Source organism: Pinus tabuliformis, chromosome 9, assembly GCF_031772625.1.
Source record: "Pinus tabuliformis cultivar Carrire ecotype Pingquan chromosome 9, CPIR1, whole genome shotgun sequence".
Classification (NCBI taxonomy): Eukaryota; Viridiplantae; Streptophyta; class Pinopsida; order Pinales; family Pinaceae; genus Pinus; species Pinus tabuliformis.
In genome coordinates, this window is record NC_142307.1 from 1,352,231,783 (window position 1) to 1,352,303,871 (window position 72,089).

Sequence of the window (72,089 nt, forward strand, 5' to 3'; positions counted from 1 at the left end):
TCCTCCACACTTCCAGATGAACAAATATGCTAAGGGACAAATTCAAAATGTTGAAGGAAAAATATGAATTGTGAAATCAAACTTCATCTCAAGAAAAAGTTAAATTTGAAATTTTTGAAAGGGAAATCAATCCACTCTTTTAGTAAACAAATTGATCTACTAATTTAGCAAGATAATTGGTGCATTTCATCTTCCAATCCACCAATACAAATGCTAAATCACTCTAGCTCTCCAAGCTCCAAAACATATTACTCAATTGCACTAGAAACTCGTATTTAGGTAACAACAACTCATGGAAAAGACAAAATCATGATTTTCCATGTGAAATGTAAGATAGAGATGTGTTTTAGGAGGTTTTAGGCCTTTTTCCTTTTTAAATTTTTAAGGGTTATAGGAAAAAGAAAATTTGGTTGGGGGGGGGGGGGGGGGGGGGGGGGTGGGGGGGGGGCGATGCGGGGGGGTTGTTAGGGTGGTATGTCCAGTCATCCCAATTTTGGGGGGAACATAGGCATCCCATGTTTTGAGGGAGATTACTAGATGTCCCATTTAGGAGATACTTTTCCTTGTGTGTTTCCTCATGTTTCTAAAACAAGAGGACATAAGAAAATGTTTCCCCAACTACCCCTAAATCCCCAAAGCATGGGAAGTGGGGATGTGCACACCTTTAACCTCATAGGATGCATCCTTGAAACGTTGAATTAATTTCATTGCATTCATCGACGTGACAAAGCCAATATAAACAACAATGTTTATTTCAAAACTTCAATTCTTATATGATAGGATTTAATATTCAAGCACCATGCAAGAAAATTATTATAATTAATAGAAACAAAAAAAAAGCAATAAAAGGAATAGAATGATGTAGCATATTCGGGAAATACAACATTGGAAATAACATTGACAAACGAATATTGAATCGTCCATATTAATAAAGGCCTTCATTTCAACCATAAAACCATACATAGAAAACAAATCTCTACATTTACACCTCCTACAAAGACACCCATTGACTATCCTCATCCAACCATACATTGAAAATTTGGGATAATTTCCTATCATTAAACAAATATCAAGGATTTTAGTATGTAGTTTTTCAAAGTCAGTCAACATGCTAGATGAACTTTTGGAATTAAATTGTGTATTAATTTTGGAAACATCCAATGTTTCAAATGGACACTCCACCCATCGTTAAGGATTATTGAAGCTTAATGTTAGAAAAGAGTGTGAGGAGGTGAATAAATAAGTGAGGGAGAGGATAATTGTTGATGATACCATTTCAATACAACATATTTTTTTAGTTGAAATGATGCTTTTGACAGTTATATTCTCTCTCACTTACAACTCCTTGCACTATTTTCTAACATTAAGCTTCAATAGTCCCTAATGATGGGTGGAGTTTCCACGCTAAACATTGAAGGTTTCCAAACTTAACATAGTGGAATTCCAAAATCTCATTTAGCAAATATCAAATATTATTGTATCCTAAATATAATGAAGTATTTTGTAACTCTTTTTTATATTAACATAATATAATAGGAGTGTAATGAGCAATTTTTTTCCAAAATTATTGAAAACAAATAATGTGTTTTTTTTTCTCCATAAATAATAAATACCTAACTATAAAACATTTTGATGTTATATATACTAAAATGTGCTTTTATTTACGAAGTATGAATTTTCTTAAAAATTTCTATAACAAATAACAAATAAATAAATAAATTCCCGACTATAAAACATTTTTTTAAACAATGGGAAAACCTATCATAACTCAGTTGTCAAAACCAATAGTGGGGATAGGCATCACTGGTTGCAATCTTGAAATGGAGGATGGCTCATCACAGTTATTCAAGTAAAACCATGCCACCTGGAAATACCCATTGGTGACTCTATAAGGGGGAAGGATTTCACTCCTGCCAGATGCCTCTGGGTCTTGGGTCGTTAACTTGTTTCCTTACGTCTGAGGAAGACGAGCTCTTATCCATGCAAAAGAAGTTTTAGGGCATACTCTAGGCCCAATCTATAAAACATTTAAATGTTATATTTGTATATAAATCCTAAAATATGCTTCATTTACAAATTACTTATTCCATGTTGATTTGTTGCTTGCACTCCACAAGCGACAAGAAATTTGAAACATGCTATAGCTAATGGATAGCGATAGTGAATATGATAGATGAATGACTCTGACTAGTTACATCATCATCTACTCAGCCTTTTTTCCATAATTGAAATGTGTATAATCTTAATTATTAATTTAAAAAATAAGAATATTTTTATGGGATGGTGAAAACAACTATGTGATAAAACATCTCCTGAGTTCTTTGAGGTTAAAAAGACAAATGTTGTATCTACCTAAAGTTTTATGTTTTCTTTTTTTAAATTGGGATTTCCCTCTTCCTGTTATTCACAAGAATCAAGGAAGAGGTACATATTCAACATAGCCAATAATTAAGGAAGAGGTATATAGTCAACATAGTCAAGAATCAAGGAAGAGGTACATAGTCAACATAGTCAAGATAAACATAATATAGGCAACTCCCAATGGAACTGTACAAATGTAGCTCATAAAGAAGCATCATGCATCATGTCAATGAGACTTGAACCTGAGTGGGGAGGTTATCATTAAACCCTCACAACCACCTGAGCTACATTCTCTTAGAAATGTTTTATGGTTTTAGGTAATAATTATCAAAAAAACCATAAAACACGTCTCACCATCACCGAGGTAGGGCTCCAGACCTAGAGCCGTGAGGTCATCCAATACTAGGTAAGATTTCTCAATAATGACTTTTTGAATTATTGTGTCAGTTTTTTTAAGTTTTACTCAGAAACACGGGCCAATTGGGATCTTCATGACCCTCAAGTATTCGAGATTTATGTGCATCTCTCCTACATTAAACAATAACTATCAAATACTTGCCATGGAAGTCGAATGGGAGGCTTAACATGAGGGACAACTTGTATACGTAAATTTTGATCTCTAATTGTCAAATTCGGTAAGAAATATCTATGTGTTTATATGCTAAATGTTGTGGCGAAGTCGAATTCGGTGATCAACAACTTGTACAAGAAATTTTTTACTCATGTTCTCTAAACATGATCCTCTTCCAAAATTTTATTGAAAGTTCGCGAGGAGTGAAGCTCTTTACTTGCAGATGGTTACCTGCAGATAAGGAAGCCAAAGCCCTCATATGTCTCTGCCATGGTCAGCATCAGATAGCTTTGCAATTCATTGTCCATTATCCACATCATAACACAACCTTAGGCATGAATCCATAGATTCACGAGTTTGTAAATTCGTTAAGGATTTTGGGTTTCTATTGTGTAATTTGTTTCCTTCTCGTGCTTGCAGGCTATGGCATGGAGTGCAACATTTTCATGGAAGGTACTTCTAACTCTTTTCCCTGGAATAATATAAGTAAATATGACCAGGATGTTCATGAATGAACAATATTTGTTAGTGTGTATTTCAAAATTTTCGTATTAATTTAACTCTAAAATTAATAACCCAATTGGACCTATTATCAGACACAGGAGTGAGGCTTGCAAAGGCTGGGTATGCAGTATTTGGTATAGATTATGAAGGACATGGAAAATCTGCTGGAACACGTTGTTACATAAAAAACTTCGATGACCTTGTAACGGATTGTACAACTTTTTTCAGGACCGTCGCTGGTATGTATTATTTGCATTGTCTATGCATGCAATATGTTTAGATGTTAGGGCAATTTTAGTGCAACAAACTCACAAAATAGAATAAAAGATAAATCAACGACTTAAAAATTATCCTCTTCGAGGGGGAAACCTCCTTTACATTACATAAATGAACAATTATCGGATGATACAAATGACAAGACCTCCTTGGTATATATAGGAGTCTAAGGGGTCACGATATAATCAGAGCTACATAGCAATAATAACAATAGTGGGCTTCTATGGGGTACAACAATAACAATATGGTGGCTACATGGGCACAACAATAACAATAGGGGACTACACTAGTATTATAGGGACCTAGCATGCCCCTCTCCTTCAAAAAAGTGGTTTCCTCAACACTTGAGTAGTTTTGGATGCTTCTGTATAAAATTATCATTCTCCCATGTGGAATCTTCAGCAGGTAAGTTCTTCCACTTAATGAGATGCTCTGAAATTGATCGATTTCGTAGCTATCGGGTTCTTATTTTTTTGATTGGTTATGGCTCTAATATGATTTTTCCTTCTTCGTCAATTTCTGGAAATATTGTTTGCATTGGAAGCTTGTCACTGATAACCTTGTTTAAGCATGACACATGGAAAACTGGGTGTACTCGAGAAGATGCAAGTAGCTCCAATTTATATTCCATAGTACCAATCATTTGCAACACCTTGTAAGGACCATAGTACTTGGGTAATAATTTATTATCCTTCTTAGCTTGCTTGAGGTACATTCGTTTATATGTTTGTAGCCGTAAAAATACCCAGTCACCTACATCAAAACACATTTCACTGCGATGTTGATATGCCTGTTGTTTCATTTGATTCTGCACTAGAGTGAGCTTATCCTTTAAGGGTTGGAGAACTTGTTGTTGATGCTCGATGTGATCTTCCACTGCTTGAACCTTAGATTTTCTCTTAAATATGATGTGATAGACGGTGGATGATATACATAAAGTTCCATAAATGGGGTCACTTTTGTTGCAGTATGGAAGGAAGTGTTATACCACCATTCAGCCAGAGGTAACCACTTGACCCATTATATTTCTTTATCAGATACAAAGCAATGAATATATCCTTCCAAACATTTTTCATTATCTCTATTTTCCCATCAGATTGAGGATGATAAGATGAACTATGAGCTAATTGAGTACCAAGATAAGAAAACAATTTCATCCAAAAAATTCCAGTGAAAATGGGATCTCTGTCACTTACAATAATCTTTGGATTTCCATGTATATTTTGAATTGTTTCCATAAATGCAGTAGCAATTGTGTTGGCTTTAAAAGAATGAGATAATGCACAAAATTGTGCATACTTGGTATGTCTCTCAACTACCACCATGATGACACTCTTTCCTTCATACTTGGGTAAACCTATGATAAAATCCATTGAGACCTCCTCCCAACACTGACTTGGAATGGCTAAAGGTTGTAATAGACCTGGGGTCTTAATTGTATTAACTTTATTTTGTTGGAAAACCAAACATTATGCCACATGCTTCTAAATATCATATTTAAGAACATCCCAAAAAAATTCCTTCTTGACCCTATGGTAAGTTTTTAAAAATCTTGAATGCCCTCCTAAGGGGGAGGTGTGCAATTCCAAAATAATCTTTTGTTTGAGTTTCTAATTCTTATAGAGATATAAGTAATCTTTATACCATAATGAATCAGTTTTCCAGATAAATGTATCAGACGTACTTGGATCTTGCTGCAACTTTTGAATGGATGTCCACACCTCTTCGTCATTCTTCCATTCATCCCTTACTTTTGTTATCCAATTAGGTTGGATAATAGAAATGGCACAAAGCAATGCTTCCACATCCTCATCCTTTCTCGAGAGTGCATTTGCAATAACATTTTGCTGCCCTTTCTGTAGATGATTTCAAAGTCATAACCCAACATCTTTATGACCCATTTTTGTTGCTCTTTTGAAGATAATCTTTGTTTCAAAAAGTGTTTAAGACTATCATGATCTATTTTTACCTTGAAGTGTCTTCCCATTAGGTAAGGTCTCCATTTATTTAGCACATGTAGTATTTCCAACATTTCCTTCTCATCTATAGGTTTGTGTAAATACTTTCCCTTGATTGGATAAATTTCAAAAGAAATGGGTCTTACTTCTTGCATTAAAAGAACACCAGTTCCATTTCCTAAGGAATCATTCCACAATAAAGGTTTTTGTGAAGTCTGGTGTAGCTAAGACCGGTGCTTGGCCCATTGCCTCTTTAAGATGTTCAAAGGCCTTAGTTGCTTCTAGAGTCCACGAAAATGTATCTTTATTCATTAATTTTTTAGAGGCATTGTTATTCTCCCATAATTCTTAACAAACTTGTAATAATACCTTGTTAACCCGAGAAATCCTCGAAGATGCTTTAGGGTTGTGGGGGTTTTCCATTCCTTAATGGACTTAATTTTGTTAGTGTCTACCTTAACACCCTCATGAGACACAATATGACCCAAATATTCCACCTCCAGTACTCCAAAGAAACAATTGGAGATTTTTGCATATATGTGTTTCTCCTCCAATAGTTTGAGCACCATATCAACACGTTGAACATGATCCTTCCAAGACTTGCTATAGATTAGTATATCATCGAAAAATACTAACACAATTTTTTTAAGGAAGAGTTTGAAAATGTAATTCATCAAACCTTGAAATTTGGAAGGTGCATTAGTAAGGCCAAAAGGAATGACCAAAAATTCATAATGACCTTCATGAGTTTTAAATGTTGTTTTCGAAATTTATTCAATATTCATTCTAATTTGATGATATCCTAAACAAAAATCCATCTTGGTGAAGTAAATTGATCCATGTAATTGATCCAACAATTCATTAGTTATAAGAATGGGAAATTTATATTTAATAGTAAGCTTATTGAGCTCCCTATAATACAAACACATATGCCATGATCCATCCTTCTTGCGCACCAATACTACTGGAGCAAAGAAAGAACTTTGAATAGGTTGAATTACACTGAACTCTAGCATTTTTGCAACCATATGTTCAATTTCACTCTTTTGGGTTGTTGTAGCGGCTACAACCATTCTCCAAAATCTTGCCTTAACTTATTTTGGAGCCTCCCTACCAACCATCCTTAGCAGCGTGTCTTGCATTTCCCAAGTACATATGCTTTTAGTTGATTTTCTTGGCTTATCAGCTTGTGTTGGCTAACTGGTTTGGGATTCACTCGTAAGATGAAATCCCATGACTTGGTTTTCAACTGGCTCTTGTGCTCACTTGGAGAATTGCGTAGAACTAGAGGGCAACTAGCGTTGCTCTCCAAAGTTGTGCAGAACATCAAGGCTGCCTGCTGCTCTCCAGAAATGAGCAGATCAAGCAGAAAGTTGTCCCCTTGAAAATTGCACAGAGCAACCCATCAGTCAGCTTGCCCTCAAAATTTTCACAGTTCTGGCTGGCAGCCTTGGCTTCAATCCAAAAATTTCACAGAGCTTGAGGGATAGCTAGAGCCACTCAACCCAAAAATTGCACAGAAGTCATCATGAGGCTTGCACTTTGTTGCATGCACTCTTAAGTTGACTAATTCCCTCCAGGACTAGCAATCTTGCTTTGCTTGCATGGGTTGCTTTTTACCAAAAAAGAAAAGAGCAAAAAGAAAAATGCATCCATACTTTTTAGGGATCCATTTTTAGTAGTTGGGGGTTACATGCAAAAGTTGTTTTAGAAACCTCTCACCAAGTGTCATTTTTTCCTAGATTTGTGGCATGCACATCATAAACCTCGATCTTTTCAAAACTCTTTATTCAATGCCTCAGAGCTCATTCTTGACTTCGATCTTGGAGCTCTGGCATTCCCCATCGCATCTAGGAATGTTTGGCACACTCAGCTCAACTTTTTCTGGGTAAGTCCACTTTTCATGTCTTTTGTTGATTTTCTGTCGCTTTTTGTATTTTGTTCTGTGTGAGTGTTGTTTTCTTGGTTATGTTGAACTCTTGTTGTTGTTTTAATGCATGTTAGCTTGTAGAAGCATTTTTCAAGTTTTCCAATGCATCTCATTATTGTCACATGCATGACATTGTTTCTGCACTAACGGTCGTCGTTGCGGTGACTCGCTTCACGCACTCAGTTGTTTTCCTGTTTTATTGAATCCTGCACTTACTAATTACATGCATGTTCATTCACTCATTTCTACACCCAGCTTTGTACATGCATTCATTCCTTACCATTTTCAGTCGCCTGTCGGTGGGTCTGAGCTGCCTTAGCCCAAACCTTGCCTTGCCGAGCTTTTACTGTGAATTCTTGGGATGGAAGGCCTTGCCTCTCTCCCAAGAATTTTGTAGAGCTTAAATCACACAAGCCTCCCAGAGTGTGCTCTGTGAAATTATGAGAGGAAGTGCCTCAGTTGGCCCCGAATTGCACAATGCAGTTTTACCGGGTTGTAGTCATGCTAACTGAAACTACGCATTGCGTAGTTTCAGTCCTCAGCAGGCCAAGCTGGACTCTTCTCTACACATTTTCAATAGTCATTTCTCCCACTAACATACCAAACTGTGTTCTCCGTAAGTCTGGCAGTCAGTCTCCCAGCCTCCTAGTGAAAATTGCGCAAATCTTCCAGTGAGTCACCCAGGTGTGTTGCATATAAGTCCTCAGGTGATTTTGGTTTTCAACTAACATTGTGCTTTCCATGAGTGTTTCTATGCCTCTAGGCATCACAGGTGTTCAACAGTCTCTCAATAATACAGGTACAATGGCTTCCAAGAGAGCAGGGTCAAAGGACACCATTGAGAGTGCAACTGGAGATGTGGTCAAGAAAGTGTCTATGAGCTTGCCCATCTATGAAGATACTAAGTTGTTCATAGACAAGGAGATCAAGATGAAATGGTAGGAAATCAATGACATCTTTTTAGGCACCTTTGAGGAGAATCTAGAGGACCGCAAAGTCTATCTCAACATACACAAGTCTGGCTTGTACCAGATTTCATGCAAGTATCCCGCGTTTCCATGCGCGAACATTATCCACTATATTGTCTCGCATATTGATCCAGAGACAATGGTGTTTAGTAGTGCCAGTGGAAAAGAAATTGATACCTTCAAGGCACAGGACTTTTAGGAGATGTATCACTTGCCGCAGTCGGTGGTCACAATGGATGCACCCTTCACCAGGCCCAGCAGTAGTGCAAACTCAAGAGACATCTTGAAGAGCTGGGTGAAAGAGCCATCTAAGTTTAGGACAACACCCAACCAAGTTTACAAGACAAGGATACTATGGAAGGCTTATTAGCTCTTGGTCATCTTCACATGTCACTTATACGGCCAGGAGAGTACAAAAACCTTCCTGTAGAGTTGGGTGATTGTGTTGGATTAGCTGGTGAATGAAGGAAGACCTTTCAATTGGTCTGACATGTTGGCTCTCCAACTGAAGGGACAAGTAATAGATGCCCGACATCTTCCCAAGGGTCAGCAAGAAAATATTTTCATGTCTGCTTACATACTTGATGCAATTTGTTCCCGTCAGTAGTTCCCAGGCTTGGGTTGGGCATGGACACCTTCAGAAACCTTTGTGCACACTTATTGCAGGTTGTTCTTTGAGTGCAACTTCCGTGGAGTTATAATACAACTATTAGACCACTTCATCACCCCAGTGTATAGGATGATCTTTGAGAAGGATCCACCTTGCATGTCACAGGCAACAATGGAGGCATTGGTTAACATAGCAGATTGGTATGCCTCACCCCTTGGCACCTTCATCCAGATGTAAAACACTGAGAAGGATCCGCATGGTTTGCCAAAGTTTTCCATGGATAAGTTGGTCATGCATGGGGTTGCATACCACATCTCAACAGGGTTGTCAGCAAGACTACATAGGAAAAGAAGGCACCTTGGCCCTCTCCTCCTTTGTGGATCAGGTTGTATGAGATCTAGAATCTCAAGCATGCAAGGCCGAGATGGAGGAATTCAAGAGATTCACCTTTGGCACCAAAAGTTTCAATCCATATGACCCACATCTCTTGGTAGAAGACCATTGTGTGAGATTGTATCATCCTTGGATCCACGGAGTGTGTCATTGGCATGAGGAAGAGCCATGGAGATATTGCTATAACTTCTTAAGGCTCAATGGACCAGTCAGGATGGTTGTAGAGTGGTTAGCAATGTAGAAGGCAACAACATCTCAGAGAGAAACAACATTAGCAACATTCCTGTGTTTGACAAAGGCAAGAGGAAGGTTGCTGACAGTTAAAAGGCAAAGCAAAGCTGCAAGTTCAAAGCAAGTCTACTTGTGTTAAGAGCAACTTTGGAGGTAGAGGCAAAGAGGCGACAATGCGACAGAAGGATTGTACAGAGGGAGAGGGAGAAGCAGAAGCTAGAGGAGGTAGAAAAGGAGTTGAAAGAGTTGAAGCAACAATTAAGGTGTTGTAACATTCTTTATTTTGGATAAGTTAGTTGTTAATTTATAAAAGAGGGTATGAAAAAGTAATGAATGAAAAATGAAAATGAAAATGAAAATATATATATATATATAAAGATGAAATGGAACCCCATCAAAGGAAATCAAAATTTGTACAAGTGAGATTGTTTAAATTCCACTTCAAAGAAATAAATTACATTGTAATAAATTAAGGTTTTTTGTGTGGTTTTTTTAAATGCCACAACCTTAAGTTTTGATTTGAATCATATAGTTTAATCATGATCAAATCATTTAAATTTATGTTTTAGATTAGTGAATAAGTTCACCAAATTGTTTAATCTTGGTAGAACATCATTAGATAGGATAGAATAGAATAAATGATGGCCTAACATGCTCAAAATTTGGCCAAAATATGTATTAGATTAGGGTTACAAAGAAATTAGGCAAAGAATTGGTTGCTAGTCCAAATGCGCCAAAATTTAGATTAAGATTGGTTTGATTAGGACTTAATTACCTCTTAAAGGTGATTAACTTTTGTATAAATAAAACTTTATGATGTTTTAACCAAAGTCATAAAACAACAAAGGAAATTTGTCATGAAGTTCTAATGAGCTAACACCTTTGGACAGTGATCCTCTTCCCCGCCTAGGTCAACGGGGGGAAGCCATTTCGCACCCCCTTCTACCGTTGTGCGATAACGATAAGGGGGGCGGAGGGGGTTCCGAAAAAGGTTTCCCTCATGGTCAGCCCATCATAACGTGTCACTCCCTCCTTGCTTCGCACCCCCACCCCCCCCACGATCATTACCACTTACCACTACCCCGCCCCTCCGAAATCTGCTTATCCCACTTCATTCATACGTCATCCTGCTAATGCTTATTACCTTTTCCTGTTCCTTCCATCCACTAATCCTTTCACTCCATGTGTCCATATCCATTACATTCCTATCCGCCTATCCATTTCTTCCAGTCGTTACCATCTTCCCGTTGGCCATAAATGAATATCCTCCTGTTCGGTAATGATTTCCCTTTAATGGTTATACATTCCCCATTATAAATAAACCCCTCATCCCCTTTGTGTGATTTCTTTGTCTTTGTTTTATTTCCAATTCACAGGTTTCCAAATCTCGACTTCTCCTTGCACCTGCTTTGCGGCATAACCAGATTTACCATCAGAATGAAACCTCCTCTCTGTTAGGTATTCTTATTCCTAACCTTCTGTTATTTCTTCCTCCCATTTCTGCAAATAATGGCACCAAAAATAAAATACTAGCCCTCTGGTAGTAAAACCTCATCGCAGGAAAATCCCAAAGTCATTGATACCCTAGACCTTGACCACATTCCCTTAGCTGACCAATTTTTCAAAATTACAGACACAAAGTGTGAATTCGATATGTTCAAATTGCACCATTGGTTAAAACAAACTTATCAGGACTCAGAAGATGAAATCAACTTATGGGAATCTTTATTGCCCATGTTCATGTTTCCTCAGACCCATCCATTTCCTGACTTAGTAATGTGGTGTGAAGCTAACTACAATCCTCTGTAGAGAACTGTGGTAGGTCATAATGGAGACATTCTAATATCTATCACCCCTGAAACCATCAATAAAATGGTTCTTATCCCTAAGAATGATTCCCTTAGCTTTTTCTCCATTGTTGTCCTAATGGATCTATACCATAAGCTCACTTTCCCCCAAAGAGCTCAAATTTTTGAGATCTTTCTTCCAGAAGATGTTGAACTTCCTAAAAAGAACCCTCCTTATCTAGCATCCATGTTCCCTGAGAGAGATAAACATATTATATCCTTATTTTCTTGCTTGTTAGGTTACCAAACATATCAATGGGTAGATGAATCTATTCTAGGTTATCTATTTATCTTCTCCAAAGAACACAAACCAACCTTCATGTATAATTACATTCAATTTTTCACTAAAAGTATGCATGAACAATTGATGAAAATCACTACTGAAGGAGTATTCAAATATTCTTCTGTATTAGTGCATGTGATTCTTTTTCAACAAGGAGACATGTTGCCTATAACTTTACACAAGCAGGATGATCAACAATTAACTCAATCAGTCAGTGGGCTTCATTGATCAAGAGGAACTCAACCGAGTTCAAATTTTTAGATTTCATTCACTGTTTTATTCATCCAGTTGCACAGATTCTCAGCAACCAGAGCAAGCCTAGGATCTGTCTAAAAATTAAAAGAATCCTGCACCTGAGCGACCAAGCTAAGACAAGAGACTGGTATCTTTACTAGAATTACACAGAAATTAGGGTGTATGGCTATGAACTAGCTCCATACAAATTGCCTAAATATGTTCCAATGAAAATTTTCTCTTTGGAATATATAAGGCAAATTATCAATATGGATGAGCTACATTTTATTTCAGGGAAGAGGAAATCTCAGTTTAAAATCAAGTCCCAAGTGGGATCATTTATTTGCAATACCAGATCAGCAGGTATTGAAGCAGACTCAATCCTCAAACAGATGGGATTCCAACCAAGTTTCACCTGGTCTTATGACCCATTTAGTATAATCTCCAACTTAAGGGTGGAACTCAAAACCACACCTTACAATCATACTCCAAGACCAAAGATTGAAAAGTACAAAAATCAAGAACAGTGGGAGGAGAACACACTTCAGGAAGTAGAAGAACAGACTTTACCTCCTTCTACCCTCCAAACTCCCACTTCTCAAAGCAGGCAGGAAAATAGGCCAAGAGAAGAATCTTCATCTTCAACAAAGGGTGCAAAGGAATTTGTTATTTATCAGAAGAAATCAAAGACTGAATCCAAAGGCACTACTATTCAAGGTCAGAAAGAACCTATAATCATCAATTTGGATTATTCATAGGTTTCTATAGGGACAAAAGAAAATGTAATTACCACTCCATCCTCCTCTTCAGTTTCACAGAATTTGTTGGAGATCACCCAGTCTGCAGGAGTAAGTGAGCAAGAGGAGCCAAACATCTTCACTAATTTCCTTGAAATTAAACAGAAGAATGAATCTCTCAAGGCAAATGTTTATGCTCAGTTTTGGAAACAAACATCCACTTCACAACACAGGTTATTGAAAGCATTTGACAGTGAAAAAGGCAGAATGCAAATGGCACTCCTACCAGCTCAAGTGTCATTTCCAAAGGCTTCTTCAGAATAAAAGAAGACCATATTTTCCTTTGATGCCAACCAGATACACCCAATCGACCAGATGGAAATGCACAAACAGTCTGGTGAGATGCTTTTCTCCACCATGACTAACACTGCTATGGCATTATCAAAATTAAGGACAACTCTTTCAAATGTGCAGTCACAATTAAAGATAGAAAATATATCCTCTCTGGCAAAGGATAACAGGGTAAAATCATTAGAAGACTTAGTGATCAAAATTGGGTATGATACCATTGATGTTAAAGTTGTATAAGACATTATCAAAAAGAAGAATGCAGATATTTCAGCATTAAGGAAGCAACTCAAACTACCTTCTATAGAGGATCCTCAAACTAAGGAGATAGCAGAAAGTGAGTAGCACAAAGAAGAAATGCTCAAGTTAATCATTGAGAAAAATGTACAAATAAAGACAATGGAAGAGAAAATAGAAAAATTACTTAAAGAAAAGGAAGAATCTTCTCAAGTAGCCATAGCTCCAATTATAGTTATACCTATTACAGTGTCAAGGACAACAGGGGAATCGACATCAGCAACAACAGAGTCTACATCAATAGCAGGTGATTTAAACAAAGTCATACAAGAGTTGTCTCTCCAGAGACAGGAAAATGAAAGGCTTCATAAGAAATTAAAAATCTGGAGACTCAAAAGATTAAGAATGATACTCTTTATGTTGAAGAGATGCAGAAGTCCCACAGATTGACAAGAAGGATTGAAGAGTTGGAGAATGAGTCATTAATGACTCAGACCTTGGCCCAAGCCAAGGAAAATATTTGGGTAGATATCAGTCAAGCTATTACTGAAATTTGGCCCTCCATACAGATCGTTTTTGAACAGGAAGAACTCATTAATAGATGCCAAATAGCTATTGAAGAAGTCAGAGAACTCCTTAAGGAAAAACCAAGTAAAGCCACAGACATGATTAAAGTTCTCGATTTGAAAACTAGGGTCGAATTGGAAGAGATTCATATTTATGATAGGACAAAAATTATTATGGAGATTAAGAAGGTTTTGCAGAAAAAGAATCTCATGAATCAGTTGGAGACAAAGTGCTAGACCTTGAAAATTGTAGTCCAAAGGTTTCGTTTCAAGTTCAACTTACTCAACCAGAAAGGACTGCCAGGATTAGTGGCACCAAATGACAGGTTAATCAATTTGGAGGAATATTGTCAAAATCTTTATGAAATTGCAACTAATAAATCTAAATTTGCAAGGATTAAGGGTCACCTTACAGGGAAGGAATTCTTAGAGGCTTTGAATTTTGATTTAATAATCAAGCATGAAATCAAACATATCTTTATTAATAAGCCTACTTTTGAAAAGTATACCAAGGTTGATGAAGTCTACAGAAAATTGATTAAACTTTCTATCACTTGTGTGAAATCATCGAGTAACTTTCATCACCAACTGATAGACAGCAAGGCAACACTTTTTGGGGACTAGATCATCAACAAATTCCTTGAAGATAGTGCCAGCAACTCAGTAGTTTTAGAATTCCTATATTTTTGTACTATTTTTGTATTTTTGTTAAAGAATGTCTCTAGAAGATCTTTCATTTTGTATAAATAACTCTTCCTTCGAGTTATTAAGGGTTGAACCCTTGGATGAGCTTTCAAAGCAGAATTGTAACTGAGCTGGAGATTTGCTTCAAATTAATGAAAGGATTCTGGATTTGCCTCAAATAGTTTGTCTCCTTGTGAGTTTTTCTTATGTGTTCATTTCATTATGTTTTTCTTCATGTATTTAAGTCTTTATGGAGAAATCTGGGTAAGATCAAACTGAATATCAGTCCATCTTAAATCCCCTATGAATTTATAAACAATAATTAGAGATTAGTTTATAAAATTGTCTGTTATTATAAAATCCTCTATATATATAAATTGTCACACCCATCTGCATAAGATTAAATACATTTTGTTGACCAAGTAAACATTGTTTACCTACATTCTTTCTTATAATTAATTAAATATTCTGTTTGAATATTTAGTAAGTTGTAATTCTTTAAGACTCTGTTATTCATTCAATTAAAATCAATTAACTATTTGCAAACAAATAAACATCCCTTTCATCATATTTGGCAAGTGTTAAAGTTTAAGCACATGTTTTCAAAATTTTCATAACATTGGTCATCCAAAAACAGTAAAACAAACAAAACATTTTAGATGCTATGGCATGATTAATTTACCTAGAATCATCTCAGAGGAAAACATAAGGGAAAAACAAGAGCTACGCAGAAAAGAGAAGGAAGCACAACAGGAACAAGAACAACAAGAGGCGCAACATGCACACATTGATGAAATTGCGCCCATACAGGTTATGGATTCATCCGAACAACTGGCATATAGAAAACATGGTGAGCAGTCACAGGAGTAGGACTTTTCTCAAGAGATTGAACAGATGTTGGAATAGATGGACACGGATGTGGGTCAACTCAAGCTAGATCAGGACATTTACCTCATGCCTAAGAACCAAGAGGTCACTCCACTGGCTTCACTAGATCTAGGAGCAAAGCAAGTCCCAAGCAAACAAGGAGACACTGAAATCCTTAAGGACAATCTAGAAGCGGATTTGTACAACATATATTTCGATGAGTCACAACACAAAGTTATGCAGTCGCATAAAGTGCCCACTCTGGATGTCCATGTATCTCCTCCATAGTTTGAAGAATGAGTGATCAAGTCCAATGTGCGCAGACATCCAGCTGCATTAGCCATTGCTACCAAGGCATATGTTGAAGCCACCAACTCAAGTGTTAGATTTTTGATAGCTAAGAATGAGCGCATGGCTAAGGAACTACAAGTGGCCAAGCAGGGAGAAGAGAAAGCTACATCAACCGCCAGAGAAGAGTTGAATAAAGTGATACTTGATGAAGTATCATCTCTCGAGATAGTCATACGGAAGTTGTATTTCAGGTTCGTCACCGTGCATAAGTCAGTTGTCCATATTAACAGTTGGCAGAAATGCAGTGCTAGGAGTGCACGCATCTTGTTAGACATACACATTGTTGTCAATCACATGAATATATGGAAAATGAGGTACAAGGGAGCCCCGTTGCACTTGCTAAAGATGATGAAGCCAGAGGCAGTGGATTTGAAGGCACGCATCCGGAGTTAGATCCGAAACTATGAGGAACTCCCATAGCTCATTACCAACTTATAGGCTTCACATGCACGAGTGTTTAGGAGCATGGATGTCATTGTGTGCACCCATGTGATCTCATCCATTAGTACACTCATTGAGGTGAAAGCAAAGAACCAAGTCCAACTGGAGCTAGACATGTACATCGATCAGTTGATGCGCATATCCACCAGTGCAGACTTGCAGATGAGCACAGACACTATGCATCAGTATGTCGCTAATCCGACTACACTCAAGACCATGATGCGAATTCTATCTGATGAGTTGGATAGAGGTGCCAAATCAGTGTACCCAGATGCGAAAGAGTTCGCTTTCAAATGGATGTCACCACAGAGTACACAGACACCATAAAAAACTACCAAGCTTGGCATCAGTTCGCCACCATCGATCATCAAGAAGATGTTGATGAGTTAGTCTTCCCAGAGTTGTCCGAGTCTTAGTGATGTCTTGTATGGTTTACTCAAGCCCATTTTTGTCTCGCATGGGTACATGTGCAGATTTTATTGTAAACATGTTGTAAAGTGAAAGTCCAAGCGTCAATAGTAGAATGTAAACAGTCATGTGTAAGTTGAAGAGTCATGAGGGTAGTTGAAGAGTCATAAAGGGGAATGTTAAGGGTCACCCCACCCTTTGCTATATATAGAACCTCATAACTCATTGTATAGGATTTTTGGATCCAAGCTTTTGATAGGTATAACTTAGAGAAATCTTGGAGTGTATTGTAATGAGCCTTGGCTTCTCCACAGTGCAGAGCTAGTACATCTCTTTGGAGGAGCAGGCGACAATGACTGTAATGTTCTGCTATCGAGGCTAGTGGTTGTCATGGTTGTATGTATGATTAGATCTTTCACTCTTTTAATATAATAGAGCTAGCATGTTTCATGCATATATTTTTATTGTAGTTCGGTTATCCTGGTTACTCTAATGATGTATGTATTTGTAATTTATGCATGTATGTATGGACTATTCTGTATGTGTTTATATGAATCTTATCGAAGTGTGTTGTTGGTATAACTCATCACTTTGGATCATCGGTTATCCTTCTTTCCATCTCATTATGTCTTTCAACTCATGTGTTCCGTTTCAAGCTGCATGTTATCACAGGCTTCTAAGGGCTGCACTCTCCCCCCCTTCCATGTGGTAGAGTCTTTCATGCACCTTCCTTGACTTGCTACAAGGTCACGCCCTTGCTTCCAATAAGGCTATATTACTTACCTCTATGCATAACCACAGTCAAGGCGATACTATACTACCCACTGCTGGGACTCCTACGCAAAACAGTCTAAGGTCTAGTTGGGACTTCTTGCCGGGGAGATCCCCTGACATGTTGGTGGTTCCAGCACCGTCAACATTTCTGGTGCTAGAAGGAGGGCCGGATGACAAGTTGAGTCCTCACATCCTATTTTGAATCTTCGCACATCTATCATGGATATTTTTATAGTTAACCCTCCATAATGTTTATCCAACGGACATCCTTTTGAAGTCACCAGGAAGTTCTTTGATCACTTGTCTGAACTCACGTATGATGGTGAAGGTGAAGTGGCCTAGGCTAAGCACTTACATGACTTCTGTTAGCGCTTGAAATTTCACCTCAGGCTGAGAAAGGTAAACCTCAAGGCTACATCAAACCATTCAGCCTCGTAGCTAGCCCTACGGGGCAGGAGAAGGCTGTCTCCGGTCAATCTCGGTAAATCTTCAATGGGATGAGATGACCAACAAGGTAACACTGATATTAGGCTAGTAAACTGATTAAAAAGGTTGATTTGGGGTTTTTTGGGTTTTTGGTGGCAATTTGAGGGAATGGCAATTCTGGTTGCGGGGATTGGACACAGTTTCTGCAGGGGGTTCCTTGGGGCGAGGTAGGAAACAGTATTGATGCCTTAACTTGAGATGGATGATCAGGAATGAAAGATGAGGAGCTAAAGAGAGCAAACAATGACTTTGAATTCCCTTTAGACAGTAGAAAACATGGAAATTAAACAAATTTAAAAGCAGAGCATGGCTATCATGAATTCATACTTTAACACTTCATTTGTTTAATGTGCAGAAGGAAAGAAAGGAGATGATCACATAAACACACTTACAATAACATTGAGAAACACACCATCAACACATGAGTCCACAAGAATCCCAAAGATGACTGCAAAACCCTGGTCTTCCTTAGCCAAAAATTGTAGAGATACAGTGAACTAATACAATGATAGCTTCTCCCTCAAGAGTCCAACCTTCCAACCTCTGAAAATGATTAAGAAAATACATAATATAGGCAAGCCAACCTCTTCCCTTGCCTCTAGGGGTCGAGCTCATCCTTCTAGGAGTTGTTTCAACTAATTCTAAACTGAGCACTAAAATCTAGGCAATCAAAACAACTTGCCTCTATAAGCTAGGAAACCAATCCATTCATTAAATATTTACCCTTGACATGAATGAATCTTCTAGAAGTGTTAAACAAGAGTAAAAGTGTCTTAGAGTTACAATTATTACATCAAAGATAATCATCTTCAACCCCAAAAAGTCAAACCAAGTCAAACTGTGCTTTTCCGAGCTGTACAGTGAAATCTGGCAAAGTTTGCTCAACGGGTCACGCACATCTGCTCAACGGGTCGCGCACATTGGGAGCTCTGTTTGAGGCACTTCCCGATGTCAGAATCAGGTGTAGGATAGCTCGTTGGAAAGGTCTTTGAGTCTACTTTCCAACCCAACTAGAATTTTTCAATTTGGAGTTCATTTTCCCTATCAAAAATCAATTCTCCCAAGACAGCTTTCTGCAGTTCAAAAAAGTGGCAGAAAGTCAAATTTTTCATGTATTTTGACCTTTTGGAGGCCCAAAACTCCATAAAAACTCAAGTCCATCCATGGGCATATGTAACTTTGCATAAAAAATCAGGAAATGCTGAGTTTTTGTGAAAAGGAGTTGCCATGACAAAGGGTCTCACGTGAGACCCGTTGAGGAGCCAAAACCTGTAAATTTCCAAAAATTGCCAAAATTACCCAAAACTTTCAAAAATTTTTGGGATTTGAGCTGTGGCTAGGCTATTGAGTGCCTTGATCCTTCAGTGAGGCCTCAGCCAAGATATGGAGGGGATCGGGCCTCTTTCTCCTTTTTTGTGCCTTGGCCAACCGCCCTTGGATCCAGCGATTGTAATTTTGACATTTCTCTAAAACCATGACACCTGTGCAAAAAGTGAAGGAGGTTTTTCTTCTTTGGCATGGTGTGGACAAAAACCTCTCTCAGTTTTCCCAAATTCATCTTTTATTTCTCTGGAACATCATTTGAGTGTGACTTGTCCCGATGTGTGAAACAAGGAATTTTGTAGAAATGGAGCGAAATGAAGGGGATAGGGGGCTTCTAAATTCTTGGGGAAATTTTTGGGAGTAGGGAGGGATGTTAGGAAGCAGGGGAAAGTGGAATCTCAGAGATTGAGTGAGGGGAAGGGGTCCAAAAGGGCAAAACATAGGCCCAACCTAGAAAATTGCCAAGTTGTAGCTAGAAACTAGGGTTTGTGAAAAAAGGAGGAATTTGGCGGATCTAAGGGATGGGAAGTGTTTGATAAGGTACTTTAAGGATAGGGGAAGGTGTATGAACATCAGGAAACAAGTTTTTCCGATGATTTGACCGTCCAAGAGAAATTGGCTTTCAAAACCCTAGGAGAGGGAAATGACCTTGCCAAGGCACAACTGACGCATGAACAAGATGTAAAATGACTCATTAGACACTGACATGACAATGAAAACCCTATGAATGATGATAGACTCAGCTGAATGGTGACATGGACCAACATTTTGACAACTTTAGAAGGAGTTAAGGCAAACCCTAGACCTAATGCCTAGTGACCAAATTTTGCTTGAAAACTCTTTGAAATTACAAAATTTGACTTGGAAACTCTGAGACCACTTTGTAAGAGCATATTTGATCACTGGAGGAAGGCTGGGAAGACTGACACTAACAACTTCCTTGCATTCTTGGAGAAGGAGGAGAGTTTTGATGAAATAGAGGTCAGTATAATGCTTTCACACACACTTCGCGAATTCCCGGAGCTATGGTGTCATGAACTGCCTCCTAATTGTGTGCACTCATTTAAGCAGTTCAATGATCTAATAGAATATGTTTTCCATCATTTTGATCCTAAATCTCTTGACAAAAAAATGTTAAAACAATGGAAGGCCCCACATGAATCACCTATGGATTTTTGGAAGCACTTCCATCTACTTATGTTTGAAGCTCTGAAAATTCAGATGAAATTCCAATATCTTATGGACATATTTGAATATGTTTGTCACAAATCACTTTGTCCCAAAGTGAAGAGAAAGCTCAAACCCCACTCAACATACTTCTGTGATGGAACTGCGTAATCTCAAGTGGACACAATTGTTGTCACAAGTGGTTGTCTGTCTTCCCCTCATCAAACAACTCCACCCCCACAGAGTGATGTGGTATAGCGTGAACACAAGACTATTCTACTGGTACATGCTGCCACCCTCACTACTCTTAATTTCTGTGTAGATTTGGTTGGGAAGCCCATGGGTTTTCATATGCACTTGTTACCTCAACCTCTATCTCCACTTTCTGTTGATCCTTTGGATTGTGTTGTATTGTGTTAATTTGTTTTGGACTCTACACCTATTGTGAACGAGGATCAAGCCATCAACAGAGTTGATGTTGCATGACCAACCTACAATGTCATTTATGATGAGTATGATTGGGAATATGAATATAAACCCGTGGCGAAGGATGACCCCCTTTTGTTTGCACCTCCTCCACCTTTTCCTGACATCTTTGGTGATTTTATTATCTCTAATTTTCCTTGTGTAAATCCATCCACAGATGCATCTACTTCTGATCATTTGCAAAACACACCCAATGTCCTTCCATCATTTGACAGCAAAGAGGACAAATTCTTCATTGAAAATCCACTTGATTTTTCATCTAATTTTTCTGAAAACGCAAAGGGTGAACATTCTTGCTTCTCATCTACCCCTCTGTATGATTTATCATATCATGAGGATGCAGATGAACTCATTGATTTTTTCTGATCGTAGCTATCATGATCTATTTACTCTTGTATTCGATCACAATGTTGATTCAATCATTATTGATCTTTCAAAGCCACATGTTTATGATGATCTATCTTTCAATGAAGTCAAAACCCCATAGGATGCCGAGGCACTTCAGCCCAAGATGATGGTTATGTCAGGCCCTCACTATCATGAGGTTAGTTTCACTTCCGATCAGGAAATCATTGAAACACCCAAGGCTCCTCATCACTCATCTGTATGCACTGAAGATCAATCCAACACACAGGTTTCACTTCCTCAACCTGAATGGCATGATCATATCACTCATGCATTGGAGGAATCATACACAACAACCACACTAGGAAGAGAGTACATATGCTTATCATATGCATGCAATGTATCATAGCACCATGGTAAGATCACAGATTGCTTGTCTTACGCTTTCACTCTTTTATTTTATGTGGACGCGTTTAAACTCGGAGTGTGTTGGTCTTCATTATTATATCTTTCAGGTTTGTTGGTTCTCTTAACTGTGCTTTCCGTGAACCATGCCTTCACCAACATGGGTCAACCAATGCACTGGTGGCTACATTGGAAATATCACTTCACGTGAGAAGACCCATGTATCATTAGCTTAGGAGTAGGAGTAGTGTTTGCTTTTTGTCATGTTTTCTTTATTTTTTTTGTTTTCTTTCCTTCTTGCTTTGCTTACTTGATTTTCTTACACATCTTCTTCCACTCTTTGCTTTGCTTTGATGTTTTGTTTGTTTGTTCATGTTCGTAGGTTAGTTTCGCATGAAACCGTGTGTGACTCTTATGACAAGTAGGATAAAGTACAAGAGGACTTGTACAACTATCAACACTTGGTTATTTGTCTTCCTTCTATTTATGCGAAACTTGTTGTCTTCAGTCAATGATACACCAATGGAAAATATGTTTTGTTCGAAGTGAATCTTGGTGAAAACACAACACTTGTGCTCTAACTAGTACCACCTACTCTAGTCGGTTGTTTTTGGGTTAATTCGTGTCAGCTCAGTCAAGTAGCCTAAGGTGAGGGGGAAAACCTTAACAAGTATGTCATAGGTATACATAACATACTTCTCTAAAGGAACAAGCTCTTCTTCTCTCAATAATTTGGGATCCCTCTTCCACCTCTGAAATAAATAAGTGCCTATGCACAGTCATTTGAAGAATGAAAGAATGAAAAATGAAAAAAAAAAAAAAATGAATAAGGTGAAAGAAGAGAAAGGCTTCCTGCCCAGAGAGGTGATACAAGAAACTATGCTAGGGTATTGTCCAGGCTCATTAGCAGCGGAGCGATGCTTGTGTTCCTGCGTGACTCTGCCAGGGTATTATCTAGACCTACTGGCAGCGGAGCAACACCAAAGATGAAACTTAAACTCTAACAGTCATATTACTTGTGCACCAATATACCCCTCATCCCTAATTGAAACAAGTAAGTTGAATTGCCTTGGAATGTGTGTTGACCAATAAAGAGCATGGCAGGTGTTAGAGTCGGTCTAGTAGCCCTCCATCAGCGATCAAAGCTCTTTGCATTTGCATAAGTAGGTGTCTCATCAGTGTCATTTTCTGCATTCCATTAGGCATGCCATAACCCTGATGGAGGAGTTGGGGCCTTTGTCCCCCTCTTGGCATTGCGGGATCAAAGTCATTTCAGTCCTTAATCTCTTTCAAGCTTGTCTTGTCTTGTCTTGAGGTCACATTCTTAGGTCTAGGGTTTTGGTCAAGTTTGTTTACAAGGTCATGTCTCTGAAGGTCAATAAGTGCTCAGCAAGCCAGAGGGATAATTTTAAAGGTGTTTCTTCGCAAATTTCTATCTTGTACAGTTAATTTTCACCTTGGAATTAAAAACTCTGTTTTTTAAAGCCAAGGTCATTTTTAAATTTTTTGTAAAAGTGGTGAAATTTCAAAAGGCTTCCAAGGAAAGCATGTAACCCTGGCTCCCTTGCCAAGATCCCTCAGATGCTATCCCTGCAAAAAGCATCAAAGAAAAGCATCAAATCAATCAATTTCAGGACAAAGGAAACCAAGAAAAAGTCAAGTTTATAAAGTGTCAAAGAAAAACATTATAAAGTGGGTTTGGGCATGAAATTAATTCAAATCAAAGTTATAAAAGCCCAATCTCCCTCCATCGACCCTCATTGTGCATCCAAGTCGTTGAGCAAGTGCTTGCAAGTGATTTCGAGCTGAGTTTGTGAGCTTGACAGGCGCGCGACCCGTCAGACCAGGCGCGCGACCCGTCAGTGGCACGCGACCCGTAGAGCGCCTTCCAGCAGTGTTAATTTCTAACGGGCGCGACCCGTCAGTGGCGCGCGACCCGTTGGGTGAGGCGCGCGACCCGTCAGCGCCCTCCTTATAAAATCGCCTGCAAATTCATCCAAGGAGCCAACAAAATCACCAAATTGCCTAAGGTAGGCTCTCCAACTTACAAATTGCTGCTTGTTATGGTTAAAGACATCATGAATACATTTTTAAAGATCTATATTTGCAAGAGAAAAGCTCCATGTGGCTGTGGTTTAAACTTGTAAAAAATGGCTAGGGTTTTATGCTGTTTTAAGGTATTCCCTTGTAATCATTTTTCCCCATTGCCCATTTCATTTTCCTTGTCTTCCTATGTAAATTTCCCTTTTAAATTTGTAAAGAAAAACTAAACCCTACCCCTCTTCCCTAAAAAAATAAAAAAAATCAAGCCCTAATCCTACCTCTCATTATACCCATGTAAGCAAATGTATATAATGATGCATATGCAATGATTTTGCAAGGTTTTTTTTCCCTAAAATCCCTGTTTTATATATTTATTCCCATTTTCCCTTTAAAAGTATCCCTCCCCTAACATTCCCCTCGTGCTCCTGGTCCCCTTGAAACAACATATAGATCAGCATTTTGCAAGGCAAAAACAGCAGTACATTTTGGCCACTTTGCTCCTTAAACAATGTCAGAAACCGAAACCTATGAGCAGAGTGATGACCAGGCATCAGCTTCAGAGATTGAGGTACAGAGGAGGCCTCATAAGGGTGGAAAGGGTGGTCATCATAAGAGAGAGGAACCCACTTCTTTGACAGATTTACAGGCTTGTCCTATGGCAGTTTCATGTTTCCAGTATATGTCTTGTTATGAGTTTTGCGAGAGGATCTCTCGGATTCAGCATCACAGAGAGTTAGCTCGCCTATTTGTTTTACATTTGCATGATGGACATGTCAACCTTGCCGGGGTGGACTTTACATTGACACCCGAGATGATTGCACAGGCCACAGGGATACCTAATGTCGGAGAGGTATGGAATAAGCGCAAGGTGTTGGACAGTGTTCATTTTGAGCCTTTCGTTAGACCAGCACTCATGAGGCACTTGACAGGTGTGTTTCCCTTCAGATTTCTCAGGAGTGAGTATGCTCCCATGATGAGGCTCATCATTATTAGATATCATTTTGGGATTCAACTGCGTTAAGTAAGTCATTCACGTATGACCATTTTCATGAGAGGTAGTCATAACTAACTAATTTCTCATGATTTTTGAATAGTTCACTTAGCACTCATTGCATCGGGTGATGCTCACAGGGGTGAAGAAGTGGGATTGAAACTAGTGAAATGAATCACATAGCATCAATCATCACTTCCGGGGCTTGCACCCGGTAACCAGGACTTCCCAGGAGGTCACCCATCCTAGAACTCCTCTGGCTCAAGCGCGCTTAATTGTGGAGTTTTTCCCCACAATCAAGCCCACTTAGCTTGCTACCCCATTTGCAAAACCTTAGCAAGTATTGTGCCTCATGAACCATTCAAGTAGAGATCCCTTGACTCTTTTTGAATTTAAGTATGGGGGTTTACACAGTGCTTTTGGGATTCAACTGGGTTAAGTAAGTCATTCACGTATGACCATTTTCATGAGTGACTAATTTCTCATGATTTTTGAATAGTTCACTTAGCACTCATTGCATCGGGTGATGCTCACAGGGGTGAAGAAGTGGGATTGAAACTAGTGAAATGAATCACATAGCATCAATCATCACTTCCGGGGCTTGCACCCGGTAACCAGGACTTCCCAGGAGGTCACCCATCCTAGAACTCCTCTGGCTCAAGCGCGCTTAATTGTGGAGTTTTTCCCCACAATCAAGCCCACTTAGCTTGCTACCCCATTTGCAAAACCTTAGCAAGTATTATGCCTATTGAGGCTCATCATGCTCTATTTTACCTGTGAGGGCAGATTTTCACAGGTATATTCATACCATATTCGCCTATTGATGCACTTCACACGGGTACAGATGATGAACATCCCTGTTTTCTTCTGCCAGAACATTGAGAGGATGGTGTCTGTGATGCAGCGGAAGAGCCCGGCACAGCAGTATAGGAGCCTTTACCATTATGGTTTGATTCAGCTTGTGGTCTTACATCAGTTGGCTCAGCAGGGAATCTCATGGGAGGAGTTTATCTCTCGTGAGCTTTTCACAGCACCACCACCACCACATCCTGAGGTTATTCACGAGGAGGGAGGACCATCACAGCAGCATGACATCCCCGTGACTAGACATGTCAGCTTCTCACCATTGGTCACCTATCAGAGAGGCCAAAGGGCCTTATTTGCAGCAGCTCGGCGAGTACTTTCTCCACAGCATGTGGAAGGGGTCTCGCCTTCTTCATCAGCTCAGCGAGTGTTATCTCCACATCAGGTGGAAGGGGCCTCGCTTTCTTCAGCAGCACAGGTATCAGAGAGGGGCAAGCAGCCCAGGATTGATGAGGGACCATTAGGTGTTCCAGATATAGAGCTTATTGATCTTGATGTCAGTTCTCCTAGCTGAGAGTCAAAGGAGATCATTCAGCACCTTAGAGCTGAAAATGATGCATTGCAGAGGAGATTAGAGGGGGTACAATGGACAATCTCATATCTAGAGCAGCGCAACAAGCAGTTGGAGGATGAGAAAGCTCTTGATGAGTTGTGGAGGATTCGTGGAGACCACATCTTGAATAGAAGAAGACCCGGTGATCTATTGCCCGCTGAGCGAGAATCCATGCTTATCCGGCTCAATGCTCACTTGGAGAGACTGTTGGCTAAGGCCAACCAAGATAAGAAATTGTTGAGAAACATGAAGAACCATTATTGGGCGAGAATGCACGTGTGCAAGGCAAAGATGAAGATGTTCCAAAGGTGGTTGGCCAAGGCACAAAAAAGGAGAAAGAGGCCCGATCCCCTCCACATTTTGGCCGAAGCTTCCTTGAAGGAGCAAGGCACTAAATAGCTCAGCCACAGCACAAATACCAAGAAATTTTGAACATTTTGGGTCAATTTTGGTTTTTCAGGCAATTTACAGGTTTTGTCCATTAACGGGTCTCACCCCCCGCGCGACCCTTTCTCTTGGCAACTCCATTTTGCAAAAACTCAGCATTTCCAGATTTGTCATGAAAAGTTACATATGCTCATCCATTTCCAAGAGATTTTATGAAGTTTTGGGCCTCCAGAAAGTCAAAAAACAAGCAAAAATGACTTTCTGCCACATTTTTGAGACACAGAAAGCAGTCTTGGGAGATTGCAATTTTGGAGGGGCAAATGACCACCAAATTCAGAAATTCTAGTTGGGTTGGAAAGTAGACTCACAGACCTTTCCAACAAGCCTACTCTTGCTCAATTTGGACACCTGGAAGTGCCCCAAAAGTGCCCTCAAAGGCGCGCGACCCGTCAGGCAGAGGCGCGCGACCTATCAGGCAATTTTCTCAAAATTTCACTGTACAGCTCAGAAAAACGCAGATTTGACCATGTTTGACTTTTTGGAGTGGATTGTTATCCTCCTTGATGTAAATAATGTAATTTTTTGATACTTTTACACTTATGTATCTCTTCTAGAAGATTCATTCATGAAATGGGTGAAAATTAAATGAATGAATTGGTTTCCTAGCTTATAGAGGCAAGTTGTTTTGACTGCCTAGTTTTTAGTGCTTAGTTTAGAAGTGGTTGAAACAGCTCCTAGGATAGTGAGCTCGACCCCTAGAGGCAGGGAAAGATGTTAGATGATCTATATTATGTACTTTCTGGCTCATTTTCATGGTTGGACTCTTGAGGGAGAAGCTATCATTGTATTATTCACTGTATCTCTGCAATTTTTGGCTAAGGAAGACCAGGGTTTTGCAGTCCTTTTTGGGATTCTTGTGGTTACATGTATTGATGGTGTGTTTCTCTATGTACTTGTAAGTGTGTTATGTGAATCATTTCCTTTCTTTCCTTCTGCACATTAAGCAAATGAAGTGTTAAAGTAGAACTCATGACTGTCATGCTCTGCTTTTAAGTTTGTTTAATTTCAATGTTTTCTATTGTTTAAGGAGAATTCAAAGTTATTGTTTGCTCTCCTTAGCTCCTCACCTATCTTTCTCATCCATTCACCTCAATCTAAGGCATCAATATTGTCTCCTATCTCGCCCCAAAGAACCCCCTGTAGAAACTGTGTCCAATCCCCGCACCCAAAATTGCCATCTCCTCAATTTGCCACCAAAAACCCTAAAAACCCCAAATCAACCCTTTTGATCAGTTTACTAGCCTAAAATCAGTGTTACCCTATTGGTCATCTCACCAATTGAAGATTTTTACCGAGATAGACCGGAGAGCCCTCTCCTGCCCCGTAGGGCTAGCTACGAGGCTAAGTGGTTTGATGTTGCCTTGAGGTTTACCTTTCTCAGCCTGAGGTGAAATTTCAAGCGCTAACAGCAGGTGCTACATCTTTCACTTAAGCTAGTGTGGGAACCACGATGATCAAATAATCGAACATTTCGGAGGAGTTAGACATTCTTTTCACGAAACAAGGTCCATTCAGAGAGATGTAGTTCTACCAGTGTGTCGCAAATGTTGTAGCGGATACAACCATCCTCCAAAATTTTGCCTTAGCTTCATTTTGGAGCCTCCCTACTAAACATCCTTAGCAGCATGTCTTGCACTTCCCAGATACATATGATTTCAATTGAGTTTCTTGGCTTATCAGCTTGTGTTTGCTAACTAGTTTTCCATTCACATGCAAGCTCACATCCCGTGACTTAGGTTACAACTGGCTCTTATGCTCACTTGGAGAATTGTGCAAAAATGGAGGGAAACCAGTATTTCTCTCCAGAATTGCGAAGAACAACAAGGCAGCCTACTGCTCTTTAGAAATGCGTAGAGCAAGCAGACTGCCTTCCCCTTGAAAATTGCGCAAAGCATCCCATCACTCGGCTTGCTCTTAGAATTTGTGTAGTTATGGCTGGCAGCCTTGGCTTCAGTCCAGAAATTGTGCAGAGCTTGAGGGGCAGCCAGAGCCACTCAGCCTAGAAACTACGCAGAAGTCATCCAGAGGCTTGCAGTCTATTGCATGTGCTCCCAAGTTGACCGATTCCCTCTAGGATTGAGCAATCTTTCTTTACATGCATGGGATGATTTTTCCCAGAAAAGAAAAAAGCAAAAAGAAAAAATCATCCCTAGTTTTTAGGGATCCCTTTTAACAGTTCGGGATTACATGCAAAATTCGTTTTAGAAACCTCTTGCCAAGTGTTGCTTTTTCCTAGATTTGTGGCATGCACATCATAAACCTCGATATTGTCAAAACTATTTATTTGACGCCCCAGAGCTCATTCTTCACCTTGATCTTGGAGCTCTGATGTTCCCCATCACATCTAGGAACCTTTGACACACTCAACTCAATATTTTCTGGGTAAGTCCACTTTTCATGTATTTTACTACTTTTTGTCACTTTTTGTATTTAAGTTTGTGTGAGTGTTTTTTGCTTGGTTTTTCTGAATGCTTGTTGTCATTTAATGCATGTTAGCTTGTAGAAGCACTATTACAATTTTTCCACTGCATCTCATTATTGTCGCATGCATGACATTGTTTGTGCACTAACGGTCGTCGTTGCGTCGACTTGCTTCACACACTCAGTTGTTTTCCCGTTTTACTGAATCCTGAACTTACTAATTGCATGCATGTTCATTCACTCGCGTATGCACCTAACTTAACACATGCATTCATTCCTTACCGTTTTCAGTCACCTGTCGGCGGGTCTGAGTTGCCTTGGCCCAGGCCTTGCCTTGCCTGGCTTGCACTGCGCATTCCTGGGATGGAAGGCCTTGCCTTGCTCCCAGGAATTGTGCAGAGCTTGCATCACACTAGCCTCCCAGAGTGTGCTCTACACAAATTTGAGAGGCAGTGCCTTAGTTGGCCCCTGGAATTGCGCAATGTAGTTTTACCGGGTTGTAGTCATGTTGACTGAAACTATGCATTGTGCAGTTTTAGTCCTCAATAGGCAAAGCTGGACTATACTCTGCGCAGTTTCAGCAGTTAGTCATCCCACTAACAATCCATACTATGTTTTGCACAAGTCTGGCAGTCAGTCTCCCAGCCTCCTAGTGAAAATTGCACAAATCTTCCAGTGAGTCACCCAGGTGTGTTGCATATCAGTTCTGAAGTGATTTTGGTTTTCAACTGACATTGTGTTTTCCATGAGTGTTGCTTTGTGTCTAGGTATTACAAGCATTTAGCAGTATCTTAGGAGTACATGTACAATGGCTTCCAAGAGAGTAGGGTTAAAGGACACCATTGAGAGTGCAACTGGAGATGTGTTCAAGAAAGTGTCTCTGAGCTTGCCCAACTATGAAGATACTAAGTTGTTCATAGACAAGGACATGAAGATGAAATGGTAGGAGATCAATGATATATTTTTAGACACGTTTGAGGAGAATCTAGAGGAACATAGAGTCTATGTCAACATACACAAGTCTGGCTTGTACCGGATTACATGCAGGTATCCCGCATTTCCATGCGCAGACATGATCCACTAGATTATCTCGCATACTGATCCAGAGACAATGGTGTTGAGAAGTGTCAGTGGAAATAAACTTTCTACCTTCAGGGCACAAGACTTTCAAGAGATGTATCACTTGCCGCAGTCGGTGGCCACAATGGATGCACTCTTCAATAGGCCCAGTAGTAGTGCAAACTCAAGAGACATCTTGAAGAACTGGGTGAAAGAGCCATCTAAGTTTAGGACAACACCAAACTAGGTTTACAAGACAAGGATACTATGGTAGGCTTATCAACTCTTGGTCATCTTTTTATGTCGCTTATACGGCCAGGAGAGTACAAAAACCTTCCTACAGAGTTGAGTGATTGTGTTGGATCAACTGGCGAACGAAGGAAGACCTTTCAATTGGTCTGACATGTTGGCTCTCCAACTAAAGGTACAAGTAGTAGATGCTCAACATCTTCCCTAGGGTCAACAAGCAAAGTTTCTCATGTCCACTTACATACTTGATGCAATCTATGCTCATCAGCAGTTCACAGGCTTGGGTTGGGCATGGACACCTTCAGAAACCTTTGTGCACACTTATTATAGGTTTTTCTTTGAGTGCAGCTTCCATGGAGTTATAATATAGCTATCAGACCACTTTATCACCCTAGTGTACGAGATGATCTTTGAGTAGGATCCGCCTTGAATGTCACAGGCAGTAATGGAGGCATTGGTTAACATAGAAAATTGGTATGCCTCACCCCTGCACCTTCATCTGGATGTACAGTGCGAAGAAGGCTCTGCATGTTTTTCCAAACTTTTCCATGGATAAGTTGGTCATGCAAGATGTTGCATATCAAAGCTCAACAGGGTTGTCAGCAATATTGCATAGGAAGAAGAAGGCACCTTGGCCCACTCTTCCTTTGCAGATCAGATTGTATGATATCCAGAATCTCAAGCATGTTGAGGTCGAGACGAAGGAATTCAAGAGATTCACCTTCGACACTAGAAATTTCAATCCATATCGCTTGGTAGAATACCACTGTATGAAATTGTATCATCCTTGGATCCACGAGGCGTCTCATTGGCCTGAGGAAGACCCATGGAGATATTGCTATAACTTCTTAAGGCTCAATGAACCAGTCAGGATGGTTATAGAGTGGTTAGAAATGCAGAAGGCGGCAACATCTCAGAGAGCAACAACATCAGCAGCAGGAGAGGGAAGCAGACATGCGCTTGACAAAGGGAAGAGGAAGGTTGTTGACAATGCAGAGTCGGAGAAAAGTTGTAAGTTCAAAGCAAATCCACTTGTGTTAAGAGTAGCTTTGGATATCGAGGCAAAGAGGAGACAACGCAACTAACGGATTTCGCAAAGGTAGAGGGAGAAGTAGAAGCTGGAGGAGGTAGAAAAGGAGTTGTAGGAGTTGAAGCAACAATTAAGGGAAGAACAAGAGTTGTACAGAAGAGAGAAGGAAGTGTAGCAAGTACGAGAATAGGAGGAGGCTCAACATGCACACATTGATGAAACTGCACCCATATTGGTTATGGATTCATCTGAACAGCTAGTAGATAGCAAACAGGGTGAGCAGTCGCAGGAGCAAGACCTTTCTCAGGAGATTGAACAGATGTTGGAACAGAAGGACACAGATGTGGTTCAGCCCGATCTAGATCAGGACATTGAACTCATGCCTAAGAACCAAGAGGTCACTCCACCAGCTTCACCAGATCTGGGAGTAGAGAAAGTCCCAAGTGATCAAGGAGACATTGAAATCCTTAAGGAAAATCCGGAAGCGGATGTGCACAACATATCTTTCGATGAGTCATAACACAGAGTTGTGCAACTACGCAAAGTTCCCACTCTGTATGTCCATATATCTCCTATGCAGTTTGAAGAACAAGTGATCATGTTCGATTTGCACAGACATCCTGCTATATTGGTCGATGTTACCAAGGCATATGCCAAAGCCACCAGCTCAAGTGTTAGATTCTTGATAGCTAAGAATGAGCGCATGGCTAAGGAGCTACAAGTGGCCAAGAAGGGAGAAGAGAAAGCTATATCATTCGCCAGGATAGAGTTAAACAAAGCGATACTTGATGAAGTATCATCTCTCGAGCTAGTCATGCAGAAGTTTTACTTCAGGTTCGTCACCGTGCATAAGTCAGTTGTCCATCTTAATGGTTAGCAGGAGCATTGTGCTAGGAGAGCATGCATCTTGTCAGACATACCCACTGTTGTTGATCACATAAAGATATAGATAATTGGGTACAAGGGAGTGTCACACGGAATGAGTCGTTCTTGCGGACAAGATCGTCCTCCCTAGTATCTAATGATATCTAATGACAAGCAAGCCAATAAAAAACTATCTTTCTCTAAATATGAAATTTATAAACAAAGGAAAACAAGTGTTTTAGGCCTACCTTGGGTCCAATGCAAGTTTGTGGAAGCATCACTCCTTTGATCCAAATGAGCTCCCTTGTAGCGAATCTGCAAACACAAACAAGCACACAAATTAAATAGCACCTGAAAAGCCAATATCATAAAGCATACTTATCATGATGATCAAGGAATTCATGAAACAAATGACATAAGACAATTTTTTGAGAAAAATGAATCTGATTGTATTAATTCAAATCAAAGAAGAACTTTACAACCTATTCCTTGATGCTGTACAAGCTCCTCCCAGGGTCCAACAAGAAGTCTCCTTTACTTTGACACGTTTCACTCTCTTCCCAATGAAGCCAAAAGGTATGTGATCTATCCTCTCAAGCTCAACTAGGAAGTCTCAATTCCACCAGCATTTACCCTCAAAAATGTTCATCTTCTAACCTCTCTAGCAACCAGCCCAATGCCTTAATTTATAGTGCAATGGAGGGAAGTTACTAGGTCCTCCTTCAAAGGGATAAATACCTCCTTCAAAGGGATAGCTCATCTCATCAAGGGATTAGCTCCTTCTCTTTTGGGATGCATGAACCACCTAAGAGCGAACCATCCACATCAAAATTCCTTCTAGAATCATCTAGAATTAACCCAAAGTGAGTTTTTTAGAATAAAATTGTGCCTTTTTGACTTTCACAGGGGTCCGCACCCACTTCTTTAGAGACAGAGCAGGCATGTCTGCAGGTAATGTGAACAGGGGGTGCGGGACCACAGGCAACAGTGAGAGAAAGTGCAAAACCAGAACTTTAATGATTTTTAAGGTCTTTCTCTCATTTTCAAAGCTTGACATGAAGAGCTGAGGTCTGAGACTTGCTTAGGAGGACAGTATGAATGATGATAGACCCATACTGACTGCAAATAGTCATGGTGACAATATTTTTTGTAACGGATTTCCCCCTAAAGTGCGAAGTCTGTAGTAGATGAGGATTTCATTTATCATCTAGGAAGAGTGAAGTACTTTATCATTTCGAGGATCATATTGTGAAGAGCCCGGTTGGAACCTGTAAAAACATTCAATGCAAAATATATATATATGAGATCATATCATCGTTGAGGTAGGCATTCCCATACTCAGATCAAAACTGACTAGAAAACTAACTATTGCTCTGATATAGGAATTATCTTGTAATAAATCACAAGTATAGACACATGTAGACACAGTATGGATGCAGCCATCTATTTATGAATAGTCCACAGTATAATGAATACAAATTTCCTCGCAGCCTGGATAGCGGAAACTAGATCCAGGGTCTTCATTTCTACTTCCCGAAACAGTACGATTCTATCCATGCGAATGAATGTGTTGAAGTCGAACATGGTAGAAACCACTTGATTACTAGTCAATGATGTAAACTGTTAACAAGTGTGATAGAAACCACCAGTAATGTCAATGGCTCTCAAAGTACTCAGTAAAATCCATGAGATGTGAATAGATGTGTTGATGTCAAACATGTCACGGAATCCCTTGATCGAAGGTCAATGATGCAACCTATCATCGAAGGCGAGAAACCTGCCATTGAGGCATGAAGATCCCAAGGTACTGACGATTTCTAGATCATCTTTCTAGATAATGAGCTGAAGTCGATAGAAAGCGATCCGTCGTAGGCAAGCCCACAACACGAAATCATAGATCAAGTTTGAAGAAATTTAGTTGCAAGGACTGACTCAGGGATGGTCAAGATGGATGACAGATATTTTGCAAATGAATGGCTTATTTGCACTGACCTCTTGAACACATAACGACACAGCAGATGGTTTGGTGACAATTGACCCAAAGTTAATACCCAGAAACCGGCTGAAGACTTTCAATATGGTTTGATCAACTGTTAGGCAAAGGATTTCCCAACCCAGGTGAAACAGTGTCGTGTTCAAGAGTGGTTACAAAGTATGACAAACATGCTCATTTTTCTCTCTTTTCCCCCACCATTTATGGCAAGTACCTCTTTATTTTTGACAAGCTTGAGGAGGATAACATTTGCTTGATTATAAGCTCATCCTTCGGATGAGTCCAACTTAGTTTAAATTCGAACCCTAAGAAGGAGTGATCCATTCCTGTTTGTAATTGAACAGTTCCTTTACTGTTAAATTTTAACGAGTCCAGTATAGGAGAAACTCGACGTTTTTCAATTTTAGAGAGTCTAAAAAAACTTAAGAAGACTCCATGGTTGTCCTTTTTCGTAAATTTGTGTCTCCCAAGCCCGAAAAAGTATAAAATAATACCTGAGAGAACCGATTGATCATTACGACCAAGGAGTACTTTTGGTAATTAGTGCCTCTGATCCAAAAAAGTAAAAAAAGCGATCAATGACACGTCGTTTTATAACAAATATCGAATTTGAAACGACAAAAATCCAGCAATCTTTTCATGTTTTTACGGTCAGAAAAAGAGCTGTAAGTGGACCGTCTTTTTAGTTCCGTTTTAACGAGTTTAAAAAGAAAAACTCGGCGATATTTTCATATTTTAGGAGTCAGAAAAGAGCTTAAAGGTGACTCTAATGTTTTTTCGTCGAAAATGACTGATTTCGCCTGAAAAATCCGTTATCCTGAACAAAAACTCAAACATTACTCATACCTGTTTAAAATGGATAAAATGCTGCAAAAGTTACCTTTCTAAAGTGAAACATAAACAAATTAGCAACTCATTTATTCAAAAAACTTATAAAAAGGGCTTTCGTAAATTCATTTTTACCATTTGAGTTTTATAGAGCTTTTGGTTAGAAACTTCCCGTGAAGATTGCGGAAAATCCGTCCGTTGGAATCAAGCGTCGTCTCCTCTAGGTAATCTACATCATCCTACTCTTTAATTTCATCCGTTTCAAATTGATTTTTAGGGTTTCATTTCATTTTTTAGGAGCTTTTAGGTCAAAAAACCCGCGCGTGGGGGTCCGCAGGTATAACACAGGGGACCCGCGGACCCCGACTTTTTCGCACAAGGAAAAAAGTCGGGGGTCTGCACCTACCCTTAAGGCAACGTGCGGACCCACGCACTGTCTCTAACAGAGAGGGTGCGTACCCCACGCAAAGGTTTTTTAAACCTAACAAACTCAAATTTCACCCAAAAATTTCAATTTTACATATTCTAATTCGCTTTTTTTTGTTGAATGTAGAGTATACATCATGCTTGATTGGCGAGACCGGGAGCATGAGGACGTAGATCTTGCCGCGATAAATCATCAACCTTCGATTGATGTATTGAAGGCATGCGGCTTATACAAATTTTGGGCCATACCTAGCATGAGGGCCCATGTGGACTTCTTGCAGTGGCTGGTAGATAGGTGGAGCATACAAGACCAATGCTTCTTCATTGGTGGTCACCAGCTCGAAATGGAGCCGGAAGACATATAATTTTTGACTGGTTTGCCTAAGAGAGGTGAACACTTGACTCTATTCAAGACTAGGCCAGGTGGCCAGTCTATCGATAGCCTCCGGCTAGAGTTCTGTAACAACCAGACTAGAGACAAAGGGATAGATATCAAAACCATATCCCTTCCTGAACTCAAGGTAATTGCGTTTACTGTTACCAGGCTCTGCGGGAGTGCAGCACTACATGTAGCCACTGGATCCCAGATGCGGATGGTAGTTGACTGCTTTCGAGGCACCATCTTCAACTGATGCGATGTTGTGTTGGCTAATATAAAAGGCCAACTAACTAGAGCCAAGAACGAACAACTGAAGACCTTTGGATATGGTGCTTTAGTCATGAGCTTTGGTCTGGAGAGGGTCCCAATGTTGGTCCCACAACACCTCACTGTTGGAGCTGGACTTCCTCGAGAGCCCAAACTGATGCGATGGGTTGCAGTTATGGCCCATCATCCTGAGGAGGGGACAGAGGTCGTTCGATTCACTCCTGAGTATTTCCATTGGTTGGAAAACCAGGTTTTTTCTATTCAGGACTTTCCTTACGCTGGGGTAGATTTTCGTGGTGACCCAGACATGGCTCTTCCACCAGGAGAGCAATGGGATGACTCAGGTAAAATCATTTTCAACATTTTTCTAATTTTTTTTTTTTTTTTTATATCGTCTCAAAATTGATAGTAAAAGTTTCAAATGTAGATGTAGGTCCACGGCGACCAGCCACTCTCCGGCCTTACGAGAGGAAACAACCAGCTGCAGCGGCACCAGCCCCACAGGACGAATCAGCAGAGACCTTGGCCGAATTAGAGAGCCATCTAGAGCATTTGACAGGAGACATTTCGGAGACCGGCATAGATGACATTCCTCTTCGACTACAGCGCTATGTGATTGGGGTCCCAGGACCTTTCAGGAGGTTCCTTTGTAAGGTGGCCCGTACAGTGGTTTCTTATCGAGATCATCACTAGTGATAGGATGATCGCCTATTGTAGACACATATGACATTTTTTTGCTTTCTGTACTATCATTTTGCCGATTATAAGGTGTTTTTCAACCTATGATCGAGGACGATGTATATGTTGACACACTCCTATATTATACTATATCACTATTATCGACTTATCTTGTAAAACATGTTATGGAATGTTTTTAAATTTATTTGTATGATTATTGCAAATGTCTACTTAACATTCGAGAAGCAATTGCATCTGTCAATGTATTTAAATATCTTGGAATATGTTGATATTCAATATAATCAAATTCACGTTCCAAGAGACGTACTCTAAAAAATAATCTTAATAACACTGGATTTCTAATGGCATATAATCTATTAAGCTATAATACAACGATTTCAGAATCTAACCTCACTATCAAACTCCAAATCCCAGATGAAATAGATTCAGATAATAACTCAATCACTGCACTATACTTTGCGATGTTGTTCATTGTTTGACCGAGGCTTACCCCATGCATAGATACCAACTCGTCAGAGGGCAAATAAATAACCCAAGCTGTGGAAGAAATGTTCTATGTATTACGACAAGCACCATCAGCAAAACCAATGTATGTTTGGAGCGGCGTCGACATCTGCAATATCAAGAGTAAAACCAAGATAAGCAGGAATAATGACGAAAAACACTCTCTAAGCTAAGCACACTTTTAAAACTAAAACACACCAGCTATAATGAAAACTAACCTAACTAAAAATCTCCACATCCAGATTTTAAGCATAATACCTCTTCAGGTAAAGACCATTTCTGGGTTTACCTAAAGAGACCCCGTCAAAGTCTACCGATTCATAGGCTGCTTTTGCCAGCTTTCGCTTGACAACATAAGGACCATGCCACATAGGTACGAATTTTCCAGCGCCTAATTTATCATTTGCTTGACCGTACAATAAGACTAGGTATCCTTCCGAAAAATTTCGAGGGGTAACATTTCGATCATACTGAGCTTTAATACGTTTGGCATGAGTTTCGATCGCCAATGCAACATCACGTCAATTCTCATCTAGTTGGGCCAAGTATAACAAACTTTTTTCCTCTTCGGAAGTGGCTGGAAGTAATTCGATGGCCATTTTCAATGACGGGATTTCACATTCAATGGGTAACACAGCTTCCAGACCATAAACTAGTTGGAAAGGAGTGAACCCTGTTGACGTTTTTACTGAGGTTCGATACGCCCAAAGCGCTGAAAATAGCATGTTATGCCAATTCAACCTATGAATCCCAATGATTCTTCGGATCATGATGACTAGAAATTTGTTGATGGCTTCAACCAGACCACTAGCTTGTGGATAATATGGAGTTGAACTATCGTGACGCAAGCCAAGCTGGCCTGTAAGTTCGGTCATCATAACGTTTCGAAAATGACGCCCATGATCAGTGATAATCTCTTGTGGAACACCAAACCTAGCAATTATATGATTGAACACGAAAATCGCAGCTGTTTTTCTGTCTACCTCAAATGTAGGCATCGCCTTGGCCCACTTGGTAAAATAATCTACCGCAAGGATGATATACACATGCCCCCCGACTGAGTGAGGTTTACATGTAATAAAATCGAGACCCCATTTTGCAAACGGACCGACGGTAATTATAGGGTGGAGAGGAGCAGGTGGAGCGCGCATCTTTCGATCAAAAATTTGGTAGTTGTGGCATTTTCGGACCACGTTAATACAATATTTAAACAAAGACAGCTAGAAGTAGCCAGCGTGCAATACCTTTTGGGTTGTGGCATACCTCGACATATGATCGCCACACGCTCCAGAGTGACAGTCATTTAGAACGCTTTCAGCTTCCTCATGAGTTAAACAATGTCGAAAAACAGAGTCCGCCCCACGGCGATAAAGAGTATCTCCAACAATTTTGAATTGTTGGGATTGGAATTGTATTTTTCGACGTTCTGACCTTGAAATTTCTGGCCGAAAGGATTGGGTCTGGAGATAAACAATGATATCCTCATACCATGGATCTAAAGTGCTAATTAGAAACAAGGATTCGTCCGCAATGGGCTCCTCCGCCACAGTTTCCGTGTCAGCATGCGGGAAGTCACACATTAACTCCACAAAAACTAAAGATTTCTTCGACTTAGACTTTTCAAATTCCAAGTCGAACTCCTGCAGGATGACAATCCATTGGGAGTACTTGCCCCCTAGAAATTGTTTGGTCAAAATATAGATCATAGGGCTACAATCAGAAATTACTGTAGTTTTACGTAGTAAAATATAATGACGAAAACGTTGGACAGCTTGAACAACTGCCAATGCCAATTTCTCCACATGTGAGTATTTTAGCTCAGTTGGATTTAAAGTTTGACTAAGGTAATATATCACATGTTCAGTACCGAATTCATCTTCCTGAACTAACACCATTCCAATGGTGGAATGGGAGGCGGCGAGATACAAGAAGTAGTCCTGGTTGTAGTTGGGAGGATGCAATAACGGTGCATGGGTCAACGCGTGTTTTAGTGCATCAAAAGATTTATCAGCTATCTCATCCCAAAAGAATGGAGTATTCTATTTCAACAACCGGGTAAAACCCTTTGTGATCTCAGCGTAGCTAGGAATGAATTGACGTAAAATGTTTGCTTTCCCTTGCAAACTTTGGAGTTGGCGAAGACTCGAAGGAGGAGGCAATTTGACAATAGCTTCAACCTTCGAGGGATCGACACGAATGCTGGCTTTCGAAACAACAAACCCCAGTAACCAACCTGTTTCTATACAGAAAACACACTTGTGTGGATTCAACCTAATCCGATAATGCCTACACCTCATAAAGATTGCTCGTAAATGGATGAGATGATCAGCTCGATGTAATGAATGACCGGGTAAATCATCGAGATAGGGTTGCACAATGTGCTTGATGTCATGAAACGCGTAAGACATGGCCCTTTGAAAAGTTGCCCCGACGTTCTTGAGCCCAAAAGGTAATTTGCAATAAGCAAATGTCTCCCATGGACAAATGAAAGCCGTTTTTGGTTGATCAGCAGGTAGAATATTGATTTGATTGTATCCGGAAAAACCATCCATGAAGGAAAAGATTTCACTGCCGGCACAATCAACAATGATTTGATCGATATAGGGAGTTGGGTAATTGTCTTTTGGACAGGCTCGATTACTGTCCCTATAATCGATACATATTCTTATTGTCCCTTGCTTTTTGTTAACAGGAACAATATTCAATACCCAATCCGTTAACGGAATTGGATAAATGAAACCTGCTTTGAGTAATTTTTCAACTTCTGCTTTAATAGCAGCAGCTTTTCTCGGGTGGATCTGACGCAAACGTTGCCGGACGAGTTTAGCATCCGGGTAAGTTTTGATTTCATGAACAACAATTGCGGGGTCAATTCCTGGCATTTCCTCATACGACCAGGCAAACACGTCGTGGAATTCTTGAAATAGGGCCTTATATGTTTGAATTTCATCTTCCGTACAAGAGGCACCTATATGAATGTTTTCAACAATTCCAGGTTTAACCGAAATATCAATAGGAATAGTTCGAGAAATGTTTCCCAAATTTAACTCTGAATTAGGATGTTTCATTGGATTCTGAGGTTCTTTGACATATTCAGTCATAAAAATAGATGAAAAATCATTCTCAAAACGATCACTCTCGGGCAAAAACGAAGATCTATGATGAAGATCTTCCCATGGTAAATCATTGACACATAGGATTTCACGAATTTGCTCATCAATGTGAACAAGTTCGGAAAACGTTGTTGAATCTGAGTTTGATGTTGAAAGTGATTCCTCATGGACCACATTCATCAAGTCAATTTTGGTTGAAGATGGGTCGGAAAATGACTGCACGACCTGATACGCAATTTCATATGGACTCAAAGGCATAACATCACCAAATGAGTCTATCTCAGATTCGGAAGGTACGATCCAAGGATCATCATAAACAATAGTGTCTGCCGAAATCATATGAATGGTTGCAGTAGAATACGATGCGTTGATAGGAGGAAAAGGAAAATTTCCCAGTAAACCGGAATATTTAACTAGTCCTACTCCAACATCCTTATACGGGATAGTTGTTTTGCCAACATGTTGAATACTTTCAGAAGAGGCTGGGTTAGACGAAAAGTAAGTCAGCTGGTCTATAGATACGATCTTTCCATTATGAGGGAAATTTATAAGCCGAAAGACCGATGAAACGACAACTGTCATAGCGTAAGACCAACTACGACCCAAGAGAAGGTTGTAATCTAGAGGGGCATCAACCACCTCCACATCTAGATTAACAGTTTTGCCTTCAACCCCTATAGGTAAATCCTATATAATGCCAAAAGGATGAAACCCACGGCCATCAAAGGCCTTTAGAATCGTCGGGGATTGATTTAGCGAAGGAGAACCAAGCGATCTCCAACACTGTATTGACATAATACACGTTGAGGCTCCCTCATCAATCACAGTCCTATAACAAGGTCTGTTTTTGACTAACACTGGGATCTGGAAAGCCATTTGATGAGGTAAGCGCAGTGTACTATTTTCTAGATCAAAAATTATAAGGTTCGAGTCCTGAACGTCAACAGCTCCTATAGCCGACAATAGTAATTTACGTTGTGCTGGGCATGATTGCAGCACTTCCAAAGCCGACATTGCTGAAGGTGAAACAGCCAAATCTTCAACAATGTTATAGTTCTGAGCCGCTCTCGCATGTGGATTGAAAGCTGACTTTCGAAGTATACCCTTGGCGGGCGGTTTGATTACTAATTCTGGGTTAGGTTTCTCGATCTGTAGCGGATCGGAACCGGGAGCTGAGGTTGATGGGTTAGAATGAGAAGATTCTGCTTCTTTACCATCAACAAGACTTTTACTTCCATAATCATGTGATCGAGTCGCAATCCTAACATGGGACATCATCATTATGGGTTCCTCGGAGGCATTTGAGGAAGAACCTATCATCTTACTGTCTTGACTTGGAAAAGGATCCTTCAAAACAGCAGGCGTTTGGGAACCTTTGACAATTTTCGCAACCTCTGCACGATGAGGGAAGTCTCTTGTAAAATGATCTTCGTCACAAATGAGACAAGGATAACGAGGTTTGCGTTTCTCATTAGTTGATTCCGCTTTTTCTGGTTTCTCTTTCAAATTTTTATCTGTTTTATTTTTCTTCTTCCCTTTCTTCTTACCGCCAGATTTTAATTTGGTTGTAGATGACTCTACAACATGAATATCGGCGGAAATTTCCGCGGAAGAATCTCCTGTCAGGGAATCTGGTAAAGTTATGATAGGAGAAGAATTCTTGGAAGATTTCTTCTTACTTTTGGTATTAACCGTACCAATCATACCATCAGCGGCATGAGACCCTGAAGGAGCTGCAGTTATCTTATTTTGCTTAGGAAGATCGGGAATTTTCTCGTGTAACGTACCTGACTGCGTATAAACTAAGTCAAGGTACTGAGCTTGAGCAATTACTTGCTCCTCAGTAACGACTCCGGCCTTAGCTACATCCTCAGTGATCTTCAGTAACAAAGATTTTACAAACCATTCAGCTAAGATCTGATCCGGAATAAAAACCTTCACTAAACGTTGTCGACGTCTCCATTCATGAATGTGATTTGAAATGTAAGTGGACGTTGACTGCTTTAATGAAGTTAATAATTCCGTGCCATTGTCATATCTGACTGGCAACTGAAAATGAGTTAAAAACGAAGTAGCTAGCTGACTAAAATTATAAAAAGTGGCTCACGGTAACTCAATATACCACTTGGCTGCAAGACCAATTAGAGTGCGCTGGAAAAGCCTTAAACGGATTGAATCATCTGAAATGGAATTAGACGCACACTAGAGGTGATAAGTCATCACATGGTTCGACGGGTCCTCTCCTGATTTGCCTTCAAACTTAGGAATATCACTAGGCAACTTATTCGGCATTGGCGGCCAAAACGGAAGATAGTTAATTGGATCGTTCGTAAGGCGCGACAAGTTAGGCAAGTCCAAAGTTGCAATAAACGGTAACTGACGATTAGGGTCCCTAAAACTCTGGGTCATGAGACCAGCCCCAGGAGGAGGATATCCAGGATAACTAGGAATTGGAATTGCATTTGGGATATTATATCCTCCCGGAAAACCAGGATTAACCGGACCGTACTGGGGTTGTTGAGGTTGTTGATATGTATACCCAGGGTACGGTTGATACTGATAGACTGGCTGCTGCACAGCAGGACCGAATTGGTACTGTCCCTGGTACGATTGATAAGTAAATTGAGGTTGACTTGTGACAACCGTACTTGAACCAGGTTGTCCTACAGGCATTTGAACCGAAGTTTGAATTGTGGATCCAGACTGAGGTAAAGATGTCTGAGGAGTTGATACAAGAACAGTAGAAACCAGAGCTGTCGATACTCCAGAAGTAGGTGGGGTAGATTGAATAGATGTTGCAGCAGCCGTTTGAGGCGGAGTACGAGGCGTACTAGGCCCAGGCTGAGAAACTACAGAAGGTGCAGAAGTTTGAATAGTAGACTGGACAGGTTGCTGGGGTGAACCAGAAACCAAGGGTTGTCCAATTTGAGATGACAACTGTACATTCGGTTGCAAGACCTGTTGAGTTTGAGATGGATCCCACACTAAGTTCATTCTGGGGTACGGACCCATAACAGGTTGAGAATATTGAGGACCATAACCGGGTTGAGGGTAGGGTTGATAATTCAAAGGTACATTTCCAGTTCCTTGAACATATGATTGACCAGAAGGTGGTTGGAAACCTTGGTTTGGGTACTGACCTTGAGGTTGATAACCTTGAGGCACGTACTGATACTGGGGTTGACCTTGAGATACATATTGATACTGGGGTTGATCTTGAGGTACATATTGAGTCTGGGGTTGACCTTGAGGAACGTACTGTCCCGTAGGTATGTACGGTCCTTGAGGTTGCCCCCCAGGCGCAAATTGGGTACCTTGAGGTTGCCCCCCAGGCGATAATTAAGGACTTTGAGGCTGCCCCCCAGGCGGTAACTGGCCACCTTGAGGTTGAGGACTAGGAATAGTACCTGACATCATGAGAATATCTTCTACACCCAACGACTTAGTTCCATTGTTTCCAGTTAATAACCCTTGTTCAATAGGTTGAGGAGATGCTCCCGAAAAAGTACCAGTAAGTGAACGATACCTAGAGGGAACAGAAGGACCGCCGTACAAAAAGGTTTCTGGAGATTGAGAAAACATGGACAACTATCTTGACATATTTAACGGAGGATAGTAACCTCTAGGTGTTGGGTGAAAAGGAATACGAGGTGGTGAAAAACTTAGTCCCGGGTTTTCCAAAAAATTGGTCAATGAAAGATACCAAGCACTGCTCCTAGGTGGACTGTAAAAGATTGATTCACGCTCCCTAAGTTCTATAACAGGTTGATTTTCAGGAACAGGGATACCTTCTTCTTCCGGAGTAGCAAGTTCTTCAATAGCTATAAGTCCAGAAGGAAGATTTTGGGTAATTATTCTTTCTACCCTGGGTGAACCAGGACCACTAGAAGTTGGAGAGGTAAATCCCGATGTTGGAGTAGCAGCAAATTCAGTTTCAGGTTCAGATATTTCAGGTTCCTCACCTAAATCACTAGTAGATGAAAAACTACCAGTAACTTTGGAAACAGACACAGATTACGGATTATAATCTACTACTGGAACTTGATAATCAGGATGTACAACTAAAGAAGTCTCTCCTTCTTCAGGTGGCCCAACTCTACCGTCTCTAGGACTTACAAGGGCTCTTAACCCTTCAGGTTGGCTCGGTGAAAACTCACGAGGTTGGCCCCGAAGTCTATGGGACTTACTCGGTAATTCAGCCACGATTAAATATTTTAACTACTTCACACGCAAACAAAGTAAAATCTCAATGAAAACCACCTAAAGTCTCTAAAGAACCAAATAAATTTTGAATCACACACCTAAAGAATCCAGGAGATCAAACCACACACAAATAGTAACTTTCCGTACTTAAAACACTAGTTGGTGATGAAATCCAACGTCGCAGAGTTCAATACAGAAATGGCGGTTGGAACAGTTACCCCGACAACCTGCTTAATGAATAGACTGGCACAAGTTTCTCCACTAAACCGTCTCGAGTGAAGAGAACCCCCCAGAAAATCCAAGTGAGTCTAGCCGACGTCTACTCCAGGTACAGTGGGATCTTCCCGCCACCGTCACCTTAGGAAAGAATCCTATAGAATATGGTCACTATGGTTACCAACGGAAACAAATATACCTGGGGGAACAGTCTACGATCCGATACACACGCAAGGGCAAAGTAACAAGCTCAATCCCCTTGAAGGCTCCTTGACATAATCCAAGGTTTACCAACAAGTGACCCCAGGCTCATCGACAATGATTAATCCGAGGTTTACCGTTTTTAATACATGAATATCTGGCGTCGTTCCCAATGAGGAAGGATTGATTCCCACACTGGTTCGGACACGATCTCGTGCTTCTCCTTTAAGAGGAGCTTTCCAGAGCATAGATGCAACAATTGGATTTTTCTCCTACCGCAAGATACAGCTGCTTGTTTGTTTTACTGTCTTGGAGAGTTAATTACTCCCTACTCCAAGACACTAGCCTAAGCTATGTTGGTGTAATAGAGCCCTAGAAATAAAAAGATTACTAGATAGATTTTACTTTAAGCATTATTTTTATTGGTTTTTTGTTTAAGTCAAGAGGTGTGGAGATGAAACTTATGGTGTGAAGACTCGACTCGAAATCACTAAAAAATGCACTTAAGATGATAAGCAATCTTTTCCCTTCAATGAATTTCTAGCTAGGAAAGAGTTGAGAATGCAAATGCTTGTAAACACAAATCTTTTCTTTAACAAACAAATCAAAGAAGAGCTTTTTGTCTTTTCCAATGCACTAAAAACGAGACAACTAGTTATGCTCACAAAAATTTCCCTTTTCTTTCAAACAATCGAATACTACAAAAACAAATTTTTTCCAAAAGAGATTTTTTTTATTTTTATAAAACACTCAAAACTATGGAAAAATCTAATCTTGAGATCTATAAACTATAAAAAACTATTTGAAGTAAAAGCTTACAATATTTATTTTCAAGGATGTTTTACTTAGCTATAAGCAAACTAAGGACTAATTTGTCCAGAATCACAAATCAGTCAAAAAACAACCAATTTTTGTTTCCTTTTCTAAAAATGAAATCCAAACTTTTAACACAAGTCTTTTCGAAGTTTCGCAAAGAGAAAACACAAGATGGATTCCTCAACAAAGGAAAATTTTGCAAATGGTCAGACTCATAAGAAGGCCAGTAAAAACCAAGGTGATCTGAGGCTTCTAAGGCTTCTAAGCTTTGAGCTACTACAAGACCAAAATGAAAATCAAGCCCCGCAACCAAAACTTCTTGGAATTTCACCTAAAACCCTAACACCAATGGAATTAACCTAAGAAAAGTTCCTGAAAAGTCACATGCAAGTCTGGGCAGAAGATAACAACACCTAAACAAAAACTAAGCTGACTAAAAGAGAAAATCTTAAGTTTTCCAAAATTTTGACAGGGTCCGTAGGCCCACAGTTCACATAGGTGCGATACTGCTCTGTGTGAAAAGAAAAAGTGCAGATAGGTCTGCACCGTGTTGCAAGCCGATGGTGCGGTCCTCTCCCAAAGTTATGAAAAACAAAAAATAATCCAAGATCTACTAAATCTTCCCAATTCCACACACAACAAGCCAAAAACAGAAACAAAAATACAATTTCTCGGGTCAAAGTAAAGCAAATCAAGAAATCAAGTCCCCAGTGGAGTCGCCATTTTGTCACACGGAATGAGTTGTTCTTGCGGACAAGATCGACCTCCCTAGTATCTAATGATATCTAGTGACAAGCAAGCCAATCAAAAACTATCTTTCTCTAAATATCCAATTTATAAACAAAGGCAAACAAGTGTTTTAGGCCTACCTTGGGTCCAACTCAAGTTTGTGGAAGCCTTGCTCCTTTGATCCAAATGAGCTCCCTTGTAGCGAATCTACAAACACAAACAAGCACACAAATTAAATAGCACTTGAAAATCCAATATCATAAAGCATACTTATCATGATGATAAAGGAATTCATGAAACAAATGAGATAAGACAATTTGTTGAGAAAAATGAATCTGATTTTATTAATTCAAATCAAAGAAGAACTTTACAACCTGTGCCTTGATGTTGTACAAGCTCCTCCCAGGGTCCAACAAGAAGTCTCCTCTACTTTGACAAGTTTCACTCTCTTCCTAGTGAAGCCAAAGGGTATGTGATCTCTCCTCTCAAGCTCAACTAGGAAGTCTCAATTCCACCAGCATTTACCCTCAAAAATGTTCAGCTTCTAACCTCTCTAGCAACCAGCCCAATGCCTTAATTTATAGTGCAATGGAGAGAAGTTACTAGGTCCTCCTTCAAAGGGATAAAGCCCTCCTTCAAAGGGATAGCTCCTCTCATCAAGGGATTAGCTCCTTCTCTTTTGGGATGCATGGACCACCTAAGAGCGAACCATCCACGTCAAAATTCCTTCTAGAATCATCTAGAATTAACCCAAAGTGAGTTTTTTAGAATAAACTTGCGCCTTTTTGACTTTCACAAGGGTCCGCACCCACTCCTTTAGAGATAGATCGGGCAGGTCCGCGGGTAATGTGAACAGGGGGTGCGAGACCACAGGGAACAGTGAGAGAAAGTGTGGAACCAAAACTTTAATGATTTTTAAGGTCTTTCTCTCATTTTCAAAGCTTGACATGAAGAGCTGAGGTCTGAGACTTGCTTAGGAGGACAATATGAATGATGATAGACCCATACTGACTGCAAATAGTCATGGTGACAATATTTTGTGTAACAGATTCGGGGAGCGTCGTTGCACTTGCCAAAGATGATGAAGCCAAAGGTAGTGGAGTTGAAGACACGCATTCAGAGTCAGATTTGGAACTATGAGGAACTCCCACAACTCATCACCAGGTTACAAGCTTCACATGCATGAGTGTTCAAGGGCATGGATGTCATTGTGCACATGCATGCGATCCCATCCATTGGCACACTCATCGAGGCAAAAGAAAATAACCAAGTCTGACTGGAGCTGGACATGTACTTCAATCAGTTGATGCACATAGCCACTAGCGCAGAATTGCAGATAAGCGCAAACACTATGCATCAGTATGTCGTTGTTCCAACTACACTCAAGACCATGATGCGCATGTTATCTGATAAGTTGGACGGAGGTGCCAAATTAGTGTACCCAGATGCAATGGAGGTAAGAGTTCGCTTTCATAAGGATGTCACCACAGAGTAGGCTTACACCATAACAAAGTACCAAACTTCACATCAATTTGCCACCATTGATCATCAAGAGGATATCGATGAGTTAGTCTTCCCACAGTTGTCTGAGTCTTAGTGATGTCTTGTATGGCTTACTCAAGCCCATTTTTGTCTCACATGGGTACATGTGCAGATTGTATTGTAAACATGTTGTAATGTGAAAGACCAAGTGTCAATAGTAGAATGTAAACAATCATGTGTAAGTTGAAGAGTCGTGAGGGTATTTGAAGAGTCACAAAGGGAAATTTCAATGGTCACCCTACCCTTTTCTATATATTGAACCTCATAACTCATTGTACAAGCTTTTGGAATCCAAGCTTCTGATAGGTATAACTTAGAGAAATCTTGGAGTGTATTGTAATGAGCCTTGGCTTCTCCACAGTGCAGAGCTAGTACATCTCTTTGGAGGAGCAAGTGGCAATGACTTTAATATTCCGCTATCAGGGCTAGTGGTTGTCATGGTTATATGTATGATTGGATCTTTCACTCTTTTAATATAATAGAGCCAACACGTTTCATGCATATATTGTTATTGTAGTTCGGTTATCCTGGTTACTCTAATGATGTATGTAGCTATAATTTACGCATGTATGTATGGACTATTCCGTATGTGTTTGTATGAATCTTATCGAAACGTGTTGTTGGTATAAATCATCACTTTGTATCGTCAACTATCCTTCTTTCCATATCTTGATGTCTTTCATCTCATGTGTTCCCTTTCAAGTTACATGCTACCACAGGCTTCTAAGGGGTGCACTCTTCCCCCCTTCTCTGTGTTAGAGCCTTTCATGCACCTTCCTTAAATTGTTGCAAGGTCACACCCTTGCTTCCAACAAGGATATATTACTTACCTTTGCGCGCAACCGTAGTCAAGGCGATACTGTACTACCCACTGCTAGGACTCCTACTCCAAACGGTCTGAGGTCTAGTTGGGACTTCTTACCGGGGAGATCCCCTGACATGTTGGCGGGTCCAACACCATCAACATGGGCATAACGATAATTGTAAGGCCTGATGTTTGGAGGAACACTTCGTAGAATCAAATGAATAGCATGATCATGGTCACGAATAGGTGGGAGGCCTTTGGGAGTCTAAAATACCTTGGAATGATTGTCTAAGAATTTTTGCAGATGTGGAGAAATAGATGATTTTGATGTTTGAACCTCTAGTGACCAAAATTGTGCAATTACGCTCCGTTGTTCTTTATTTAGAAGAAAAATTCTTGAAAATTAAAAGCTATCATCCCCAAAGGTTGTAATCATTGGACTCCTAGTACAACATCAACACCACCCATTGGAATGGAAAGCATTGGCTATTCAATACATATTCCCCCATGGTTAGCTTGATATTATGGCACTTTCTAGATAAATGTATATTTCATCCATTTGCAACCATCACTTGACACTCTAGTGTTGGATATAGGAATCAATTCAATTCCTTGGCTATCTTACAATGAATAAAATTATGGGTACTATCCAAATCAATCAACACTATTACCTTTTTATTCTTTATATGTCCTTCTATATTGAGAGTTTGAGGAGTGGTAATTCCTGCCAATGCATTACAAGATATTATCGGGTTCATTTCTTCTTTCTCTGGGGTTGGATCCTGATGTATATCCTCTTCGTTGAAGTTTCTTGTTCCTTTTCTTCCTCCTCTTCACAATCTATGTAAAATAATTTCTTCTCAACACACTTATGACCTTTAGTGTATTTTTTATCACAACTGTAAAAAATCCCTTTTGCTCTTTTTTCTTCCAATTGTTGTGGTGTCAACCTTGTATGTTTTGGAAGGCTAAGAACAAAAACACTTCCATATTTATAGTTGTGAGTGGTAGACTTCTTATTGCCATAATTTTGCTTTCAGTTTTTCTTGCCACCTTGAATTCCTTCTCCAATGAATCAGGTTCCCAAAGGAGAACCTCATGTTGGATGTTATCCTTTAAAGTACCTATGAATACATCAATCCTATGCTCCTTTGGAATATCATTTACCCTGATATTCAATTTTTGGAAGTCCTCAAGATTCTCTGCCATTGAACCCTTTTGTTTGAGATTTATCAATTGGATAAAGAAGGTGTTGTTTTTTGTATCCCCATAATGTGTTATCATTTCCTCCATAAAAATTGACCAAGTGACATGTGATTTATGAGAAAAAATCCATCGATACGATGCAAATTGACTGGGTTCTAGATATAAAGATGCAATGTGTACCTTTTGTGTGTGTTGCACATTATGGAGATCAAATATTGCTCGATCTGTAGTATCCATGTTATTGGATCCTTTCCATCATACGTCCTCAAGTCGATCTTTGGAATATGTTGGGTATTCAATCCAAATTTATAGTCTTTGAAATCATGATTAATATTCTTTTGTTCTCATCGTGAGTTTCATCTAATACCTTTTCGCCATTATGAAGCATTTCTTGTAGCAACTTTGTCAAACCTTCCATCTTAGCTTCCATGTCCAATTTTAATCCATCCTTAAAACCTTCCATGTTTTATTTTAATCCATCCATAAAACCTTTCATGTCATTATTCATACCATCCATCTTATCTTCCATTTCATTTTTGGTTACTCTTTGCGAGAGAAAAATATGTTGCACTTGGTCTCGTAATTTTAATATATCATGTTGCATTTCTTCCTCTTCTTCATGCACCATAGTAGATATTTCTGGCTGCTTACTAGGTGTTTCAATTTTATTGCTTAAATTCATTTTAGAATCAAACAATGATATTTATGCTTCACTATGCCCCTTGAATCACTTCAAACTGGTTTTTCAAACAAAACTTATGCAAATTTTAGAAAGACACACACATTTTTCTTGCTTTATTGGAGCTCGATATTGAATCTGTTGTAGCTTTGTAATTTAGGATTTCCAAGCTCTAAATTTTCATCCTATGGTAGCCCTATGAGTATTATTTCCAACCCCAGAATTCAAACTAAGATTGGACTCTTTAAGAAATAGTTATTCCCAATATCCCACGATGACCTGATTATAGACTAGTTCAGTAGAGAAAACTTGTATGGAATTCCACTTGTCACTTTCTCAACCTTCGGCCCTAAAAGCGATACACGAAAAAACTACAGTTTGTGTGCTTTCAGTCACCTTTTACAAAATTCAAATCTTATGCTTAGAGATAAATTTATGACGATTTTCCCTAGGTTGCTTGTTTGAGACTGGATTCTGGAGCCTGCAAAAACCCTAACTTCCTCAGATCATATCTCCAAAAATATAGCAAACCAAGATCTGAAATTATTACACAACATTCACCAAGATTGTGGCTCCACATGGTCACAATTTTAGCTTTAGAATCCTTGTATAAAAATAATTATAGCGAAAATTCCAAGATGACATGTTTGAACAAGTGAAACCCTAGAATCCAAAGCTCTAATACCAAATGTTATGCAACCGGCTCACAAAATAGAATAAAAGATAGATCAATGACTTAAAAATTATTCTCTTCGAGGGGGAAGCCTCCTTTACATTACATAAATGAACAATTCTTGGATGATACAAATGACAAGACCTCCTTGGTATATATAGGAGTATAAGGGGTCACAATATAATCAGAGCCTACATAACAATAATAACAATAATGGGCTTCTATGGGGCACAACAATAACAATATGGGGGCTACATGGGCACAAAAATAACAATAGGGGGATACACTAACAATAACAATAAGGGGGATACACTAGTATTATAGGGACCTACCAGTAATTAATGTCCATTGGAAAAATCAAGTTGTTTAGTTAGTCATGGTAATAAGAATGTATGATAATTATTGCAGAACATGCAGAGTATAAGAAGGAAGGAAGTTTCCTTTATGGAGACTCAATGGGAGGAGCAGTGGCACTTCTCATCCATAGAAAGCAGCCTAACTATTGGAGTGGAGTTGTTCTTGTTGCACCTATGTGCAAGGTATCATTTATATAATATTTCACATTGCATGATTGAATCTTTATATTCCCACTCACATTGTTCATACTTATTACAAATAACAAAAGAATTAAAGCCTCACCCTTTGGTTATAAGCATATTGAAGAAGTTAACTGCAATAATCCCAACGTGGAAGCTTGTACCTACTGAGGATATTGTAGACATTGGCTTCAACGAACCAGAAAAGAGACAGAAGGTAATGAATTGTATTGTTGATTTGGTTCATGTTTATGAATTGTACGCAATTTGAAGGAATTCTAATTAATTTTAATGGTTTATCATTTTCTCCAATATTTGCACATAATCACAGATTCGGGAAATCCCTTATGTTTATCAAGGTCGACCTCGTCTAAAGACGAATTACGAGCTTCTCATAGTTAGTCTGTACATAGAGAAATGTTTTGACAAGGTATCATATTCGAACATTTAATTCAATCAGCTACTTTTCACAGCTACCATTATTAAGTCTTTCACTAAATGGGCTATCACACTATCACGGTCATAATGAATTATATGATGCAGGTGAGCTTGCCCTTTCTGATTGTTCATGGTGAAGCCGATAAAGTGACAGACCCATCTGTGAGCAAATTACTGTATGCTTCTGCCAGAAGCATTGACAAGACGCTGAAACTGTACCCTGATATGTGGCATGGCTTGATGGCGAACCTCTTGGGCACATTGAATTATTATTCTCATACATCATTGCATGGTATGGAATTTATTTTATGTGGTTTAGTGCATTGAAGTAGGTGTAATATTTATGTCTAATGTTGGCAACTTCTGCAAAAACAATAATGGGGTAATATTTTTATTATATCATATTAAAATGAAAAATTAAACAATATTAATGAAGTGGCAATGCCATTGCTTTTGTATTTTTTGCATGTAGTGTATATACAGAAAATACATGTATATAAAAAAGCAAAAACAATGATATTTCCACCATGTGGTTCTTGTTAAAATTTATAAAAGTATATATATTTTATTTTTTATATATATATATATATATATATATATATATATATATATATATATATATATATATATATATATATATATATCGATCTGGGTGTGAGTTGGACAACACTCCCATCATGACAGTTTAATGACAAGGGCCTTGGGGTACAAACCCACCACCCTCCACATGCTTGAGGTGATTGGTGTGGTGGCACAAGAGGTGGTAAATACTCTCGTAGGAGGTCGCAACAGAAATGAGTCTTGGGTTTAGAATTTTGTTAAATGCTCTGAGAGAGAATTCGGTAAGTGTTTTGTTCACAGTAAAGGAGTGAGGAAGGGTGGTGCAGATCTCAGTGGAACGACACTGCTCCAGACGAGGTGGCGGGCTAATATTCTCCGCGCGAGGGTAAACTAGTATGTGACATGTCATTCACTTCTCTCCTCCATGCATCAAATTATCTGTTTAAGGGATTTGGTACTGCCTGGTGCTGTTTTTTCGGGGTTTGTGAGTAAGCGAGGGTCCATGAAGATGCATATGTATTTCCTCCTGTTACAACAGGTCCTTTTGCCTTGCATGGTCTATGTGTCTGTTCGATTAGGAATTATCCTATCTAGGATGGGGTTATATGGGGTTCGTATATCAACAGTCGGCCCCTGGGACTTCCTTATCGTTTGGCCTGACATCACTAGGGCTTGGGGATGGGTTTTCAACTGCACCACCCATGCGTTTTGTCTTCCTGTATCTTCTGGGAAAGGGTTGAGGGTTTTTCTCTGTCTGTTCTTGAGGCAAATTGTTTGTGTTAGAGCCAATTTCCATGACCTCTTCCCCTGTGGGAGTCCTTTCAGGCTTACAAATGTGGCTCTGCTATGGTCTAGGTACTGGGTTAGTTCTTATGGTGTAAGCCCCACAGTTTTCCTCAAACCTTTTTCTGATTGTTATGATAATGGGCTCTGGGTTGTCGAAGTTGTATCTCTGTTTGGGTTAGATGGTAAGGATGGCATGCATTGTAAGAGAAGGGATGAAGTCCCTTAGATTCAATATTGGAAATCATTGTTTTGTGCTTCTCCATTGGTAGGTGTGTGGGGCGGTAGTGTCACCTAGAAGCGAGAAGCTTCTAGGCTCGGGCTACCATCTGTGCAATAAATTTGGCCTACCCTTTTTCCCACTACACACTACAAGTACACGACAATGGCTCAAATGGTGACTGCAAGCGATTGTGGCAAGAAAGCCAAGGGGCAAGCAAAGGCAGAGCAGCCCAACTCCTCTCAAGGAAAATCGAGAGGTCACAAACTTGTTTCTAGCATCATAAATGATACGGCCACAAAATATTGTGAATGAACGAGTGAGGAAATCCAATAGCTAATCGAGGAATGGGAATCAGACTTGAACTGGCAAGTTGGATCGATGGAAATTGAGGTGGAGGATTGGCATGCTATGGTGTTGGGCCCAGGACACACTCATGGTCATGTTACTCAGTTCAAACAGACCTTCTACCTCTACTGGTCCATGAATAATGTATTGGTAAAGGCCTTGGAGCAGGTCTCAGTGAGCATGGCAACAACGGTACAAGACTTCCCTAATTATAAATAGGATTTTCAGAAGCTCCAGTTTTAGATTCAAAAATAGGATGGTCACCTTCGTCGAATTGAAGATCACCTCCGTTATATTCTCTCGCAGACAGAGCTTCCGAGCTCCAATGCTAAGGACTCGGCTCTGGTGGAGTCTGCGTCTGCCGAGGGAGAAGAGTAGTCTACTGGCTGGTTTCTCAGTTTTTTTTTTTCTTTTGTATCAGAAAGCTTTTAATTTCCAGAATGTTGCTCCTTTTGTTTATAGGCAAATAGTATCTAGGCAAGGAAAAGACATACAAACTTATCTAGCTTGGTTAGAAATACTAATTATTTTTTGTTATTGAATGGAATATCACGCTATTAGGTGGCCAACAAACTTGGTTTCCCTTAGGGCAAGTTGAGGCCACCTAACTATCTGTTATGTGGATGTAACTTGCTTTTATATTAATGAAAATGGAAGGATCTACCAAGCTTATTGTTGTCACTTACTGCAAAATGTGTTCTCAACTACCCAGAGTGCAAAAGAGTATAGAAGTTTGCAGCCATATTCCAAGCCACAGAAATACTCAAATCCCAAATTGGACCCTCTCCAAAGGAAAGTGCTCTGAGCAAGCTTTCCAATAGTATGTGGAAGTCCAAAAATGGACTTCTGGGTCAGGAGATATCGCCTGTTAAAGTTAAGGGTCTTGTCACCTTTGAAAGGAAATAGGGAAGCAGAGGCCTGATATCGGAGATCGGCGATTGAAGGATCAAGCAGCATGACATATTAGTTCCTCGCATAACAAAATTTGATCTATTGGAGGTGGAGATTGGTGATCACAATAAATCAAAGATCGGTGATCGCATTTCAGCGATATGTGCACTAGAGTAGTGGGGCTTATCGCCGATCGCGCATCGACAATCACACTTCGAGGCAAGCTCATTGGTGATCGGCGATTGGCGATATTAAAGTGACCACTATAAAGGAATTACGGGAAAAGAACGCCGATATTGTAAACTGTCAGGGAGGGCCGATTACGATTAACAAAGAAATTCAAAGCAAAACCAAGGGTGGATGGGCCCTTTTTCTCTCTCTTCTAAAGGGCCATGTGGCGGAATACCATTGGTCCCGATAAAGCCACATGGCATCTGACGTCATCATGGCATGGTAGTACGAAGGACACGTGGCATGTAGATTTGGAATTTTCAGGGGCCATAATGGGCCAAAATAGGGTGACATGTGTCACCACTCACAAGGTGATACATGGCAGAGTATGACGTCAGATCGACGAAATTGAAATGTCGCAACTCCATAGTTAAATCCCCGATTGGAAATCGCTGATAAGGGAGCTCTGATGTGGGGGCTGGTTTGCGGTCATAAAGGCATAAAAAACCAAAGGCGGAGCTAGAGGCCAAGCACTAAAGGGCTATCACAATCAGAGATTGCAAACATGTTGCAACTCCAATATAAAAGCCTTGACTGGAAACCTTCGATGTAGAGGAGCTCTAATATTTGGCTAAGCACGTGATCGCTAGAGGAACTTAAAGGAAAGGGGTGAAAATCACTTTATAAAGGGAAAAAGGCACCTAGATAGGAGTCTAAAGGCTCTAGCACCTTAGGGCTAAGCACCTGGTCATAGCCCCTGGTCATATGAAGAGAATTACATAAAGGGGCTAAAACAAAGGGAGCCAAAGATCTCGAAACTCACCTGTTTTGTAATGTTTTTAAGTGCAAAGTGCCAATACTGAGAACCTATGATATAGTATTACAGCAATGTAACTAGGCATATCATGGCTCCGATAGTGTTATACATGAATTCTAAAGAGGTGAATGAGTTGGAAACTGTGTTCAAAATCTGTTATGACCATCATGGGTGATCACTCCTGGTTCTTGTAAGTAAAGAATTAAAGTGGTTGAGACCGAAAGTGATAGGGAACTGGTCGAGAGAGCATAAGGCATAACATGTCATGTTCAAGGGAAATCACAGGGACAGCTAGGAGATATTTTCCTCACCATCATTTCAGTTTCACATGTTAATTCAGTTTTGTTGATTTTGTTGCTTTGTTATTATGTTTTAAATAAAAGCATCTTTTATGTTGTAATAATTTGGGGTGACAGAGCCTTGCATGCTAAGACAGCAAGTCTAGCAGACAGTTGGATGCTTAGGCTAAGATATTTTTGTAACTGATTTCCAAGCTCTCCCTCTCCTTATAAAAGGATGGGAGAAAAACTTAATTAAGGTCCCGGAATTCTGCACCCGAGAGGTCCAAATTCTGTGATTCCACTTTTGGTTCTAATTGCTTGTTCATAAGGGACTTGAGCGATGCATTGTTGAATGTAAATGGACTGGTGATTTGGACTCTTCAAGGATTAATGAAACTATTATGTTGATTCCTATCAGAGCAATGAGCAGCATGCTTTCCTCTTTGTATTTCATTTCATGTATGTTCCCTTCTACTAAAATTGTGTAATGAAGCTGCTAGTTTCTCTTTCTCATGGTTATATGTATGTTGTTGAGTAGTAATAGTCCCTGTGTTAATTAAATATTTACTTATGTACCTTTATGAGCACATATTTACTTATGTTGATCAGTGACAAGTGTGTCCATGAGGTATAGAGTATGAAACCTTAATTCGCACTCCACAATTCCTATCATTCCACCTCTTCAGTCTTCCATCCTTCTGCCAGAATATTGGTGCTTAGAATTGTATTGTTCACAGCCCTATGCATAGAATTATTTCCTTTCTCTCATCCTCTTCATTTTACTACAACTCCAATATGAAGTTGCATGTTTTTGTGTGTCGGCCACTAGAAACATACATTTCTCTTTGAGATTGGCCCGATTTACCCCTTGTGCATTTAGATCCATGTATTTTCTTGGGTTTACCTTGATGAAGGACTATTGAACCAAGCCCCCCTTCATTACCTTTTCCGACTATGTAACAATTGGAGTGCAACAGAAAGCCTTACTCATAATATCCAAAAGCACTCATCTCTTTAAGATGTCCTAGGCACTAGTCTACAATCAACCCAGAGGTTGTCTCTAAGAAGCTTTCATATCTCCTGAAGCACTTGTGCTACAGGTGCTAGAAAAAGCGACAACATTTCCATATATATATAGAGAGAGAGCAAGGAATTGAACTAATGACTTAACATCTAAGAATGCCTTCACAATACACCCATCACTCTCTATCCAAAACCCATAGACATATATATATACACTTTCATTTTTAATAAATATATATAACTGTATATAATTTTATACCTATTATTTTAATCCTTCATTTTTTAATAAATATGAATGTATAAAACGAAAAAATAAAAAGAGTTTGAAAAAACCATGAGTCCTTGTTTTATTTTTAAATATATTAAAATAAACATATTTTCTATTTACGCCGTAAGGCGTTCCCTCTGGAAATAACTTTCCTCCAGTGATTCATGGATCTCGTTTCCACCGTCAGATGACATGTTAGATGATTAAAATGTTATTAATCGTTCGATATCACCATATTATTTATTCAGTTAGTTCGTTAGCGTTTTGATTTAGGTTTCTATTTCGATGTATGGAAGGGGACAGTGGTGGGAGTCATAGGGCCGAGGGGGAGCGGAAAGTCGACATTCCTAAGGGCACTGAACAGGCTCTGGGAACCGCCCTTCGATTCCGTCTTCCTCTAGAACGACGACATCACCAACCTCAACGTGCTCGCCCTCCTGCGCCATGTGGACATGCTCTTCCAGACGCCACCCCTCTTCGAAGGTCGGTAATCGATTTGCTGCACATTTTTTTGTTCATATTAATGACTTGCTTCGACCTAATTTCTTTGATTCACTGGAAGCGTTCCGGATAACATAAGGTACCAGACTGTGCTCCGCGGGGAGAAATTGCCGGACAAGAAATTGGTTGCGTATTTGGGCTGGGCGGATTTGGAGTCCTTCTTATCTAGAGGATTTTGGGACTTTAAACTCTATTGGTTTATAGAAATCATTCATGAAGGGGTTTTTTCTGCAAATAGCAAAATGATTCAAAACCTAAAGTGATGCTTTCCAACAGGGCCTCGGATCATTGGTCTTGTCAACAGTGTATAATCTGTCTAACAGTGTTCTATTCTCACTGTGACTTGCACCTCTCAGATTGCACAAGCTTCAAAGTGTTAGTGCTTTCATGTATCTGAATTTGGATAAGGAATCGATGATCCAGGCAGACAACTGAGTTGGAAGGCAGCCAAAGCCGCTGCGGCTTTTCCCCTATTGAAATCCCTCAATGGAGGAGGACCATCAGGGCTTCGATTCTCCTCATGTTCGTTTCCTCTAAAGAATCCTGTTTCGATAATCCTTTTGTCGCCCGTCTCTAGGGGTTTCACTCGAAGGGTTTCAATCCTCTGAAGCCTGTAATCCGCTAGTCACTACGACATGGTTGCTTCAATTGTGCCGAAATTGAAATGCATGGTAGGAAAACAGGTGAGTTTGAAGGCATCCAAAGCCGCTGCGGCTTTTCCCCTATTGAAATCCCGGACCATCAGGGCTTAGATTCTCCTCATGTTCGTTTCCTCTAAAGAATCCTGTTTCGATAATCCTTTTGTCGCCCGTCTCTAGGGGTTTCACTCGAAGGGTTTCAATCCTCTGAAGCCTGTAATCCGCTAGTCACTACGACGTGGTTGCTTCAATTGTGCCGAAATTGAAATGCATGGTAGGAAAACAGGTGAGTTTGAAGGCATCCAAAGCCGCTGCGGCTTTTCCCCTATTGAAATCCCCCAATGGAGGAGGACCAACAGGGCTTCGATTCTCCTCGTGTTCGTTTCTTCTAAGGAATCCTGTTATGATAAACCCTTTGTCGCCCGTCTCTCGAGGTTTCACTTGAAGGGTTTAAATCCTCCGAAGCCTGCAATTCGCCAGTGAATACGACGTGGCTGCTTCAATTGTTCCGAAATTGAACAGCATGGTAGGTAGAAAGCTGAATTTGAAGGTAGCCAAAGCGGTTGCGGCATTTTCCCTATTGAAATCCCTCAATGGAGGAGGTCCAGAAGGGCTTCGATTCTCCTCATGTTGGTTTCCTCTAAAGAATCTTGTTCTAATAACCCTTTGTCGCTGTTCTGATAAACCCTTTGTCGCTCGTCTCCGAAGCCTACAATCCGCCAGTCAGTACGACATCGGGAGAGATAAAATTAGCGACAACGATATTAGCCAAGTCAGATGCTTGGAGCGTTCGATTGTAGTGCGGGTTCCCAGTTGTTGGCGGAATATGGAATCTTAGAGGATGAGAGGCACGCGTCTTGGGCTTCAGGAGGTCGAGACGCCTCGCACAAAATACGGTGACTATGATACAAAACGTCGGAGCCAAAAGGAAAGTCGGCGGTGACGAGGGAGGGTTGATGTTGCCAAGCTCGGAATTGATGAAGAAATTAATGGGCACGGATCATATCCCTTGGCACTCGTCTTCTCTGTAACACGAGAACTTGCACGCCAAGGAATTCCAAGAATCTACTCCAGGCCCACATACTCTTTGATGTTGTGGGGGTGTACCTATAATGAGCCAAATCAATGTTCTCAGAAGGGGTTTAGATGTTGCTGGAACACCTGGTCGCATTATTGATCTAATCAATCGTGGTGCATTAATCTTGTCAGAAATACAGTTTATTGTTTTGGATGAGGCTGACCAAAGGCCGAATGTGGGCTTTGATGAAGATGTTGAGGTGATTATGGAAAGATGGCTGAAAAGGCGTCAAGAGTAAGAGTATGCTTTTTTCCTGCTACAATTAGAAACCGAGGTTCAAGTGGCAAAAATTTATCTGAAATTGCAGAGTAGTACCCTAAGAGCCTCTATTCTTTGGGAGCGATCTTTGTCGCAATCAGTGCCAACCTATGAACGAGATTGCTGGAATATGACATCTCTGTAACCACCAAGTTAGAAACTGAGGTTCAAGTGGCAACAATTTATCTGAAATTGCAGAGTAGTACCCTAAGCGCCTCTATTCTTTGGGAGCCAGCTTTGTCGCAATCAGTGCCCACATATGAGCGAAATTGCTGAACGAAATCGCTGGAATATGACATCTGTCTAGCCACCAAGAAAGAGACAGATTTTTGGTTCCACAGGGGATTCACTTTGTTTTTCTTAGTGAGTAATAGCAGTTCTGTATGGAATGTGTCATTTGAAAAGAAAATGCACATTGTATTTACTACAAATGAATTGTATCCTTTATATCATATTTTAGTGAAAATTTGTATAGAATATGTAGTTGAAAAGGATACATATTTTAGTGAAAATTCGTATAGAATATGTCGTTGAAAAAGAAAATGCACATTGCATTTATCAGCAAGTGCAAATGAATTGTATTCTCTATACCATATTTTACTGAAAAGCATAGATACTTTAACGACTGTGATTTTCGTGCGCAATATATAACTATTGTTGATCTAGGAATATTCAATGCACCTAGTATTGTAGAGTGTATTGGTGATGGATCGATCGCTCTAGGATTCCACCTCTTTTTTCTTTGCAAATGTAAAGAAAATTGGGATTCTTTTCCTTAGATTTGACAATTTTATTTACATAGGATTGTGCGCAACTATTGCAGGGGTGCTGGGAGAAATTTGCTGGGCACTTGATTGAGTCGAGTCTTTATTCGAGCATAGCCAAGGCCAAGGATATATAAGCGAATAAGGGAAAACGCTTTCCGTCCATGTCTTCCAAAGGTATTTCCTTTTTGTCCCTCTAAACAGGTACCAAGTTCTTTATTTGAGCGGAGCCAAGGCCAAGGATATATAAGCAAATAAGGGAAAACGCTTTCCATCTATGTCTTCCAAAGGCATTTCCTTTTTTTCTGTAACCTCTAAACAAGTACCCAAATTTATTTTACTTTGTCCTTAATGTTCACAACACCTTGGACCATGTTTTCAATTTTCCTACTTTTATAACACAAAGTTTATTAATTTCTTTTCACAATGTTTAGGAAGGAGATACCTTACCTAGTCCCCAAAATTGTGATTCGCAGTTTCCTATAATCGTGATTCTCAGTTTCCTATAGTGAAAATTGGTATGGTTACGCTCGGCAAAAAAAACAGAATATGATTGTCAAATTCCAGGTGGTTCAAGCTATTATTATATGTCTGAAAATGCATGACCCAACAATTTCTCAGGGGATTTTTTCCATAATGGTTTGTTACCCAAAGATTTTGGATATGGTGAGGATTATCAAATTTTAGTTGGGTCACAAGGACCTTCAAAAGTTTCTCCACTGCTAAATGCTTCTAAATGAATTTTCATTTCAGTGATATGGTGAGGATTATCAAATTTCAGTTGGGTCACAAGAACCTTCAAAAGTTTCTCCACTGCTAAATGTTGCTAAATGAATCTAAATGAATTTTCATTTCACAGATATGCCACTGGTAATGGACAATTTCAAGGATTTAATAGCTCACATTTATGATTTAAGACTGTTGAATAGCATTTTGTTTACTAATTTTTATCTTCGATGACTTTTTATGTCATGATGCTTCTCCAATTTATGCCTTACGGCGTTCCTTTGCAACATTTGATGCAATTGCTAGTTACCTATATTTTATATGCATGTTAGTGATACGATTTGTTTCTATATATTACATTATATTACATAATGACTGAAAGAAGTGATATTATCTATAGTCAACGCTACAAGAATTAACTAAGGTAGGTTTGTTTTAGATCATGCACTATTTCAGAATTGCCATGGATTTGAAACTATGAAGTATACGGAAGGGAATTTTCGAGTTAGTGACACATAAAAGATGTATGTTTTCAATTGGGACAACAAAATTCACATCCACTTGTTGATTATAAAATTAGTTATTTTGTTGGTAAGATAAACATTTATAATCAAACTATTATAAATGAAAGGATTAGCATGTAGCTTGTCATTTAAAGGGTGTACATGTTTAATAGGTGGGAATCAAAATTGGAATTAATATTAAGGATCAAATAATAAACTTAAAGAGGTTGTTTTTAATAATATGGATGGAAAACAATGTATTCAATCAATGAACTTGAAACTAAATATGCAATAAATTATTTCAATGATTATTCAACTCTATTGTAATTCAAAGAATATTGAGAGAGAGCACATCTCCACCCATTTCAATGAAGGTGCTGACACATTGTATTATTTCTACATGTTTTTTAATATCGTGAAATATACAATAAAATGTATAATTATAAATTTTGTGGTTTTTTAATTTATTCACATATAAAACTAATAAAATTTGTCTAATAAGTGATCACAATATTAACCTTAAAAACATAAATAATTTTTATAACATATATTAAAATTTTAATTGTTAGTATAAATTATTAAAATTTTAATTGTTAGTATAAATGGCAGCATTTCTACGTAGGGTAATTTATGTGGTGGGTTAGATATGTTTGACGATAATGTGTTAAATTATCTCTGCATACTTTGAAGAATTGTTATTTATAGAAGTATTGATATTTTTAGATAAATTAGGGGTAAATTGATGTCTCATTAGGCTATATCCATGGAAGCAATATGCATAGACATATCTATGGAACAATTCTCCTTGGCTTAGAGAAGAAATTTGCAGTATACATAGACATATTTATGGAATAGTTCATCTTGCCTTAGTGAAGAAATTTGCAATATGCGTAGACATATCTATAGAACAATTCACCTTGGCTTAGCCTAAGAAATTTCATGAGAGATGAATGTCTATGTCTGTCCTAATCACTCTCCCTCCCATGGAATGTAGTAAATCTTCAATAGAAACTAGTATAACATCAAATCCACTGCCTACAAGAAAATACGGTGGAGCCTTCAAAGGAATTTAGTGAGTGAAACTTTAAGCCCTTCGACGATGAAGGCCTTGGCTACAAAAAGAGATTTTCAAACTCCATCTTCTAATATAGAGCTATGGAACATGGCTATGTTGTCAACCATGACTATCAAACATTTTAGCTATATTTTAGATTTCTTTTTCCTAATATTTCAATATAGTATTGGATATAAATATTAAAATTAAATTTTAAAATGACTGATTATAATTTGAAAATTAAATATTAAATTTTAAAATAACTTATTATAATTTTAAAATAATTTATTTTAAAATTATTATAAAATAAATTGTAAATAGATTTAATTGATATCATATTTTAAAATAATGGGAATTTGTAGATATGTATTATATATTATGGAAAAGAGAAATAGAAAAAGTATAGTGATTTGAGAAGAGTTATAATATATAAAATTGGTAACTATATAAAAGTGATTATTACTTTTTTCTCAATATCAAAATTTCTTTTGTTTAGTTTCATAATTACATTGTTAATATGGTCATTTAAATTTTATATAATTTTAGGAATAAAAATTTTAATTAAATGTGGAATTTGTTCGAGATGTGTAGATTGTTTTTTTTCATGGAGGAAACAACTATTTGGAAGAGCATTTCACATTATCAAAGTGATAGAGATATCAATTGAATATGTAAATTATTTGAGGTATGAATTGAATGTGTAAATTATTTGAGGTATGAATTGTTTTGCATGTAGGAGAGGAAAGTCAGAACTTTAAGAGTATTGTTATGTCATTGTGTGACATATAGGATCGATGGAGATGTATTATTTTGTTTGTACTAAAAAATTAGGCATTTTACAAAGTTTACATTGGTATTATAATATAGACAAATTATTACATCTCCATCGATCCTATATGTCACACAATTTTACAAAGTTAACATTGGTATTCTATGTAAAAAAATTATGGACATCATTTTTCCTTGTGTCATGGCTCCATTACCTGAGGATTGTCATCACCCACATTTTGTTTGTCCTTGTCGTTAAGAGGGTTGTCGTCACTTGCTTTTTGTTCATCCTTATCTCCTTGTTGTTCCAAGGTGACCTTGAATGGATATGGGTACACGAATATAGTTTTTTCTCAATGCCCCACTCCTTGCCTTCTTGATAATCAACCTCCTTCATCCCGCATCTTTCCCAAGAAGAAATATTTGGTACACTACATCTCGCTTTCCCTCCTTTCTCTACCTGCCAACGTTGGAGGTGTAATGGCATGTTCGACTATGCAAACTTAGGACAGTAAATTAGTCGATTGTGTATCAATCTCGTTAAAATAAAATGACGTTCCGTCCACAATACACTAATGTTTGAATTCTATGGATTCTCCCCAGCCATATGCAATCACAGAGATACACAACCCTTGGAGATCGGATGAGAATGAGTTGTGTAAGAAATCTGTAGTTAGGGAAAAGTCTATGCTTCGGCAAGAAAGCTTTTATGGATGACTTCATATCTCATGACTCTTATAACAACCTAATTGTTTCTTCATATGAAATAAAAATTGATGAACCCTTGCAAGAATTTGCACAGCATTTTCTCATTGCAAAACTACATCCATCGGCCAGGAGAAATCTTTTGGAGGATTTTGCACTATTAGAACTCACTTCAAACCCTAAAGCAAGTATCAATGTAGGAAATTGACATCAGTGAATGATGGTGACTATATCCTTCTCAGCACTACTGAAGAAAACACTAAAAGTGATATTATGCCAACCAAAAGGACAATAGTCATGATTGAGAATCCAACCTGTTCGTAACCAGAGTGTGTATTTTTGCCAGCCACGACTTTGCTTCATAATCGATAGATGCAGAGAATCTACAATTTACATAGGATTGCAATGCCCTAGGCCATCTTTATGTAATTTCACATTTAAACCTATACTAGAAATCAATCTAAATCAATATAAGCCATATAAATAAGTTGTTTGACTGCGCTCAGACATCTCTATGTAATTACACATTTCAAAATATTCAATATTACAAAAATCTAATCTGCATGCATTTAACTTTATTAAATTTTAAAAATATTTAAAAATTATCCTAACTCAATCCATTTCAAATACATCACAATAATACAATCATTCTTCTTGCTTCGATTTACGCTAACAGGAACTTATATGAATAGAGATAGTGAGATGCAACTACATAAGCCCATCTTTTCAAATAGTGTTTTCCTTAATTCTAACACAGTTTATTTGATGAGTGGGTAGTTGCAACTTTTCAGTCTCTGATGGTGTGCATTAACAACTTTTTTTTTTTTTTAAATATCAAATTTACAACTTATTATTTTTCATAAATATCAAATTGTGGACATTTTTTAGTGGATTTATTGTCATCTTAAATAAAAACTATGGACGAGTAGGAGAAAAATTAAGTTATATATATATATATATATATATATATATATATATATATATATTTTGTAAGCTTCGGTGGGACCCTCTCATTTTTACAACATTTTACAACCTCGCAGGATTCGAACTTGGGTGGGGGGTGTGAAAGCCATCTGCCCCAGCCATTACATCATGCACGTCATGTGAATATTTTATATTTTATTTTATTTTATTTTAAAGTTTTTTTTTGGTCTTACTGTAATGTGAGAAGTATTTTATAGCTGGATATAAAGAAGATGAATAATTCTTTAATTGTTTAATCTAGAATTGAGACAATTTTTTTAAATATAATTAAAATATTTATTATATATATATATAACTTCTAATGAAAAAAAAATAAAAAAATATGTCCATATTTTATTATTTTTAATTAAAAATTATAAAATATTAATAATCTTATTTTTATTGTATTTGATATAAATTAAGATATAATATTTGATATAAAATTAAGATATAATATTTAAGAGAAATATTAATAACACAAATTTCACGAATTCATAATCTCTTCCCAAACCGAACACGAATCTTTCGATTCATTCGGCTCTCTTGCTCAGTTCTTTTTTATTCCCAGAAACGTATACGTTCCCTTCACACCAAGCTTGCCCTTTCCGTTCCGTTTACTGAAGATTAGAATCAATTTATAAAAGACCGAGATCTCCAAAAAACTTCATATAAAGAGTTTAGATATCTCTATTAAATAACATAATTTTATATTAACATTATATCAAGAGGACAAAGTAACCTCCTTGTGGATGCCAAGCATAGAGGAGCCCTTAAAGGCATTGAAGTGTCTGACTTATGCTACTCATTTGTTATTTTTCGACGATGTTCTTTTGTTCTGTGATGGTTCGAGGTAGTACTTGGATTCTATTACGCAGACCCTTGCTCTCTTTGAAAAAAAAACGGGTATGATGGTCAACTGTGACAAATCTTTTGTCCTTTTTAATGGTCTCTCGGAGGTGGAAGTGAGAGTTGCTAGTCAGGCCCTTCAAATTCAATTTATCCTCTGGAAAGTGGTCTCAAATATCTTGGATTTCACCCCAGCCAAATGATTACAGAAAGGCATTCTGGCATTGGCTCCTTGCCAAGCTTAGAAAGAAGCTTAAATATTGGAGTTTTCAATGGATTTGCAGATCTGACGGGTTGATTCTTACAAAATCAGTATTGGAAGCAACTCCGATTTTCTGGTCCTCCCTGTTTTGGATCCCTAAATCAACTCTTTCTAGGATTCAGAAAATTTGTTGCAGGTATTAATGGGTTGGTCACAAAGAATGTCGTATTTTTGCGTGGGTGAAATGGGATAGAATATCCTTTCCCAAACCCTGGGGAGGTTGGGGGCTGAAAAATATTCATTGCTTTGCTAGATATCTAGTGGCCAAGGTGGGTTGGAGATTAATATCCTCGGATAATTTGTGATTGAAGTGGTATTAATTAAATATGTTCATTTGTGGTCTTTAATGGAGTGGATTTGGGCCCCTGACTGAAGGAGACCTAATTTTTTTGTTATTTGGAAGGGACTATTTCATTCCTTCCCTGTTATTAAAAGGGAACTAGTTTGGAAAGTTGGTGGCTCTCAAGTTCATGTCGGAATCGACCCTTCGGTTGGTTGCAATCAAACTTACTTTCTTCCTCCTGAATTTGTGGATTTTCTACAAGCTCAAGGTCCTCCAAGTTTAGATGATGTGGCAGATGAAGCAAGTTCATTAATTTGGGGACAAGGATGGATGCCAGTGTGTCAGCTCAATCTTCTAGAAGAATGGTCAGAATTAGGGAATAGATTCATTAATTGTTTGAATGCATCCCATGTCAGTATCAGGAACAGGGAGGACATGTTCGTCTGGGCCCATGCTAAGTCAAGAATCTACACTCCTACATCAGGTTATGGGTTCTTAATTGCTGATAAGATGCCTGGAAATCTCGCTCGGTGGTGGAATAAGCTCTGAAAAATCAAATGCCCAACAAAATCTAGTCTCTTGCAATGGTGTTTGCTAGAAAATCGAGTGCCTACTGGGGATATGCTTATCAGATGTAGTATTATTGGGTTGTCATAGTGCCCTCTCTGTAAACAAAATGTCAAATCTATCAATCACCTTTTCTTATTTTGTTCCTTTGCCTCTGTTGTTTGGTCCTCTGCAATAGCTGCGTTGGGGGTAAATTTTCAATGGCGAGGGGATTCTTATGTGGAGGCCTAGGGACGGTGGTGGAACTCAGTTTTTCCGAAGAAGCTTAGAGCTTTTCCTCTTCTCATTTCTTGGGGAATCTGACTGGCCGTTAATGCTGAAGTTTTTTTGGACAGATCCTCTATTCTAGACATTGTCGCTGCAAAAGTTGTAGCATCCTTTTCCCTTATGGTTGATCTCGATGATCCCTCTCATCAGCGTAATGTTGTTAAAGAGTCCATCGATCCTTCTCTCCCGTGGTCTTTCTTTGACAGAGTATCTTCCAAGGACGGCCTGTGCGGGGATGGAATTGCTATGGATCTTTCGAATAGTCACTATTATTTTATTATTTGATGAAAGTTGGTATGGGTTTGGGAACGAATAATTTCACTGAAATTATGAGTCTTAAGCTTCTCTTTTTGTTCACCATTGAAAACAATATCCATCATTTTCATAATTTTTGGAGACTCTCAATTGATTTTCAATTGGTTCAATGATATTTCTGGATGGTGTGTTCATACTCAAAGAAGGCATTGCTTATAATGTGGGAACTTGGCAAATAGAATATCACCAACATTGCAGATATTTCCACTGGTTGTTTATGGACAATCCTTTGTTGGTTTAATTTGATTTTGATATGTCTTTGTAGCTTTTTTTTTTTTTTTTTTGATATGTTGTATGTACATATATGTATATTTCAGTTGGGTTGTAACAACCGGACATATTGCATTCTCTTTTTTGAACTTTACGATGGGATGGTTGCTCTTTGTAGCCATATATAGCAATCTTTGATGTTTTTATATTTATGTTTTACAATATGATATGATGTCTATGTTTTGATGTGGCATGTTGAAGGCTCTTTCAAAGTGCTTAAAGCACATATAAAATGTAATTTTCATACCTCTTGATGAAAGTTAAGATTTTTTTCTCGGATAAAAAAAAAAAAACAAAAAACAAAAAAAACAAAAAAAAAAAAAAACAAAAACAAAAAAAAAAACAAAACAAAACAAACAAAAATAACAAACAACAAACAAACAAAACAAACAAACAAACAAACATTATATGCAGAGATAAAATAATTGAAAATGAAGAAAATTGTATACTTCATTTTTGTAATTTCACAAGGTATATGATTTTACTTTTTAAAAATATATCAATATAAACTTTAAAATATTTAAATATCAAAACAAGGTTCGACTAGAAATGCTTTGATGATCAAAGGATACTCTATTTATAACTATGGGATTCATTTAGCAATATTTCATTGTGATTAAGTTGAAATTTCTAGTTAGAGTTAAGATGTTATTGTTGTTGATACATTTGGCTTGAGTTACCTAATAGAGTCAATTATTGTATCTAGTTTATATTTAAATTTAAATTTCACTAATATTTAACGGTATTAGTAATAATGAAACTGAAAGGAACATAACTTGGATATTGATCTATATTTTCTCTTTAGCTTTGTTAAATAAAAATTATTAACCAAATATTTATTTCTCCATAAAAAGTGGTAGCACACTCATTATTTTGTATAACAAAAAATGAATACGCTAGGATAAGAACTAATTCTCATGAGCTTCGAAGTGAAACCAAGCGGTGGTCCACTCTCAAGACTCTCTGGGATGATAGAATATGTCATATTTGCAATACTAAGAATGTGGAAGATGAAAAACACTTCCTTTTAGACTGCCCAACTCTTACTCACATCCGCTTTCAATTCACTAACATTTGTCACACTTCCAATCTTCTTGACTTATTAAGCCAACCCAACTATAACGATCTTGGAGTGCTTCTTTCAATTCTTTTTATCACAAAAACAAGATTTTAAAGAATCACAATTAGATTATTTTTCTTTTCTTGAGGTCTGATAGACCGCATTGGTCTTAGTGGATGTTAATCATCATCATCATTAATAAATATTTAATATAACCAATATATATATAAAAATTAAAGGGAATAATGAAATTCAATAACAATCTTCTAATTCATTATAACAAAGCTTAAAGTTAATTATTTTGTATAATATTTTTTAATTTTTATTAATAATTTTTTAAATTTAATTTAAAATATAATGTACAATTTTATTTGAGTTGAAGGTTTTTAGTGGGAGGGCGAACCTGTGTTGTTGTTGCAAAGAAATTGGCAGGATTCAAATATATACATTTTCAATGAAGTTTTATTATTTCAAATAATTTTATATTCACACATATCATTTGAACCAAATAAACTAAAAACTATATGCACATAGTTCATGTATACAAATAAGAAGTGACTTGCCACCACTTGGCTCTTATTTATTATTAGAATTGTGAAAATATCAATTGAATATAAAAATTGTTTGAGATGCATGAATCGTTTTTCATGGAGAGAAGTGGTTGTCTCAAAGTTGGTTATCCTTGCTTTGTACTTCATTTTGTGAGGTATGATCACCTTTACAATTCTTTCATTGTGGGGAGTTGCAAACCTAAACCCTTGCTTACTATTTTGCTTAATTTGTTGCTCGATTTTGACAACATATTAATAAGTGATTTGTTATGAGGAGATACCCAAGAACTCCATCCTTATTTGGATGTTCTCGTGTAATTCATTCCAGTAGTTTAAAAATAAGTATTGTTCATAATCTTTGATACCTATTTTATAGTTCAAGGTATAGAAGATATTGTTGTACTCTAACACCATCTAGTCTCTCTCATTATACAAATCTTTCCATCTCAAGTATTGGTCAGCATAGTTTCCAACAAGGTGTAACTCCTCCTTGAGGGCATCCACAAAATTTTCTCATGCGGGTTCTATCCTAAATGTTGTAGACTCATATATAACATGGATTTCCCAGTGACATTTGGGAACTCTGAGCTGAAGGTTGGTGACAGAATCGGTGCATCTACGTTAGCTATGGCTCCTTCATGTGTCGACAAACCCTCTGGAGAGTCCAAGAAGCTGGAAGCGTGATCAACCTGGGCCATCTCCGGAGCACAGAGAGTAAGGATCAAATGTATTTCACAGCAGTCAGGGCGTATAAGGGAAACTGAGGCGCGAACCTGCCAAGATCTGGTGAATACGGGTTTCCCCCAGAAGGCAAAGATAGCCGACAAATCTCTGATCGGTACAAGCGGGTTGAACGGCCATACGATAGTCTGCCCCAAGGCCGTAGCTGCCAGCGAGATCAAGCTTGATGGGGGAGCTGTCTTCAGCAATAATGGAGCCCTCAGGACGGAAAAACGCAGACTCTGTCTAAGGTATGGAGGAAAATTCCATTTCATTGAATATCAGAATGCTGATCTGTTCTATTATGGCGCAGATCTGGATACCCATCTGCCATTGAGCTTTGATTGGGCGTCATACCCATCGCTCTGCGGCACCTAGTACAGATCGAGCCCCGGGCTATCAGATCTAGACCATTTTGTGGCAAATCGACCCTCTTGGGCAACTTTTATCCCGATCCATGGGAATATGCACAGATTGAGCCTTGGGCTCTTCGATCTAGACCCCCGCATGGTAGATCGGCCCCATTTCAGGTCAGATCTAGATGCCCAACCACTGATCAGGGGCATGCAAAAGTCACAGAACAAAATTTCTGCATTAGATCCGCCAAATACAAGAGTTGGATCCCCGACAAGAGGATACCAAGTATTTATAAAACTCCCTGAAGGAAAATCGAAACTTATCTAGGTAAAAGAAACTGATACTATTAAGCAAATGCAGGAAATTATCATGCAACAGTTGGGATACCCCATCAGATCACAAAATCTGATACATGGGGGCAGAGCGCTTCAAGATACAAAATACCTCTGGGAATACCAAATTGAACCCCTGTCAACAATCATACTCAATCTGAGAATAAGAGGGGGCGCATCCGTCAATGGCAGGAATAATTACAGAGCTGAAGGAAGTGGTACGGGTTCAGGGGAAAAACCAGGTAGCATTTCCTTCAAAAACATCCTACAAGGGAAAAACACAGAAGGAACAACACCAAATAAAATAGGTACGGATGCCAGGCCATACATTGTGGAACAGCTGGATCATACCCCAGAATACAACATAGACACA

General features: G+C 38.9%; 1 pseudogene; it reads left to right on the forward strand.

Moving 5' to 3' along the window:
• The first annotated feature begins 3,096 nt into the window (after nucleotides 1-3,096).
• On the forward strand, nucleotides 3,097-54,138 carry LOC149153518 (caffeoylshikimate esterase-like; annotated as a pseudogene).
• The last annotated feature ends 17,951 nt before the right edge of the window (nucleotides 54,139-72,089 follow it).